Source organism: Ictidomys tridecemlineatus, chromosome 4, assembly GCF_052094955.1.
Source record: "Ictidomys tridecemlineatus isolate mIctTri1 chromosome 4, mIctTri1.hap1, whole genome shotgun sequence".
Taxonomy (NCBI): Eukaryota; Metazoa; Chordata; class Mammalia; order Rodentia; family Sciuridae; genus Ictidomys; species Ictidomys tridecemlineatus.
This window is the reverse complement of record NC_135480.1, coordinates 99,376,535-99,448,623: the sequence shown is the minus strand read 5'-3', so window position 1 is coordinate 99,448,623 and position 72,089 is coordinate 99,376,535. Positions and strand designations below refer to the sequence as shown.

Genomic DNA, 72,089 nt, shown 5'->3' with positions numbered 1-72,089 from the left:
ACAATTCATATTATACTTACAGTGCACAATTTTTCCTATCTCTGGTTGTATACAAAGTATATTCACACAAATTTGTGTCTTCATACATGTACTAAGGATAATGATGTCCATCTCATTCCATTGTCTTTTTAACCCCCATGCCTTCCCCTCCCACCCCTCTGCCATATCTAGAGTTCCTCTATTCCTCCCATGCTCCCCCTCCCTACCATACTATGAATCAGCCTCCTTATATCAGAGAAAACATTCAGCATTTGGTTTTTTGGGATTGGCTAACTTCACTTCGAATTATATTCAACAACTCCATCTATTTACCTGCAAATGCCATGATTTTATTGTCTTTTATTGCTGAATAATATTCCATTGTGTATATATGCCACATTTTCTTTATCCATTCATCTACTGAAGGGCATCTAAGTTGCTTTTATAGTTTATTTATTGTGAATTGTGCTGCTATAAACATTGATGTGGCCTAATCCAACATGATGGAGATTTGGGTCTACTTTTTCATTGATGTGGCAAAGTTTATAGCAGCACAATTCACAATAGCTAAACTGTGGAACCAACCTAGATGCCCTGCAATAGATGAATGGATAAAGAAAATGTGGCAGATATACACAATGGAATATTATACTCAGCAATAAAAGAGAATAAAATCATGGCATTTTTAGGAAAATGGATGGGATTAGAGAAGATAATGCTAAGTGAAGTTAGCCAGTCCCCCCAAAATAAATGCTGATTGTTTTCTTTGATATAAGGAGGCTGATTCATAGTGGGATAGGGAGTGGGACCATGGGAGGAATAGATAAACTCTAGATAGGGCAGAGGGGTTGGAAGAGAAGGGAAGGGGCATGGGGTTATTAATGATGGTGGAATATGATGATCATTATTATCCAAAGTACAGGTATAAAGATATGAATTGGTGTGAATATACTGTATGTACAACCAGAAATACAAAAAATCGTGCTCTGTATGTGTAATAAGAATTGTAATGCAGTCTGCTCTTATATATAAATAAAAAATAAATTATATTTTTAAAAAACTTTGATGTGGCTGTGTCCCTGTAGTATGCTGTTTTTACCTTCGGGTGTAGACCAAGAAGTAGGATATCTGGGTCAAATAGTGGTTCCATTCCCAGCTTTTCCAAGATATCTCCATACTGCTTTCCATATTGGCTGAACCAATTTGCTGTCCAACCAGCAGTCAAAGAGTGTGCCTTTTTCCCCCACATCCTTGTTAACACTTATAGTTGTTTGTTGCCGCAGTCTGGCTGGGCACAAATAACCAAGCCACCATGAAGCACTTGTAGGTTCAAAACAGCAACTCTTTATTGCCAAACCCCACCAGTATTCCACACACGCTCCTGGGAACTCTCCCGAACACCACCCACGCGGCCCTCTCAGGCACCACACACCAACCAAAACTCCCTCCACCAGAACTTCACCAACCAACGTGAACTCCCCAGGAATCCTCGGGAGAACTCCAAAGTAGCGGGCGGACAGCAGGGGTCTATATACAATTGAATACACAGCTTAACATAACCATCATCATCTCAGTGGCTCAATAGTGGCACCTCTCAGCCACTCCCTTCTGACAATATGCCATGCATCATCCCGACTGAGCTGTGGTCCTCAACAGTTTGTGTTCTTAATAGCTGCCATTCCACTGGAAAGAGACGAAATCTTAGAGTAGTTTTGATTTGCATTTCTCTAATTGCTAGAGGTGTTGAACATTTTTTCAGATATTTGTTGATTGATTGGATATCATCTTCGGAGAGGTGTCTGTTCAGTTCCTTGGCCCATGTAGTGATTGGGCTATTTGGTTCTTTGGTGTTTAGCTTTTTGAGTTCTTTGTATACCTTAGAGATTAGTGCTCTGGTGTGCAAGTGTAAAAATTTGTTCCCAAGATCTGTCTATTCACCTCACTGATTGATTCTTTTGCTGAGAAGAAAGTTTTTAGTTTGAATCCATCCCATTTTTGATTCTTGATTTTATTTCTTGTACTATAGGAGTCTTATTGAGGAAGTTGGGGCCTTATCCGATGTGATGGAGATTTAGGTCTACTTTTTCTTCAATTAGGCACAGTGTCTCTGGTTTATTCCTAGTTCCTTGATCCACTTTGACCTGAGTTTTGTGCATGGTGAGAGATAGGAGTTTAATTTCATTTTGTTACATATGGATTTCCAGTTTTCCCAGTACCATTTGTTGAAGAGGCTATCTTTTCTCCATTGTATGTTTTTGGCAACTTTGTCTAATATAAGATAACTGTAATTATGTGGGTTTGTCTCTGCGTTCTCTATTCTGTACCATTGGTCTACGAGTCTACTTTTGTGCCAATACCATGCTGATTTTGTTACTATTGCTTTGTAGTGTAGTTTAAAGTCAGTATAGTGATGCCACCTCTGCTGATTTTCATTGTTGTTTTTATTTCCTCTTCATAGAATATTTTGCCAAGGATGTTCTGCAGTGCAGGTTTTCTATCTGTAAATTCTTTTAACTTTTGTTTATCAAGGGAGATTTTTATTTGATCATCAAATCTAAAACTTAATTTTACTGGATACAAGATTCTTGGTTGGCATTCATTTTCTTTCAAAGCTTGATATATGTTGTTCCAGGATCTTCTAGCTTTCACGGTCTGGGTTGAAAAATCTAATAACTTAAACTAATTGGTTCCCCTCATATGTAATCTGATTCCTTTCTTTCATGGCTGTCAATATGCCCTCCTTATTCTGTATGTTAGGCATTTTTATTATAATATGACTTTGTGTAGATCTGTTGTGATTTTGGCATCCTGTAATCCTCTTGAATTTGGTTTTCCAATTTGTTCTTCGTGTTTGGAAAATTTTATGATATTATTTCATTGAATAGATTGTTCATTCCTTTGGTTCAAAACTCTATGCCTTCCTCTATCCCAGTAACTCTTAAATTTGGTCTTTTTATGCTCTCCCATATTTCTTGAATGTTCTGCTCATGGTTTCTTAACCATTTTCACTGTTGTCTACATTCTTTTCAAGATTATATATTTTGTCTTCATTGTCTGAGGTCTTGTCTTCCAAGAGGTCTAATCTCTTGGTGATGCTTTAATTTGGTTTATTATTTCTTCCATTTCAAGAAATTCTGTTTGGTTTTTCTTTTTAGAACCTCAATCTCCCTATTGAAGTCATTTGCTTCCTGTATTTGTTTATGTAGCTCTTTGTTGAAATGACCTTTTTCTCCCTGTATCTGCTCACTTATATCATCCTTTAATTCACAGAACATTTTAATTATGTTTATCCTGAACTCCTTATTTGTCATTTCTCCTGCTGTGCTGGCCATGGATTCTAATAATGTGGTATCTTGATGTCTTTGGACACTTTTTCCCTTGTCTTTTAATGTTGCTCATGTGTCTTCCCTTCATGCACTGTGGATTCGTGGCATTACTGTTTTTACCCCATAGGCTTATAGTGCCCCTGTAGGGATCCAATACTTCTCCTTTGAGGGGTAGGACAATGTTAACAGATCCCAATATAAACAATACCACCTAAAAACAAATAATTGCTAATAGACATTTACAGTTTGGTCACAATGTAAAGAAATGATGAATTAAATTATTTTCTTTAATATAACCAGTAGGTTCGTAAAATGGTGTACAGTTTCTGATGGTGTACAAAGAACCCAAGGTGAGGTATAGAAAGATATGCTGAGGAGGTAGGAGGTGAGGATATAGAGTTATTATATCTTAGGAAGTGTGAAAGAGAAATCTAAAGAAGAAGGTTAGTAAGTAGCAGGAGAAGTAATTTTGGGTAAACTTATAGTAAGAGGAAAGATGGTAGAGTACATAAAACAAGCACACATATATATTAAGAAAAATAAAAATGCTAAAATAGTAAAAATTGGAGGAAAACACAAATGAAAAAGAAAGAAAAGAATATACAACACAATAATATACTATTCAGTTGTCTCAGACCTCAATATCCTAATTCATGCAAAGTACTTGGTTTCACACATGTTGGGGATGTGAGTGCAGGAGAGTAGAGGGGAAAAAAGGAAAAACAAATTCAAAGGAAGAAACAAGTATTGTTGTGGTTGGAGATCAGGATCTTTCCTGCTTCCTTTCTCATCCAATAGGTGGGATCATCTGTTGTTAGCTGTATCTCCACCCTCAGGATGGTGAAGGTAATCAGGGAAGGAGGGTTGCTCCTGGGTGGAGGGCACCTGAAAGTGGGGTGTGGCACCTGCCAGTCTCCAAAGGGAGATTGCCCCTCAGAGACCTCTTTTTGGACCTGCTTCTGTGATGTGAGTGCCTGGTCTTATCTCCCTATCTCTCCTGAAGACCTCCCAATTCCTGGTCTCCGTTAGTCTCTGAACTGTGTCACACTCAGCCGCTTCCCAATAAGGGACTTTTCTCTCCAGAGCTCTTGCGTGAGGCACTTTGGGCATGCTCTGCACCTGTCCTGCTGAGAGTTATTTCTTGTTGTTGAGCAGTCACTAAGCTGGATAAGTGGTTGCTAGGGAGGGAGGGGAGCTATAAACTGGGTACGTGGGCAGACAGAGTTCCAAACTGGGAGTTGCCCCCACTAAAGATGGTGATGAAGGGGACCAAAGATGGAGGCGATGGGGTTTCGGGTCAGGTGGGGGGATCCGGGGCATGGCATCAGACGATGAGTTCAGAGACTGAGTCTGTGGTGTGCAGTGTGTGGCTGTGGCTGTCTTCAGAGCCTGTGTTCCCGGGTGCAGGTGGGCTACAGTGCATAGGGGACTGTAAAGTCCCAAATGGAGGCTACCAGTGGAGCCCCACGTTGGTCGATAGGGGTCCACACAGGAATGGCAGCTGGAGATCCTGCACGTGGGCAGCTGCCAAGTGTCCTGCATGGGAGCTATGACCGGGATTTCTGCTCAGGTGGATGGCCAAAAGTTTTGGGCGGGTGCTGATGCCTACAGTCCCGCTGGGGCACCCAGTAGTCCTGTGTGGGTGAGTAGTTGGGAGACCTACTCTGACACTGAGGCTTGGAGCCCTGAGTGGGCACAGTGGCTGTGATTCTTGTACTGAAGTAATGTCGCTCATAGGAAGCAGTGTTCCCACTTCTTGAGTCCCAGTTCACAGAGCTACACAGAATGCTGCCTCTCTCTGTCCCGCCATCTTGGATTCCCTTTCTTTTTTTTTTTTTTTTTTTGTTGTTGTTTGTTTAGTTGTTGATAGACCTTTATTTTATTTATCTATATGCGGTGCTGAGAACTGAACCCAGTGCCTGTTACTTGCCAGGCAAGTGCACTACCGCTGAGCCCCAGCCCACAGATATATCATTTTTATTTTTTTAAATTTTTTTATTAGTTGTTCAAAACATTACAAAGCTCTTGACATATCATATTTCATACATTTGATTCAAACGGATTATGAACTCCCATTTTTACCCCGTATACATATTGCAAATTCACATCGGTTACACATCCACTTTTTTACATACTGCCATACTAGTGTATGTTGTATTCTGCTGCCCTTCCTATCTTCTACTATCCCCCCTCCTCTCCCCTCCCCTCCCATCTTCTCTCTCTAACCCATCTATTGTAATTCATTTCTCTCTCCTGTTTTTTTCCCCCTTTCCCCTCACTTCCTCTTATATGTAATTTTTGTATAACAATGAGGGTCTCCTTCCTTTACCATGCAATTTCCCTTCTCTCTCCCTTTCCCTCCCCCCTCTTGTCCCTGTTTAATGATGATCTTCTTCTCATGCTTTTCTGATGAATTTTTTTCCCCTGCTCACTATTTTTTTCGGGAGTTGGAAAGATTCTTTCTGTGCCAGACAAAATCTCCAGTACAATGTTGAATTGATAGAAGTGAGGTAGTTGTGATTCTTTGTCTCATTCTTGCTCTCAAAAGAAAGTTTTCCAGAGCTTCCATTAAGTTTAATATTTGCTGTAGGTTTGGGTAAATATATTTTATAATATTAAAGAGGTTTCATCCTACTCCTACTTTCTAAGTGTTTTCTTTTTGTCATGAATGGATAGCAAATTTTATTTTTTGAAAAAATATAAAAAGACATACTGCACTAACACTAGTCAAAAGAAAACCAAAGTGCTTTTATTAATAAAAGACAAAGTAGACTTCATAGTAAAGAATAAAAACCATTTTGTCATAATGATTAAAGGGTGAATTTATCAATAGTATATAACAATCCTAAATATTCATGCACCTAATAATAGAGCTTTAAAATACATGTTAATGGTTGAATGGAGAGAGAAAATGTGGTATATATACAAAATGGAATTTTATTCAACCATAAAGAACAATGAAATTACATCATTTGCAGGAAAGTGGATGGAACGTCAGAACATTATGTTAAGCAAAATAAGCCAAATTCAGAAACTCAAGGGTTACATGTTTGCTCGAATATGTGGAAGCTAGAGAAAAAAAGGGAAAAGAAAGGTGGTTGTGAGGAGAAATCTCATGAAAATTAAAAGAAGAAAAGAAAAGAAAGAAAGAGAAAAGAGTCGGGGGGAAGGAGAGAAGGTAAAGGGAAAATACAAAGGAATGACATTGGCCAAATTATGTCATTATATTTCGTGCATATAGAAGTATGTAATAATAAATCCCTCCACTACGTATAATTATAATGCACCATTAAAATGTGGGAAAAATAAAATAAAAATACATGAGGAAATGATAGAACTAAGGGGCTATGGCTGTGGCTCATTGGTAGAGCACTTGCCTGGCACATGTGAGGCACTAGGTTCAATTCTCAGCATCACATAAAAAATAAGCAAATAAAATAAAATTTAAAAAAAAAAAAGAACTTAGATGAGAAAAAAACAAAGTCCACAAAAAAAAATTGGAAATTTTGGAAATCTCAAGGCCCTTCTATTAATACTTGACAAAACAAGTAATAAAAAATAATCAGGAATGATATAAAAGTCTTAAATAAAACTATTTGACCTAACTGATATCTATAGAATATTCTACCCCAAAGCAGAAGAATATACATTCTTTCCAAATAAATGCATATAGCCCATTTAGATAAATCATATTCCAGACCAAAAATGAGTCTAACATATTTTTTAAAAAAACAAGTCATACAAATCATGTTCTTTGATCAAAGTAGAAGTAAACTAGAGATAACAACAGAAAAGAGAAAATCAAAAGCATTTTGAACTAAATGAAAATAAGATTATAATATATCAAAATTTATGAGCTAACACTGAAGCAATATTTAAAGGAAATTTTATACCACTAAATGTTTATTTTAAAAAATAAGAAAGTTCTCAAATCCATGACCTCAGTTTTCCATCTTAAGAAACATGAAAAAAAGAAAGTCAGGAAAAAAGGAAATAATAAAGGTCCAAAGATCCTACTAGAAATTAATGAAACAAAATTAAAAAAAAAATCAATGAGACAAACAGCTGCTTCTTTAAGTTGTTTTTTTAACATTTATTTTTTAGTTGTAGGTAGACACAATACTTATTTTATTTTTATGTGATGCTGATGATCAAACCTAGTTCCTCACACATGCTAGGTGAGCGCTCTACCTCTGAGCCAAAACCCCAGCCTTCTCTAAGTTTATATATAATAAAATACTATTATTTAATAATGATTAAATTGATGAAGCCAGACCAATCAGGTAAAATCAGAAAAAGAAGACAACAGTTACCAATGTCAGACATGAAAAGGTAACATTACTACAGAGTCTACAGATATTAAAAGGATAATAGGGACTATTTGGAAGAAATTTATAGTAATAAATCTGATAGCAGACGAAATGCAAAATTCCTTGAAAGTCACAAACTATCAATATTCATCCAAGATGAAATAACCCGAAGTGCCCTTTTTCTGTTATAGAAATTAAATTTACAAATAAAATCTTTCAACAAAGAAAACTCCCACCCAAGTGGTTGCATCTGTGGCTTCTTTCAAACATTAAAGGAGACAAAAGATGAATTTTGTTCATACTGTTCCAGGAAGTTGAAAAAGAAGGCACACTTCCAAACTCATTCTATAAATCCAGCGGTGCCCTGACACTAAATCTGGACCAAAGCATTCCAAGGAAAGGAAACTATAGGATGCTATCCCTCATAAACAAAGATGTTATATTTTAATAAATCAAATCAGCAATAATAAATTCAGACCAAACAGGACATATCTCATAAACACAAAGTTAATTTAACAATTTAAAAGAAATCAATGTAATTCACTATAAGAATAAACCAAAATGGAAAAAATCATCTGTTTGCCTCAATGATGCATAAAAAGCATTTTATAAAATTCAGCATTTATTTCTGATTAAAAAAAAGAAAACCTCAGCAATAAATAGATAATGAGAAGGTAACTTCCATAGTCAGATAAATATCATTTACAAAAATTTCCAATTAAAATCATAATAATGAACAACTGATTTTTTCCCTCCTATGATCAGAAATAAGATAAAGATATTCATTTTTACTTCTTTAATCATACAACATCTTACAATTTCTAGTCAATACAGTAAGGCAAGAAAAAGAAATTAAAGGCATCCAGGTGCTAAGGAAGAAGAAATCTCTTGTTCATATAAAATATGATCTATGAAAAAAAGGGATAATTTGCAAAAAAAAAAAGTATCAGAACTAATAAGTGAGTTTTCTAAAGGCTGAAGATATAAAATCAAATACAAAATTCAATGCATACTTACAATCAACAATTAAAAAATGAAACACTTAGGAATAAAGTTGCCAGAAAATATGCAAACATTAAAACTAAAAAGATGGCCAAAATAAAAAAGAGATGTATTCTGGGCATAAGTTGAAAGGTTCTGCATTGTTAAAACCAATTCTCTTCAAATAGATTCACCACAATCCCTATTTTAAATCCCAGCATGATTTTTATTTGTAGATATAGACAAACTGACTATAAATATCCACATAAAAAGGTAAAGAATGTGAAATAACCAAAACAAATTTTAAAAAGAAGAACAAAGTTGAAGAGCTAAAACTATCTGTTCCAAGACTCATGAGAAACCTACAGTAATAAAGATAGTGTGGTATTGGTATTAGGACAGATAAATAGATTGAATAGATCAATGAAACACAATAAAGAGTATCAAAACTACAATGCACTTGTAATTCCAGCAGCTCAGGAGCCTGAGACAGGAGGATTGCAAGTTCAAAGCCAGCCTCACCAACAGCAAAGCACTAAGCAACTCAGTGAGACCTTGTCTTTAAATAAAATACAAAATAGGGCTGGGGTTATGGCTCAGTGGTCAAATGCCCCTGAGTTCAATCCCTGGTACCCGCCCCCCCTGCCCCCTGCAAGACAAAAACCCACAAAAAAACCACAAAAAAACAAAAACAAAAACAAAAAAACTTCACATACAAGTGATTTGGACTAGGTACAAAGACAATTCAGGAAGAAATAATGGAGGAAGGAGAGTCTAATCAACAAATGGTGCTGGAAAAATAGTATCCATATGCAAAAAAAATGAATTTTAATTCAAATGCAAAAATTAACTACTAATAGATTGTACACCTAAATGTAAAACTTGATATAAAAATTATAGAATAAAACAGAAGGAAGTCTACTTCTTTGGATAATATATGTTATTTTTTTATTTTGGCCAGATCGTGTTTATTCTCCTCTGCTCTGCCTTGTATCTTAGGAGCTGGAAACTCCATTTCTCATGCTCCTTGATAGCATATTTTGAAATGCAATTTATGATATGCCAATGAAACATACTCATGGATGATATGGAGAACAGGAAGGAAGAAATGATCTGTTTTCTTTGTTAGTGGTAATGGCCAATGTGTGAGTTGTGGAAGACATGGATATGAACAGTGGTAGGCCAGTGTATTCCACTACCAGTCACCCGCTTCAAAATGTGGAATTATCTTAATATCACCACCCTTTCCTGCAGCTTGCTCTTCTCTGAGAGGCAACAGCAGTTTCTTTTCTTTATTATTATTGGTTGTTCAAACATTACATAGCTCTTGACATATCATATTTCATACATTTGATTCAAGTGGGTTACTTCACTTAGCATAGTATTCTTCAACTCCATCCATTTTCCTGCAAATGCCATGATTTTATTCTATTTTAATGCTGAATAATCTTCCATTGTGTATATATACCACATTTTCTTTATCCATTCATCTACTGAAGGGCATCTAAGTTGTTCCACAGTTCAGCTATTGTGAATTGTGCTGTGATGTGGCTGTGTCCCTGTAGTATGCTGTTTTTAAAACCTTTGGGTATAAACTGAGGAGTGGGTTAGCTGGGTCAAATGGTGGTTCTATTTCCACCTTTCCAAGGAATATCTATACTGTTTTCCACATTAGCTGCACCAATGTGCAATCCCACAAATGATGTATGAGTGTGCCTTTTTCCCCACATCCTTGTTAACACTTATTATTGTTTGTGTTCTTGATAGCTGTTATTCTGACTAGAGTGAGATGAAATCTTAGAGTAGTTTTGATTTGCATTTCTCTAATTACTACAGATGTTGAACATTTTATATAAAATAATTGATGGATTGGATATCATCTTCTGAGTAGTGTCTGTTCAGTTCCTTGACCCATTTATTTATTTTTTTTAAAGAGAGAGAGAGAGAATTTTTTAATTTATTTTTTTAGTTTTCGGCAGACACAACATCTTTGTTTCTATGTTGTGCTGAGGATCGAACGTGGGCCACACGCATGCCAGGTGAGCTGCTACGGCTTGAGCCACATCCCCAGCCCTTGACCCATTTATTGATTGGGTTATTTGTTTGTTTTTTTGGGGGGGGGTGTTAAGATTTTTGAGATCTTTATATATTTTAGAGATAAGTGCTCTATCTGATGTGCATGTGGTAAAAATTTTCTCCCATTCTGTATGCTCTCTATTCATCTCACTGATTGATTCTTTTGCCAAGAAGAAACTTTTTAGTTTGAATCCATCCCATTTTTGATTCTTGATTTTATTGCAATATAGGAGTCTTATTGAGGAAGTTGGAGCCTTATCCAATTCGATGGAGATTTGGCTCTACTTTTTCTTCAATTAGGTACAGTGTCTGTGGTTTAATTTCTAGATCCTGATCCACTTTGAGTTGAGTTTTGTGCATGATGAGAGATAGGGGTTTAATTTCATTTTGTTGCATATGGATTTCCAGTTTTCCCAGCACCATTTGTTAAAGAGACTATCTTTTCTCCAATGTATGTTTTTGGAACCTTTGTCTAAGATAAGATAACTATAATTATGTGGGTTTGTCTCTGTGTCCTCTATTCTGTACCATTGGTCTACCAGTCTATTTTGGTGCTAATACCATGTTGTTTTTGTTACTAATGCTCTGAAGCATAGTTTAAGGTTGGTATAGTGATGCCACCTGCTTCATTCTTATTGTTAAGAATTGTTTTAGCTATTCTGAGTCTCTTATTTTTCCAGATGAATTTCATGACTCCTTTTTCTATTTCTATGAGAAATGTCATTGGGATTTTGATTGGAATTGCATTAAATCTGTATAGTGCTTTTGGTAGTATGGTAATTTTGACAATATTAATTCTGCCTATGCAAGAACAAGGGAGATATTTCCATCTTCTAAGGTCTTGTTTAATTTCTTTCTTTAGCATTCTGTAGTTTTCATTGTAGAAGTACCTCACCTTTTTCATTAAGTTGATTCCCAAGAATTTTTTTTTTTGAGGCTATTGTAAATGGGGTAGTTTTCCTAGTTTCTCTTTCAGAGAATTTTTTACTGATGTACAAAAATGCCTTTGATTTGTGGGTGTTGATTTTTTATCCTGCTACTTTGCTGAATTCATTTATTAGTTTTGGATGTTCTAGGTATAGAATCATATCGCCAGCTAATAGTGATAATTTGAGTTCTTCTTTTCTTATCTGTATCCCTTTAATTTCTTTCATCTGTCTAATTGCTCTGGCTAGAGTTTCAAGAACTATGTTAAATAGAAGTGGTGAAAGAGGGCATCCCTGTCTTATTCCAGTTTTTAGAGGGAATGCTTTCAATTTTTCTCCATTTAGAATGATATTGGCCTTGGGCTTAATATAGATAGTTTTTACAATGTTGAAATATGTTCCCTAGTTTATATGTTATCCCTAGTTTTTCTAGTTTTTTGAATATGAATAGGTGCTATATTTTGTCGAATTTGACAAATTACATGTATTGATTTCCACATGTTGAACCAAACTTGCATCCCTGGGATGAGCCCCACTTGATTGTTGTGCACTATCTTTTTGGTATTTTTTAATTTGATTTGCTGTTATTATATTATTGAGAATTTTTGCATCCATGTTCATTAAAGATATTAGTCTGAATTTTTCTTTCTTTGATGTGTCTTTGTCTGGTTTTGGAATCAGGATGATATTGGCCTCATAGAATGAGTTTGGAAGTGTTCCCTCTTTTTCTATTTCAGGAAATAATTTGAGAAATATTGATATTAGTTCTTCTTTAAAGGTCTTGTAGAACTCCAACTATGAAAATTTTATTATCTGATAGTCTCTGTGGAATTAAGAACATTGACCAAGTGTGATGTCCATGATCCTTCGTTCATAAGAAATTCTTAAAAGTTTAAAATTTCCCAAATTGACCAACGCCCTTTGGGCAAAAATGTCTGCATTGCCTTTACCTCTTATGGTTTCACTTAATTAATATGCCTGGTAATTTTACTATTTTCTTTTATGTTTTTTTATACTTTTAAGAGGACATGTAATTTTTTTTTCTCAATAGATAAGCAGATCCAGACAACCTAGCCTACTATTATGGAAAACTGCCCCATCTGCATCATGCATAAAATATCCACATGAGGCAGGGAAAGGAATCAGAGAATCAGAACCTAGCAATGGTTATTGGTTTGCTTTGCTCAAAGATACTGTGAGTTTCCCTCAGACTTAGAGTGCCAGGGTGGTGAATAATGTTTGTCATGGTCACAGGTGGTGGTGTATCCTAAGAGGGTGCAATTCTTGGACGGGATGGTTTGAAAAATCTCTTTCAGTTCAATGGGTCACTGAATTTATAAAAAGCCACTTACCCTTAAACTTTAGCCAGTCTTCTCAGTGGATACCCTACTCGGCCTGAATTTAAGGTTCTTCATGCTCTTTCCCCACCCTCTATTCCAGACACCCTCATTGCTGTACCACATGGCAGACCAAGGCATAACCAACCAAGCTCTCTTCCTCTAAACATTCTCCACAATGTCCACCTCCAGCATCCTGCCTCCACATTCACTATTTGGAACACATGCTCCCCGTCTACACACAGAAATTCTAGACTTCCTTCCAACCAGGCTGCGGTGTCACCTCCTCATAAAGCTTTCTTTGTCTTCCTCCTTACTGGATTGCTCCTTGCCTTGACCTCTCAGAGCACCTTAAACCCTTTTAGCAACCTTTGCTTATCTCTCTTTTTTCCATGTTGTTTGGGTCTTTGATTTCTTATCCTAACCTGTTAGGAGAAAGAGGCTCAGGCAGGGAATGCTTTATCTCTATACCTAACATAGCTCCCCTTCCAAGGGAGAAATGTCTGATGAAGGAGAAAAGTCCCATTCCTTAATGTGATCCATCCTTTCAATTTTGGCAGTAGGGTTTCCTGGATTCCAAGAGATAACTGTAGAGTCTCTGAGCTGCCTCCACCCATCTCCAGGGTCCCAGGACAGTTGTTGGAAGGCCCCATACTGGCACACAGAAGGAAGGCCCAGGAGCCATGCAACTGTTTTTGGAAGCCAGGACGTGAAGTTAGGTGCAGTGCATGCCTGGGTCGGTCGCTGTTGCCCACTAGCAGCAGAGTTGGCCAAGCTAAGCATAGTTGAGCATTTAAAATACATTAAAGGCCTGCTCCCTTTGAAGTTGGAAACTATCTCTATTTAATCAGAGAGAAACAACTTTTCAAAAGATTTTTTTCCCCTCTTTTTTACCTTCAGCTTGCTGGCTTCTCCTGTGGTTAGTAGCATGAATAAAACATGCATATCCCAATTAAATCTTGATTTAATTTCACTTCTTTGCAAAGCTGATGAACTCGAGTGCTTTCATAAAGACACTGAGCATTAGCATTCTTTTGTTATGCACAATCCATTCGGAGGAACAAGGGGCTAAAAATAATCAGCTGCCTCTCTCCTGGCCTTGCCAAGCTCTCAGTGAGTTAGAAAGGAAAATACACACACACACACACACACACACACACACACACACACACACACACACACATCTCCAGCCAGCCTGATCCTCCCCTAGGAGACCCCCTGGTGACTGTAGGGGATGAGAGCACCTTTGACCATGAGTAAATTTTTAGGTTGAAATGCAAACAGTCTGAAAAAAAAAAAAAAAAAAGGCACCTGCTTAGGTGATTCTTGGGTAGTTCACTGGACTAGCTAGTAGCCCAAGATGATTTAAAAGCCCCTCCCTTCCCTACTCCCAAGGAGGCATCAGTAACAGGAAGAGGCTCAGGACAAAGCTGTAGCATCCCAGGGGGCTGATTGAGCTTCTTACCCATTTGCTTCTAAGTTTAAAAAGTACAAATTTCCACCTTAAGTTCGCTCTCATTCTTTGAAAAAAGTAAATATTTATTGATAACTGGGAAGAAATATATGAACATATTTATCCATAGTTATTCCTAGATGATATGATTACAGTTGATTTTTATATTATCTCTGATACTTTCTGGGAGTTTCTGAACTTTCCTTAATAAGTATAAATTCTATAATCAGAAAAAGAGAAATAATTACTTTTTTGTTTGTTTTGTTTGTTTGTTTGCTTTGGTACTAGGTATTGAAACCAGAGGTGCTTTACCATTGAACTACATCTGCAGCCCTTTTTAATTTTATTTATTTGTTTGTTTGTTTGTTTGTTTGTTTGTTTTTGACACAGGGTCTCTCCAAATTGCTGAGGCTGCTTCAAACTTGTGATCCTCCTGCCTCAGCCTCCTGAATAACTGGGATTACAAGGTGTACCACTGTGCCAGGTAGAAAAGTTATGGTTCTTAAAAGGCACATTTATTGAATCTCCTTTCTATATTCAGCAAGGAAAGTTATCTAAGATGTGGTACACAACTTGATAATTTTCAATCTACATGGAGTAACTAATAAGAAAACTAATAATAAAAACTAAATATAGAGGTCCTGGTTTTAAGTTGTCCAGAGAAATATTTCTGTAGGTGGCAGTGGATAAACATGACCATCCAGAGGAAGTGAAACTAGAAAAGTTGAGATGTCCAGGTGTGAGAGACTTTCAATCATTCAGACCAAGCATACACTTGATACTTAAATCCTGTCTTCATCAGCCCCACTGACGACCCCCCAACTTGTTTGTCCAAGTTGGTCCATTCCACGTGTGAGTCTCTCCTGCCATGTGAAGGTTCTTTCTCCCATTGGCTGAGCAGCACTGGGTTTCCCTAGTGGCTCCGTTTTGCCTTCTTGAGGCCACAAGCACCAGATCTGCTGTCTCTGCCACATGGGGATCCTTCAAGTTTAAAGTCGGCTTTGACACTTTTCTTCCTGTTTGTCTTTTCCTGAGTAAGCAACTATAGTTTTCACAACCACATTTCAAATGTCAATAAAAAAACAGTCCAACTGGGGCTGAGTTTACCTGGGGAATTGGAGGGAGCTGCAGGTAGAGAAGGAGGAAGAGGCCGCCTGGGGAAATCTTTGATCTGTGGACTGAGTCTGTCTGCAGTTCCACACCCACATACTTAGCACTCTCTTTCATCCCAAGAGGAGTTTGCTCTGGGACTCAGGGGGCTCTTTATAGCCAGGTGCTACTGCTCATTGGGAGCCCAGGTCCCATGGCCCTCTGGGGCACAGCCAGGGAGAATGGCACAATGGAGAGGGACTTGGTGTTTGGTTCTGCAGAAGGTCTTTCCTTTGGCTGCCATGTTTCCCCATGATCTGACCCAGCAGATGACATGCACCAGCTGTGGGAGCAAGACTCCAAGAGGTCTCTCTTCCATGTCTGTGGAATTTGTTTTTCAAGTTAGCTGAACTAAAGATGGAGTGGTAGGTGCAAAATTCACAAAGAACTTGACCTTGACATATAAATGGATGTCATGTGTGGAGAGGACGCTGGGAAAGATGAAGGAACAGGAAGGACCAGGGCAAAGGTGGAGTCAGGATGGACTGCACCACCTAGTTACTACCTTTGAATTCTTTCAAACTCCTCAAATTCTTCCAGTTTTGTGGAGCTGTTGCAAATATTGAAGGACAAAAGTGGATGCAATAACAGCTCTGTGGAGGACATGCATGCTCAGGACATGAGTGTGAAAGTGGCAAGTGTGGCATCTGCAGGTCCTGCAGCAGAGTGCAGGGAAGGCAGCAAGAGAGACCCCACCTACTCTTCCCATATCTGGCTCCACCCTATCTGATGAGAGGTGCATGCATGCAGTACTCCAGGCCACCCGTCTAAGCTCCATTCATTGGAGGATCTCACACTCCTCCTGCTATGTGACCTGTGACCACCCAAGATGTGAGGAGGGGTGGGACAAGAGAGAAAGCCCATTTCTGAGACCTCCTAAGCATGGATCTCAGAGCAAAGGCCCTAGTGGCATAAGACTAAGGACAGTACTGATGATAAGTGCCATGATTCTAAATGAGTGGTGTGGAAGGGGCACAGCCTCTGGAACACAGGTGTGGGCTCAAATCCTAACTTCATTGACCTCTCTGAGCCTCAGGTTCCCCCTACACAAATCTGAAACGTGCCCCCCTGCCTTGTAGGCAGTCAATCAGAGGGTATACAGCAAACCTCTGCCATATAGCAGCCTTCAATAACCAGAGTCACCACTGCCTTTATCACAAGGTCAACTATCAGGGGAGAGCCATCATAGTGGTGACAGAGCAGAGCAGGCCCTCAGGAGAGGGAGAAGTGGTGCAGGTCAGTGAAAGGGAAGTTAAGATTCCTTGCGGCTTGAAGACCCTCTTGAGTGGTTTCTATAGGCCTGACTCTGTCCACCCTCGCCCTTGAACCACAGCTTGCAGACCTTGGAAATTGTTTTGTGTTATTTTCATTTGGGCAGATTCCTGCCTACTGTTCAGAGAAAATGTCTGCTGCTGCCTTTTCAAATCTCCCAGCCTGTCGACCACCCTCCATTTGGCACAAATCTAGACCACACTGGAGCTTTCTCCCACACAGGCTGCTCATGCCAATAAACAGGGCCTCAAGACCCAGGAGGCACACACTGCGGGGAAATTTACACACTCGTAAAGAGAACACGCCTGCTAATATGTTTACAGGTCGGGGGTCTTTCTCCCGAATGCAGACAAGATATTGCTGCAGTAAAAGGGGAAATTGCCCAGGCCTATCTTCCAGGCACGGAGGAGGAGGGATCCCCAAGACTGGGCTGATGCTCTCATAAATCTCCCGCTTTTCTGTTTGCCCCAACTTCCATCACTTCAAGCAACATGTGGGATTGTCGCATTTTAAGAAAATAAATCAAATGAAATTATAGATTCGCCTTTGTGATCCTGATGTGCAGATTACATGTTATTACATTATGGATCTCACACCCCTCAATGCACTTGCACTATGGTATGATTATTGGATTTTGATGTATTGCCAACATCAAACCCAAATAAATATTTTTCTTCACTGAGTGATGCCGGGAAGGAAGGCACTTCTTAAACATAGAGCTCTTTAAGTGGTTGAGTAAGAAATGAAAGGAAACCAACATGAAGAAGAATAAACATGTTGACTCTGGACTCCCATGACAGGTCTTACCCATTGAGTTCCGGAAGCCCTGGAAAATAGAGACAGAGGTGGAAAGGAAGTCTGGAGCCCATGCTCATGCTCAGTGTGGTTCCTGCTTCCATTTAGCAGATGTTCATTCCATACCTACCCTGTGCCAGGCCCTGCTCTGGGCATCGGGAGTTGGACAGTTAACAAAAAAAAAAAAAAAAACAGACAAAAAAGATAATAAGCAAACAAATAAAATGCATAGCATAGCCACAGCTGACAACTGAACTGAGAAAAATAAATAAACTCTCTGGGATAGGGAGGATGTTTTAAATGGGTGGTCAGAAATGATGAGTGGGGCAATTGACAAAAGTCTGGTAGGCATCCAGGCAGCAGACACTGGGGATGTCAGGGGAACTGCTTTTAAGCAGAGAATAGCAACGCAGAGCCAGGGGTGGGCCTGGAAACAACAGAAGGCTAGGGTGGAGAGCAGGTGAGCAAAAGACAGTGGACAGGAGGAGCAAGGCCGTCAAGGTGGGGCAGGTGGCCAAAGTGGAAGGGCCTTGTAGGCCACTGTAATAACCTTTGACCACTCTAGATCTTCTGTATAGTAATGGACAAAACAAATATTGTCCCTGTCCTTTCAGTTTATATGATGATTGTGACTGCGGAGACTGAAGTAGCCAACTTCAGAAAGGGAGGAAGGGGGAGACCCTGCCAGGGCGCTTCAGACCCGGGTGTGTGACTTCTTCCTACCCACTCCACCATCTCCCTGGTAAGCTAACCTTTGGTTATCTGGGGGCAGTGCCTAGAAAAAGGCCTGTAGGGGGCAGCCAGGAAGGCAAAGTGTCCTGTTAGAGATGGGCAAGATGAAGAAGGAAAGGGAGGGACTTATGCTGTGATTCTGAGAAGGACACGAGGACACAGACTCCAGTGAAGACCTGCTGCTTGCCTCTCACCCTAGTCTTCTGGAAATGCCAGCTGGAAAGGCAATAAGGGGACAGTGAGGGGAGACAGGGTCAGAGACAAAGGCTAACTCTGTAACATGGTGCCCTGGGGTGGAGGGGTGGCCACCACTGGAGAAACACAGACCTCAAAGCCAGCAAAAGTTCTCGGTTCCTGTGGGTCGAAGGCTGTGGGTCAGCCAGTGAAGTCGTCTCCACAAGGACTCTATGTACAGAGGAAGCAGAAGAGACCAGGGCAGGAGGCGAACAGGCCAGAGCCAGGTGCAGGCAGCCGGTGTATGTGATGCCAGCTGTGGAGGCCGAGATCTGACGGTGCCACCTGTCAGTATCTGGAGAACTTGCAAAAAGGTAGAGTCGAGTTGCTGGGAGAGGGGCACCCAGTGCCAGGGGAAATTGAGTTGAAACCCAACCCTTCTGCTAAGGAAAGAGAGTTTTTGCTTCTGGTTCATCTTTTGCCAGGTAGCCCTAACTACAGGAGACCACTATCCCTAAAATCCCCGGATTATCTGCTTTTCTTTCCTATTGGGGTGAGGACAGATCCTGATGGAAGATAACTAGGTCAACCGCAGTAGAAAGAAGACTAGTGATCCCACAGAGTCACAGGAAAGGATAGCCCACCTGGCCGCAGGAGACACTGAGGAATCTGCCCTTTAGCAGAGGAACCCGCAGTGGCCAGAGAGGGACTGGCTTTAGCCCAGAACTAGTTTGAGAACCTTGAGAAAATCATTTCAATCTCTGGCCATTGATCTCCTTTGTCTTTAAAATAATGCCTTTCAAGCTCCTCTCCTAGACCCCCCAAAAAAGGACCCATGAGAAATGCCCCAAGGGCTCCCAGGGGCTCCAGGAGAGGCCATCAGCAGGGACCTTGGAGACAAGATTGCCCCTTCTAGAGCAACACTGCTCCGTATTTTGAACTTCTGAGGAAGTTTTCTTGGAAGAGAAAGTTACCTGGAAATAGTTTGAAAACTACTGAGCTAAATATTCCCACTCTAACCTTTTTGTACATAATCAGTCACAGTGCATCAGTGCAGAGCCATCCCTCAGCTACCTCGTCCCTTTGCTGAATGTCCTCTAGGAAGAAATATCTTAATTCCCCTTCATTGTTAATTCCATTGTTCCTCCATCTGGTCCACAGCGTAACCTGTGTCTCTTATGCTGTGCAAGATGCTAGCTAGAGTTTGCTGGAAAGCAGCCATTCCTCTGGTCCGGAACACCTCCCTCTACCTCCTCCTGCCATCTTCACTGGCTAACTTCTCCGCATTCCCTAACTCTCAGCATAAACCGCCCCTTCCTCCAAGGAAGCCTTCCAGGTGCACCCTGGTTCTCCATCTACCCTCTCCTAGGGACTCATCCTGGACTGCTCTAGAGTCATCTGTTTCCTCCAGTCTCCCTGACTAGATTATGATCTTTGCACAGCAAGTAAATAAATAAATTTGTTCTAACTATCTCTACCTTCCACAGCCCAGTTTAGTGAGTGGCGTGTAGCTTGCTACCAAGGCTGCCAGTGGCTAGATGCTGGCCATGTGCCGGGTACCAGGCTGGGCACAGAACACACATCACTTCACTGTATTCTCCTATCAATCTTCAAGGACACTTGTTAGTTTCTAGATAAAGAAACTGAGTTCTGGAAGCTTTGGTGGACCTACCCAAGGTCACAAATGAGTGATTAACATCATCTACACGTTGACTTTGAAAAGATCTTAAAGAATAAGATTTAATTCTCTCTCCAACCTTTCATTCTACAAAGTGGGGAAAATTAACCAAAAATGGTTCATGCTTAGGTGAGAGGATAAAGTGAAGGCTGCCCCTTACTCTGATGTGTAAATATGAGTAGGATTTTAGTTTGAAACTTCCCTGTTTCCTGGAAAATAAAAGAGTAGAATAGAGAAACCCCTGAGGAGTTTAAAATGCACATGTGGAACACACTAGTACCCTGGAGAATATTTCCAGAACAATACATCAACAGTCACTCATTAGCTCACAATGAGTTAAACCAACAAAATATTTTAAAATCTCTTTAATAAATAAAAGAGTCACTGACAGATTATTAAATAAACATTCCTTGAGGCCCCACTCTGGGTGTGGCGTCTTGCTCTACATTATAGGATAGGAAAGACACCAAGATTACAGAGCCCTCTGTCTTTTGTTCCTCCAACTCCACATGAAAGCTGTCAGCTCTCCACCAACATGCCTCTCTCCCCCATGAGCACTTCATCCTTCAGGGTAGAGATCGTGTCTCCTGTGCCTCTGTACTCCCAGGACCAACCGCCAGTTGATCTGTACAAAGCACAAACCAACAAGTCAGGCCTCAACCTCCAAGCAGCTGCGAGAAGAAACAAAATGTAAACCAAGGTTATTATTTAGGGATGAAAGAGACGGTTCTTCCAGATATCTAGTTCTCTGGAAGCGCAGGTGTCAAGAGTGGAGACGAGAGAGCAACAGCTACCACTGCCCGACAGAGAGAAGGGTTGAAGCAGGGTGAGGCAGAGCAGATGGCACCGGGAGGTCACAGAGGAGAGCAGTAGACCAGGCAGTGGAGAAGGAGGCTGAGGATAGACCCTGACTTGCCGCTCCATTCTCCACATTTTGCTGCTTCACTCTCTGCTGGACTTTTGTCAAATGTCACTTTCGCCAAAGGCCATTTCTTTTTTCTTTTTCTTTTTTTAAGAGAGAGCCAGAGAGAGAGAGAGAGAGAGAGAGAGAGAGAGAGAGAGAGAGAGAGAGAGAGAGAATTTTTATTTATTTTTTAGTCTTTCGGCGGACACAACATCTTTGTTTGTATGTGGTGCTGAGGATCGAGCCTGGGCCCCAGGCATGCCAGGCGAGCGCGCTACCGCTTGAGCCACATCCCCAGCCCTCGCCAAAGGTCATTTCTGACCACCAATTTAAAGTTAAGCAAGGAGAAAGCCTGGCAGGTGGCTTTAGGTGGGGCACTCTGACAAACAGCAGGAAAGGTGGGACAACCCGAGGAGACTGGGTGGGGACACCTGTTGGGGAGCCACTGCAGTGGAGTGCAAGAGAAGACATGGAGGAAAGAGGAGACGAGAGGAGGCCAGGAAGCATGGGAGAGGCAGGAGCAGAACTGAGCACATCATCAGGGCCCAGCAGTCACTAAGGGGCAGATAGGGAAAAAAGGACTGGGGACAGAAGAACGGTGCTGTAAGGTTTAGTCCTGCCCACTAACTGGGAAATAGTGTTGAAATAGTTGTTGAAATATAGACACAAAGGTAAAGTAAAATGCAACTCTAAACAGACTACGGTAGAAATAGTGTGGTTTGGGGTAGGGCTAATAAGTCATCACTTTGTCACTTAGTAGGTGTGCGAGCTCTGTTTCTCTATGCCTCTGTTTTTTAATTTGATAAGTGGGGGTATTGGGGGACCTATATCAGAGGATGAGGGGAATTATACACACACACACACACACACACACAGAGAAAAAAACCCACAAATTCATGCCTGGCCTGTAATAGCAGCCAGTTGGTATACTATTTACATTTTTTGTGATCTAGGTGGAAATGTCCAGTAGGAAGACAGAATTGCAAATCCACTGCTCAGGACCAGAGCGATTCTTTGTGGAAACTCTACCAATGCTTTAAAAAGAGGATCCCCTCCCCTCATTTTCCTTGCAACCTTTCAGAAATCTATTTAATGTGTCAAGTGAGGTGTCCTGTAGTTCAAATGGAACCTCTTCAGTTCTGCAATGAAGACATCCTTCCAGACTAATCTCCTCTTGAAAAATGAGCCAGGGCCTAAAGGACTCCAGAGAAAGTGTCCTTCCTAGAGTTGGTGGCTGAGGGGGAGGTGGCTCAGAGAACTGATAGGCTGTAGAAGAGAAGATAAAAACATTTTTGGGGGGGGGCATTTAGGAAAAACTGTCTATTCTTGTGGGGAGCAAAAAAGGGAGCCATCCCAAGAGAGAGCTCAGCATTCCTGCCCACAGCTCACTCCACACTGCCCCAGACATCTCCATCTACACACAAAGCTGGAGTCCCTCCCAAAACACAAGTGATTCCTTTATGATCTCATCCCCTGACAAAATGTCCACTTCTTGATGTCATTTGCTGACATAAATGCAAATGTGCTCACCAATATGTGCAGTTACTTAGAGGGGACTTCCTGGAGGAGGAGATTTATCCCTAAAGAATTAGAGATCAGAGGGAGCAGATAGTGGAGACTGAAGCAGGGGTATTTCTGGGCTTGAGGGTCCTACAGCAGCCCCTGGCATGGGGAGAAAGAGCTCCCCCTGAGCAAAAAAGTAGACTCAGAAGCCCAGGACTGAGAGGAGCATGAGGCTCCAATGCCCTGTGAGGTTGGCTCAAGACCCCCAAGGGTTAATGCTGGCAGGATGAGAGCCCAGCTCCAGTAGCAGGGTGTGGGGAACTGTGTCCCCCTCCCAGGGAGCCATACAGGAAATTGCCTAATAAACTAGCTCCAGAATTCATCTCTAGTTGCATATTTTATTGACTTGAAACTTCTTTTTAATCAGTGGACTCTCAAAGCCAGCTAGGCTATAAAATAAATAAATAAAAGGATCCAAGGCTAAATGAGGAACAAATTACTTCTGTGCTCCCCCTACCCCCCACCCCACCCCTCCCATTATCTCTAGCAACTCCCAACATTCCCAATCAGACCCGGTGGTTTTACTACCAGTTCTCCCGCCCCAAATGTGTGAGGTCTGATCGACCAAGAAGAATTCTGAATGTGAGATTTATAAGAGGGTGACAGTTTACACGGGAAAAGTTTCCATCTGAGATGGGTATGATTTATAAGTTTGTTTTTCAAAAAACAAACACGGAGACCCTTGTAAATAGCAGATTTATATAGTAACTCTCCGATGCAGCATCCTACCTATGAATGAATGAACAACATTAAGTTCCCATTTAGGAAACAAGAGCCTAAACCCACTGATTTGAGGCCCCTGATTTATCAAATTCAGCCTACTCCATAAATCAGAACCCAGCTCCAGGACCCAGTGGCAGTATGACTGTCCATGCTGCTCTGAGGCTCCTCTGTGTGGTATCTACTGCCTTCATCTTTATTTATTTCCAAAAGAAAAAATGTTGCAACTGATTGAACTGACTGATTGATATGTCAGTGCCGAGATTGATGAGGCTGGGCCCAGCTTCCCGGGCTGCCTCTTTATCCTGTCTCTGTTCTGATGCAAGCCGGGCCCCTCACCAAAGATTTGCATATGCTATGCTCAATGCTGTTGGCCCTCTAAGCTGCTCTATGCCTGGTCAAATCCTATCCTCCCCTGGATCTGTACCCACATGAGAGTCCCAGACTATCCCTTCAAAGATTTTACCCCATGCTATGAATGACGGCTGTGAGAGGCTTAGCGACAGAGAATCAGATCTGTAAAGGAGCTTAGGGAACTCCCGATTTTACCAAGGAGAACTGCAGCCCAGAAAAGCAGAGAGGCTTGCTCAAAGTCACACAGGTTGTCAGGGACAGAGTGGGAACAGGAAATTGCACTTATCAGTTTTGCATCCAGTGCTTTTCCTACCACGCCGTGCTTTGTGGCGAAGCATTTGTTTCAGGGCCAAGAAGGAAGCTCGGTGCCATGGACGTCGCTCCAACTGAAGGCAAGAGGGAGAGGCAGGAGCAGTGTCCACAGTGGCACCTCCTTCTGCCCTCCACCCTGACCCTGGTGAGGATGGCCCAAGGTCCTCATACTCAGGAACTCCATGACAGGGCCCTCTCCTGGTCCGAGCCATTTTAAGAAGTCCTCCCCCATCTCTTCTTCTGCCCACCATTCTCTCCTTGTTTCAGCCCTGGGTCCTCAGCTAGTACTGCCCCTCAACAAGTATCATTTGGCCCCCTTTTCCTTCCTTATCCACCCCTTTTCTAATCTCCTACAGCACCTGCCTATACCCCTCACTAGGCCACTTAATCACCAACTGTCACATAGAGTATCTGTCCTATGATTGAGTACTGACTCGTATGCTGCCTTGTGGTATCTTCTGCTCATCGAATAGTCTTGTGACAGCTGCTACTCTCAGTCTCACTTGGGCAGGGGCTAGGTCACCAGTTCTGATCAGATCAGCCAAAGCAGTTAGGAGTTGTCACACCTCCTCCATCTCTATCTGCACCAAGGTGGTGGCCTTAGAGACCATGCCATCCAGATGGCGTAGATGCAGAATGGAATAGGATCACCTGATCTCCATCAAACTTCGTATAAGTAGTAAATAACATCTATCATGTCAAGACCTTGAGATTTACGATTGAGGGATTTATTTGTTGTTGTAGAATGTGCCTTCACCTAACTAATGAATAAAATTGGATACTGCTAATCTCAGGTATGCCCCTAAGTGGTAAATAGTCATTTCCCCACTTCTAGCCCTCCGTTTTCTTATTTTCAAAGTGTGGCCATTAGATTATATGATAAAAAATAATAGCAGCCATATATTTTATGGATCCTATATTCCAGGCAATGTGCTAAGTGCTTTATAAACATTAATGCACATTGAGTCAGACAACTACTCTGTGAGGTAGATTTCATTATCTCCTAAGGATGGGGGTGGGATAGTGGGGGTTATAAAGCAATTCTTCCCAGGTCACATAGTCACTAAGCTGTGGTCTGGAGTTTGAATGCAGACAATCTGACCCAGAGTCCCATATTATAACCACTGTGTTTTGTAATCACTCAAAATCCTTCAAGCACAGAGCATTCATATTGATCTCACTCTCCGCTTGCGTGCATATCTTCCAAATTAAATTGTAAGTTATTTGAGAATAGAAGCGATGGGCTGCTGCTACTCATAAACACCCACTTCTCTCTGGCTCTGGAGCCTAGAAAAGGGTGGACATTGAGTAGATGTTCCATAAATCTGCCTTGAATTGAATCGTACAGCCCTGAAGTCAACTCAGATAAACACATCTCCTGTTTGGCAAATCTGACTCCAACAGTGAGATTGCCTTAGGATGAAAACCCAGAGTCATTCAGCCTGATTTGATACGTGTCCTTCATTCCTTCAGCATATGGTCAACATACAACTGCTGTCTGCAAAGCCCTGTGGGGTGGGTCAGGGCAGGTCACAGTCTCTGATTTCTGGGAGATCATAGTCCTGTTAATATGCTTTATTTATGCCAATGTTTACTGGATCCCTCACCAATGGTGCTCAGGCCTAAGAAGCATCCCCCGACCCCTAGTTCACCCTACCCTGCTCAGCTGGCCCAGCCCAGCCAATTCCACCAGTACTGTAGCTCCCCTGTCTGACACTTGAAGTGATACCTGAAGTTCCTAAAGGGAAATGTACAAAGGATAATTGCTACCTAAGTTCTATGAAAGAATATTGTTATGCACAGCCAGTTTTGTGTTAGTAAAGGTGGAACCACTGGTTTTCAGGGGAGGGAGGTGAGGGGAACCCTGATTTATAGTGTTTGCTTATTTCCATGGTGTAAATAGTCATAACATGGCTGATTAGAAACTACCAATGTGATATCTCTAAACCCAGAGCTGGAAGAGAAATTGCAGTGGGCTCTGGAGAAGCCCAGGTGACAGGCTCCAGCATCCTGTTACATAAAATACATGACAGGTTCTTCCCTCCAACTCCCTTGAAATACAAATCAGAAAACCATTGGGAGCTAGAGGAATATGAAGGAGTTTTGAGGGAGAACCGTCTCAGGGTTTAGGAAGATGAGTACTATGGGTATAGTGCTATGAATGAAGGTTTTTGAAGACCAAGAAAGAGAACAGATTCTCATCTGTCCAGGCTGGCTTATGTCCAGGCCTGCCTGCAAGCGAATAGATGGTCCAAGTGACTTCTAAATGTCCTACTCAGTCGAGATTCTGTGATGCAGGTGGAATTTGCTCCCAGCTTTCTTTTGCTCTAGGGACATGTCAGGCTTTTTGTGAGCCAGAGTCAACAGTCCCAGTATACCCAGTAGCATGCTATCTGCAAACATCCTCTATAAAATGCTGACCTAGTATTGAACAAGTTAACTGTGGCCATGCAATGCTCAGGTGCCAGGGGTATTTCTAAGACCCTTGAGTCCACAGCCCTAGAGAAGGCAGACATACAAATGATAGCTCCTAACTCCTGGGGATGGTCCATAGGCCAATGTACACTGGGCCCCTCACCAATGGTGCTCAGACCTAAGAGCATACCCCCACCCCACAACCACCCCCACATGCAGGTCCTGGCTCACCCTACCCTGTCCAGCTGGCCCAGCCCAGCCAATTCCACCAGCACTGTAGCTCCCCTGTCTGGCACACTATCCTTCTGCATATTCATCATCCCAAGGCTCACAACCATGGTCCGGAGCCTCTCCTGGGAGTTGGCAGATAATGTCACAGGCTCCTGGAACCTCACAAGAGGGCAGGGATCAGCCTGCCAAGGAGCAGAGAGGGTGTGGATGGAAGCTGTCATTTCCCATCAGATATAGGAAGCTTTGGAGAAAAGACAGACACACTGTCTCTGAGACAAGCTCCCACTCTAAGAAACCGCCTCCCCAACCAGAAGAGGCAGGCTGCCAGGAGGGGGTCTGGTGAGGCTTGCATCCAGTCAACTAATCACATTTCCAGTGACAACCCTGAAGGACTCAGGGGTTATTCCTATTTCTAAGGGGTACAATGCCTGTATTCAGGGCTAATCATTCTGAGTTAACTGAGAAGCAAAGAGCTGGTCTCATTTTCCCCTGGTTGAATCTCAAGCACAGGGTAAAGAACAGATCCCTGCAAAAATGTCCTGGCAAGCATTCTCATTGCACGGGGCAGATGGTGAATTAGGCTCTCAAGTTCACCAGCAAGTTGCTTGTGGAGGCAGAATTAGGCATCAGACACCTGATCCTTGGTTTACTGCTTACATAGGCCCCCGTAAATAATACAAATGATGATCCATTGGAAGCACAGCTTTTCACAGAAGAGCCTGTGGACTAATTCAGTAGCAAAAGAAAGCCAAACTCAGCATTCAGCTGGCATTCGCTCTCATCCTCTCCCCTACCCGATGAAAGGTTAGCACACCAGAGTCAACGTTGCCTTTGTAGGTGCCACTCATGCTCCCGGACCCTGTCCCAGCTAAACTCTCAGCTTGCCCTAGTCACCTCAGTTCTACCATTTACTCATCCAGCCACCATTTGTCTATGCATCCTCCATGCCTACATTACTCATCCATAAATCCAGTAATTTATTCCGTTGTGTACCCGACCCTCTGCTGGGAACTGAAGATGATTCAGATCTAGCAGTGGTCAGAAGCAGAAGCTTTGGAGTCAGACTAACTGAAGTACAAATACACACTCTGCCCTTTTTAGCTGTGTGGCCTTAAACCCATTACTTATCTCCTTAGGATCCTGTTTCCCTGTCTGTAAAAGAGCTGGCCTCATCCCCTATTTGGGATTGTGCTGAATAATCAATACAAATATATACATACCAAAATCCAGAGCATGGATGCTAACATATTCTTAATAGATTATTCTTAAGAGCTACAGAAGAGAACAAAACAAGTAAATGTTGACCTCAGGGAGCTTACAGTCAAACCCAGGGTCTGCTCACCTGGTGGACTGGAGCTTTCTCACTTCCCACTAAGGAAAACAGATTACTAGTGTATTTACCTTCCAGCTCACTCTTCTCTTCCTCATCTACTCTGTTCCCTTCATCATCATTCGCTGTCCTGGCTTCATAAGTGCAAAATCAGCCAAATAAACTACAGTTCCCAGAACTCCCTCCCTGTAGGTCTCTGGCTAGGGAAAGCCAAAAGAGACACTTTCCTGCAAGAATCAGAGGGCAGAAGGGAAGCAGCAGTCACCTGTTTTTGACCCTCAGTGGTTTGGGGCAGGAGCTGGTTTTGCTCATGCATGTTGTCACTCTTCTGCCATCACCTCCCTTTGGTGTCACATACCTCCGGGCTGTGTAATTGCTCCACATGGCTACATAACTCCCTCACCTCTGCTGCTTCCTGTCAGGCATTCCTTCAGCTCCATGATGAGAGTACCACCTTCCCCAGTAAACTAGGCTTCCAGGTCTGCCAAGGTTGCAGGCAGTGAGAACTGGTGCAGATTTCTGTGCCCTCATTGGTCCCAGCTCTTTGGGGGGTTCAGCTCATCCTTGGTCTCCTAGGATAGGACAGATAGATCTTTCTTCTCTTCTTGACTGCCTGCCCTATAGACTGCAGACTCCAGTACCACATAAGAAACAACCTCTCTCAAAGACTGTTTAAGCCTTCTCTACAATTGTGTACAGTCTAATTCCTATAGCAAGTCACTTAAGTAGACAGATAAATGTTTGTATGCATGTGGATGTGTACAGGAATCCCTTGATATCCATGGGGAATTGGATCCAGGATTCCCCTTAGATACCAAAGTCCATGGATGTTCAAGTCCTCTGTATAAAATGGCATAGTATTTGCATATAACCCACACAAATCTAGCCCTATATTTTAAATCACCATGTAAATGTGATATAAATAGCTTGTTACACTGTATTTTTTAGGAAATAATGACAAGAAAGAAAAGTCTGTACATGCTCAGTACTGTGATAGTTTGAATCTAAAATTTACCCCAAAAGCTCTCGTGTAACAATGCCCAGAGGTGGGGCTTTGCAAAGTGATTAAATCCTAGGGCTGTGACCTCAACAGTGGATCAATCCACTGAGAGCCCAGTGAACTCCTGGAGGAGGGGGAGACTCCAGGTGTTTGGGGCATTGTTGGAGGAAGTAAGACACTGGTGGCATGCCCTGGAAGGGTCTGTCTTGATCGCTCTGCTTCCTGGCTGCCATGAGCTGAGCACCTTTCCTCTGCCATGCCTTCTGCCATGATGTTCTGCCTCACCTCAGGTCCAAAGCAATGGAGCCAGCCAAACATGAACAGAAACCTCTGAAACCATGAGCCAAAAGAAAGAAATCTTTGCTCCTCTAAGTAGTTTTTCTCAGGTGTTTGTCACAGTAACAAAAAGCTGACTAATGCAAGTACAGACAAAATTTTTAAAAATTTTTTTCTATCCATGGCTGATTGACTTCATGGATGTGGAACCCTACGGAGGACTGAGCATGTGCATATGTGCCCGTGTGTATCATATACTTAAAATACACATATAAATATCCACACATATGCACACATACACATGTGCTCGATATATCTACACATCTCTATCTCCCTGCCTATCTGCCTTCCAAAGTGATTTGTTACAGGAATTGGACTGCACACACACACACACACACACACACACACACTCACACTTCCTTCATGTTCATCTTCTTCCTTCCTAATACAACTCTCAGAGGAGCTGCTGCTTCTCTAATCCACTGTTCAAACCCTAGTTCAGATCTTCCTCTTGTGTTTTATGTCAATAGCCGGCTGGCTGAGTCTGTTTTGCGCTGCCTGGAGATGGAGAAATTTGTGAAGAACAGAAATTAATTGCCTCCCAGTTCCAGAGACTAGAAAGTCCAAGAACAAGGCACCAGCATCTGACAAAGGCCCTCCTTTTGCATCAGAACATGGCAGAAGGCATCGCATGGCCCAGAAACTGAGAGTAAAGCAGGCCCAACTCATCCTTTTATAAGGAACCCACTCCCACAATAAAGGCATGAATCCATTCTCCAGGCCCCACCTCCTAACACTGCTGCATTGGGGATCAAGTTTGCACACATGAACTTTGGGGAACACATTCAAACCACAGAACCAACCATTCTCCTCATTTCCTGTATCTCCCCATTCTTGTCTTCTGTATACCCTGCTGCCAATTAGTCCTCCTACAAGGTAGCTCCTATTGTTCCCCTGCTCAAAAGCTTTTAATTATCTGTCCATGTCTTTACTGACTTATTTAAAAACTCCTTGCGTTAGCATTCAAGGCCTTCCACAGCTTGGCCCCTGGCTGCCCTCCAGCCTTATTTGCCATTGCTGCCCTGCATGCACCAACACTCTCACCCAGCTGGGCTGTCGACAGCACCTTGGAATGAATTGTGCTCCCACCTCCCATCCTCTGCTTACCCCCCACTCCCCCAACATTTTTATAAAATCTGACCTGTTTTTCAAAGTTCAGTTCAATTGCCACTTCCTCAAAGAAATGTTTTCAGAAACCTCCCCATTTGGTCCCCATAACATTCTGTCCTTCTCGGAGTGGTCTCACCTTGAACTCTCTGATGATCTGTGTCCTTGTCTCATCTCCTATCACCCTGTGCATGTTCAGAAACTCCTTGACAGACAGAACCATTCTGCAGCCTCACAATGCCCAGCACAGTCGCTTGCACATAAATACCTGTTAATTCAACCAAGCTGCTTCCCCACCAACCCTATTCCCACTCAATCTCACTTCATGTGTCAAGGTTGTTGATTTTATTACCAAGAAATCATCTGCATATTCCTACCTGCTTTGCTCACCATGCTTGATATCTCAGATTTAAAGGTAAGTTAGACTTTAGACTGGCTTTTAAATATCCCCAGCTGATTCTACTACTGCCGCTGATGCCTGTAACATTTATTTATAACTTTGCAAAATTGGCCAGTGGTTAAGATATATAAACCCGAAGGGGGCTCGTGCATTTCCAATACATTAAGGTATATTTAAAACATGCTGTGTCTTATCAGGGGCTTTAAAATACACATTACCACAGGAACCAGGCAGACAGGAGCAGGGTAATTGACTAATGAGAATTCTGAACAGTGACTGGAAATATGGCAGAACTGCCCTTTGAGAACTGTGCTCGCACCTATTAATGAACTTTATCCACGGCTCTATAACACAGCCCTGTGTTTCAAACACAAGCCCAGGAGGCTCTGCGGCACGGATGCTGTTGCGTTAATTCACACCTAGTTATGGTGACTGGCACCAGCCTTCAACACTGGTCAGAAGAAAGAACGCTGCAAAGCTCTACAATAATTACCAGGCTGGATTTATTTTATACCAGGTGCCAGGTGTTAATATGGAAAGACATGTTTTTCTAACTCAAAGCATGTGCATGAAAGAGGGCAGGAGAGGGATGTCTGCATTTGTTTGCATGTTTGCAATCATGTGTGAGCTTGTTACTACATATCTGCCTATACCCTGCTGTTTAGGAAGGACCAAGAACATGATGTAGAAAAGGGAATGATAAGGGAAATCCACTGACCTTCAGGCCTGGGACAGTCTAGATTCCAGATAGGATCTTTCATGGTTCATAAAGAGTAGACAAGGCTAGCCTGTCGTAAACTGTGAAGTTGAAGAACGTTGAACAGCCGTTCTCTTCCTAGTGGGAGGAAACAGGGCCTTTCCTGCTCTACATAGTGTTTAGCCAGTGTAGGAACATCAAGCTAGATTGCCAGGTTATAACTGCCTTATTTGGGGCTGCTTGTTCAGCTTCAATAGCTTCTTTAAATACCTCCTGCCATCTCCCAACAGCCACATTTATTTATCTGTCCAGCACTTTGATCACAGATAATTGGATTCGAATGGACACCTGGGCCAATTTGCTCAGGTGATTTCCACTGTGGTAGCTCCCACCTCTCAGCTGATAATCCCCAAATCCTATCTCCTGGCCATCTTGCACCCTACCGGTCAGGCTTGGATCCAATTGTCCACCAGACAAACAAAGCTATTCCAGTGAACCATAGATACTTCATGCAACAAGTCCAAACATAACTTCTTTACTTCCCAAATCTGGGTACCTAGGTATTATGCTGATGTTGCCTCCAGGTACCTTGGAATCCATTCCCTCTTTCTTCAACTCCTAGTTCGGGCTCTTGGCCTGGACTCCTGCTACAACCTGCCAGCTGGTCTCCCTGCCTCCAACCTTGTCTCTCACATGGATTGAGCACAACTGAATCTAAAAAGGTGACTCTTTCTGAGATTTTTGTATCTCAAACATTAAAATCCATTTTCCCCTTCAATGTACCGCTGGCGTTGGCAAGCCCCCAGTTCAGACTTCATCCTGCTTCTCTGCCTTCATCCCCCACTAACCCCAGCTTGTGTTTTCTACCCTAGCAACACTGGACTGGCAACTGTTCTCAGCAGATTGCACTTATTTCATGTCACCCCACTCTCCTTTTCTATTTTGGCTAATTCTATCTCAGACTTTAAAACTCAGTTATCTCCCAGGAGCTTTGTCTGATTCTCCACCTCCCAGAGGCTGGGAGGGACCTCTTTTCTATAATCCTGTGACCATCTGCCTATCACTGAAGTGAGAACATTGTAATATGATTATTTTAAAGGCTTGTTTGTGCCAATAAACTGCCAGTAACTTGAGAATGACAGGCTGTATACATTTCTCTCCTCTTTGTATTGTCAACCCTTGATAAAAATTATTTTTTGAGTTGGTATGTGAATTAGCGAATGAAGGACACACATGCATTCTTTGTGTCATAAAAAGAGAGGAATGAATAGAACATGTGGAGGCCCCTGGGCTCCCTAAAACTTGAATTTGTATTGGGAAAAGAACAAGAAGGGAACAGTGTTTTGCCATTGGTTTTCTGTAGTGATGGTGAGACCTGAAGCCGTTGATCACACGGTCCACCAGGATCTATTCCATGCATGTGGTACTGGCCAAGCCCAGCACTCTCCTCTCTATGTTAAGCTGCAGGGAGCCATATGGGGAGGTAGCAATAGGAGAGGGAAGGGGACAAGGTGACATGGATTCAACTACCTATTCTTCTATATACCCTTTGGAAAGTTATCACTGGAAAAACTTTGAGTTTCAGCACTCTGATTGCAAAGTGAAGTGAAGCACCCAGGGCTGTTTTGAGGATTGAGTTGATGAGGGCAAAGCACTTAGAACAGCTCTTGTTTCCCACAAATATTTAACAAATGGCAGGTGTTATAAACAGTGGACACCTGTACTAAAAACCAAGGGGTCTTCCTCTGATCAGCTCTATGCCTTTCAATCAGGACTTCTTAGCCTCTACATGTTGGATATCTGAGGCTAGATAATTCTTTGCCATGGGGCCTGTGCCATGCATTATTGTGTGTTCAGCAGAACCCCTGGCCTCCACACACTGGATTCCAGTGACACTCATTCCTTGCCCCAGTACAATAACAAAGGTGTCTCCAGATGTGGCCAAATCTCCGCCAGGGAGCAAAATGGCCTCCATCTGAGAATCTTCCTTATTAGAGGGAGGTAACCTCATGTGGCTTTGGCTTTTTTTGTCAGTAAAATGGGGGGAATGAAATGTTTTCCTGACTGACATTTGAAAGTGTTATTTGAATCAGGTGTGAGAATGGATGTGCTATTGTTTTGAAACCGTCAAAGTGCTGTTCAAATCTCAGATAACTGTTGTGACAGATTTCATCAACTTGCACACGGAGCAGAAGAGCCTGTGTAACACCCTACCTCCCTTCCCCAATTGTCCTAGAACTTCTGAGACTCTTGGGCTATGCAGCCAGTCCTGTCCCCAAAGGCCAAGTGGAATGGAAGACTACTCTACCAGCATCCTTGTGGTTGTAGCAGCTGTGGGGTCACAGCTGAAGACAGTCTTGCACAGTCCCATCAACCTAAGACCACAGAGGTACCTGCAAAGTAGTATTCTAGAATTCTCCCCGAATCTCTGGGGAATTTAAAGGCTTGGGCATCTCTTGCTGCTCCTGCAGGAGCTTTCCACATCCAACTCTGGTGTTGCTACTGCCAAAGTTTGTGCTGGCAATAAAAATGCCTCGTTATTATTTTAACCTCAACTTAAGATCACATTACAGGGCCTCAGGAAACCAAAGCTTCAAAGTGTGTACCAAGGATCTGCAAAGTTCCAAGCTCAAGTCACAGAGGCATTAGTGATCTTTCTCCAGCCACAGTTTCCTGAACCTCATACACAGTGAAAAGGCACCAAATGTTTGGCACAAATGTCTCCAACAGAACTGGTTCTTTATCTCCACTTTTCATGAAGTTTGTACTATGAGAGGAGATTAAAGAACAGAGACCTTAGAGAAGCACCCCTGAGTGGGGAACGTCACATGGTGAACCGCCTTCAGAAGGACTCCAGTCCTGATAGTGATCCCTTTTTATTCTTAGATGCCAAGTCCTCATTCCTGGTACATCTATCCCTGGGCAAGGGTGATGACGGACAGGCCTGCTCCAGGAGCCCAGGAGCCTGGAAGTTCCCATCTTACGCTTCCGGTGTCTTTTCCTTTTGGTAGGCTCTGCACAGGTCCATTCCATGCAACTTGAATGTTTGTCAGCTTGTCACCTCCATGTCTTCCTTCTCAGGAGACCCTGGGGTCTTACCCTCTTTCCAGAGATCTGCAAACAGAGTCTAAGAAAGATTCAGCTTTTATCAAGCCATGAAAACACACACACACACACACACACACACACATGCTGTACACTCCCAGAACAATTTTTTTGTATTATATTTGCAAAAAAAAGAGGAATTGTACAAATAATTCTACCCTCAGTAAAAATATTCTCCCAGTAACTTTATTAGTCAATAGGCTTGGAAGGGGTTCATATAATTTTAAACTCCTCCCTCACCCCACATCCCTCCTGTAAGGTATTTTTACAGTCAGGTTGGTGATGTCATTCTTCATATCTGCAATGACATCATCAGGACTGGAGAAAGGACTTTCAGCCAGGAAAACGATCTCTCTGGGCCTCAGTTTCCCTGCCTGTAAAGTTAGGAGAACAGCCCCAGGGCTGCTGTTATCCTGGAGAACAGAAGGACGATGGCTCTATTAGATAGAACTAGGAAACTGCCTACTCTCAAGCAAGGCCAGCTGGACTATAAAAGCATTTGGGGGGTCTCTGGACGCAGATGCTAAGACAGAAAAATGCAAGCCAGGGAATCAGTAACAAAACTCTAGGTAACTCAGCTTTTTAATTAGATAAACCTGCATCCAGCACAGAAGCACTTCCACTCCACAGGCCAGAGGCCTGCAATGCAGCCATGCAGCCTCAAAGTTTTCACTTGGTAGTAACAGGGGTACAGTAAGGCCTTCCTGCTCCGTGCAACATCAGCCATTAGAAAACAAAAAAAAGGTACAGTAAGTGCCACGGAGCTCCTCCATTAATTGCTAAGTAAGGGGAAAAAAAGAGAAGAATAAAGTGCTTTTACCTGCTCGGCTGGATAATTAAAAGCTGCCTGAAGCACTGCTAACCGTTTTCATTATGGCAGTGTTCATTATAAAGCCAGAAAGAATTAACTACACTGCATTATCAGATATCGAAAAATATTAATAGCAAAAGTGAGAAAGGGAAAGGAGGAATTTTGGGCGAGTTAATTAAACCACACGTCCTCAATGACTTATTAAGTGACTGGTCGAGCTTCCTGGAGCTGGGTGAGTCCCAGAGAGCAAGGCGCTGGGCTCCTGCTCCTCAGGAAATGAGTTTCCAGCCCACGTACCTCTGTTTTTTTCTTCCCTATATTACAAATTTTTCTGTTTCTTTCTTTCCAAATATGGACAAGTGAGTAAAGTCCTAGAAGGGGACCATCTAAGAGCCAATATAAACAGGCGCTCCCTAAGAACTCTTAAAGGTCACTACTGAGGGATTGCTTTGGAAGCCGGAAGTGAGGCCTCTCAGTTGTTCAGCAAAACCCTTCCAGTGCTTCTGTACCTGAATGAGTGGGAACATCTTATGATGAGGTCCCTTTGCTACTTCTGTAACCAAAGCCCCCAAATGGGTTTACACCTCCTCTATTAGATTCCCTACTGCAAGGGCGGATCACCAGCCTGGCATAGGGCATGAAGCTGGGATGTGCCTCTGGGGCCTTGAGAGCCCTTGGCACCCTTGACTCTCCAGCTACAAGGACTGCAGCAGCCAGTACAGCACAGAACATGGCCAGGGGCCTGCTGCTGCAATGGGAAAGCCTTCCAGGCAAGGATGCTGTACTCAAAAATATTTGGTTAACTGAGAAGTCATCCTCTGCAGTACTTTCAAATGCTTGTACAAAGAGGCCACCAGCATAACTGTGTCCTACAGAACGCTCTTTGCATGAGTTTAGCTGTCTCCACAGGAGGGGGATAAAGATTGGAAGGTGCGGAGAAGTAACGTCTTCCATGGTTGCAGGCAACAGGGAGGGAATATAAGCATTTTCATTTAGCAAAAAGCAAAATTGATGACGAAGAAAATGTACTATTGATTTCTTTTTTCTTCCTGCTGGCACTGAAACTTTAAATGAAGTCATAGAGCAATTGAGACTCTAACTTTGATTGGTTATGTTTCAGCCTAATCTCATTTTAAGAGTCTAGTTTGCATGATTGGTGGTGACATGCGGAGGTTTCTCTTTAGGCAGAGTAAAATGATCAAATTTCCAACATGCCATCACGACAACCAGACATTGTTCTGGAGGCTCCCATTCTGCACTTGGCACTGGGTTTCTTCCCAGGGCCACACTGTGGTCCAATAACAGCTACATTCAGGAATTCAACCAGCAGTGCCACTTGCCCAAGGAGGAGCTTCCAGGTAGTGGGTGTGAGTGACACTTTATCAAGCTGCATCCTCCAGGGAGGGAGTTAGTGGAATGGGAACAGGAGAGCTTGGCCTGAATATGGAAGAATGTGGAAATAGTTGTGGAGCCAGGGAGGGGAGGGTGAGCAGAATAAAATAATTAAAATGGGCCAGTAGTCATGTCTCTTCCTGACCATTATAAAAAGTTGTTTGCACACATAGCTTCTTACCTTTTGCCAGCCCACAATTTCCATGCCGCAGTCAGTGCAAACTCAATAGTCACAGCATCAGGGCCATTTCCCTGTTAACTGAGTTGTGCATGTAAAGCAAAGCATTTAGAATAGTGCCTGGCATTTAGTAGGCACTCAATACGTGTTATTGATTCCCCAGCATCTTGCATCTTTATCTGGAACTTTTCATGAGCTCTCAATACCTTGAGATGCCCTGAAAGGAGACATCTAGAGATAACATAGAGGAGGACATGAATATCGAATGTTGAATAATTCTTTAGAAGTAGATTGACACATTGAATGGCAAAAGCATTTTTTCTTATTTGGCAATTTTTTTTACTTTCTCTCTTTTAATCCTCCCTTCTGGAGGTGGGAGAGGGGAGAGAATCAGGGTTTTACTTTCCAGACTTAAGACCAAAGTGCAAATGGGACATCTAGGAGTCAAACCTCTCTGCAGGGGCTCTAACAATCCTGTCTCTTTCTAAGGAATGAACACAAAGAGTGGGTTCCTTTGCCCACAGATGAAGAGGAATGTCCCAGATTAGTACCATAAAACAACATTCTTTGCAGCTTGATAAATGGGAGGTTAAAAAAAAAAAAGTGGAAAAGAGGTTGTCTAGGGACCAGGCTGGACTTCCAGACATCTCCTACATGTTCTTACCTCCTTGTCTTGGCTAAATTCCACCAACCACTTATCCCTCCTTGTATTCCTCTTTCAAGTGGCATCTTTCAGGATCCAGTGCAAGGTACCAAGAAGTCTTCTCTGAGTAGCCCAGTCCTTGCTGAGGTTATCCTCCTGTAAATGTCCATAAGGTCACCTGATTCCCACATTTAGCACCCTGGATTTTCCAGTCTATCAGTTTCTTCTTGCTAGAGAACTTGGCAGCATCACGATGCAAATCTCCACTCTGTTCTGTTGGGCTCTACGATGGTGGTTAAAAAGCATCCCTCTGGTTAGGTCCTCTGAGCTCCCATTGCCTTTTGTTCACGTCCACATTACAGCAAGTAATTTATAGTGTTTTAGTGAGTTGTTCGTGTTGTTGCCTATGTTAGTCACCTTTCTGTCACTATAACTAATTACCTGATAATTAACTTGTAAAAAGAAAGGGTTTATTTTGGCTCCTACTTTTGGAGGTTCCAATTCATGATTGATTGGCCCTGTCACTTTATGCCTGTGGCGGGAGCACACAGCAGAGCAAATGCACTTACCTCACAGCCAGGAAGAAAAAGAGGAAGAGGAAGAGGTCAGAATCTCACCGTTTCTTTCAAGGGCACATTCTCAATAATCTAAAGATCTTCCACTAGGCTCCACCTTCCAATAGCACCACCTTGGGGACCAAGCCTTTAACACATAAGTCTTTGGGGGACATTCAGGATCCCAATTATAGCATTGTCCATTCTATCTGTGAGCATTGGTGAGAACACATCATTTATTTATCTTTGTATATTTATCATGCCTGGGACAAGAGCACTCAATACATGTTTGTTGGTCAAATTGAATTGAAGTGAATTGTACTTGTTATCTACCCACCCCAGGACCTGACTTGGTGCTAGGCAAGGTCTGAGCACTCACCAAATATTTGCAGTTCAGTCTCAATTAACTCCCCCAGACCTGGCAGTCCTGGCAGCTGCCTAACATTATGCTAATGTTTTATGATGGTGAAGTGAAGAAATACATGGTTTTCTGGACTTTAATAAGTTTTCTCACCCAAAAATCTTTCTGGCCGTTAAACATATGCCTAATACGCCAGTTCTCATTATGACCCCTTTTATCTCTGCAACTTAATTTGCCTCTATAATCTAGGAAATCCCCTATTTAGAAAGAAACAACAGACTTGTTTTGAAACCCTGTATCCAGGCATTGATATATGTATGCCTACGTGTGTCTATGTATATGTGTGTGTGTAAATGTGTGTGTTCTTCAAATCCCCATAATCCATGTGAAACATGGAAGTAATCCACTTATGTTCCCTCTATGTAAAGTAGGTACTACCCACTGAATTTGTGAATTTATATTTACAAATTAACCTCTCTAGGCCTCACATTTCTTTTTGGTTAAATCGGATCATTTTCAGGCTTCCTTCTTTCTCTGACTTTTTCCATGTGCTTCTGATGCCCTTGAATTAGCTAAATTAATCATGTATTACTCCCTTCACTCTTGCCCACACTCCCACTATTATAATGTTAAACAAACAAAAGACATTTTACTTTCTCATGTCTCCATACAACATAAATAGCCATGTGACCAGTTCTGAACAGGAGAGTAATTCAGTTCAGAGGCTCCTGGGGAAATTTTTGTCTTCCAAGATAAAATGGACAGATAACAGCTTACAATGCCCTTACCTTGATTGAGGAGCTATTAGCCATCTTATGATAATGGGGTGGTATGCATGAGGAAAAAGGTGACAATCCAAGGATAGTAGTGTGTCTGACTCTTTGGTGACATCAGAGAGCTGTGGAGCCATCTCAGTCAAGGAATCGTTAGTGCCTTCATGGGTTGAAACTACTATTAGCAAGAATTACGTTAATTGTGGCTGAAAGCACCTCTGACACACCCTTTCCAATTTAGTCAAGTGGGATCATCAGATAAATCACTTTATTTCCTTGGATTCACTCCATGAACCTAACCCCAACTTGATGAAACTCATAGGAACACACACACACACACACACACACACACACACAATTTGTAGAATGCTTTATATTATACAAGTTTCCATGTGCATTATTACATTTGATCCTTCTATCAACTCTCTGAGGTATGGATTATGATGCTCCCTATTTTATATATGAGAAAACTTAAAGCAAGTTCCTGTAATCTCATTGACTCCAAATACCGTTATGTTCACAAAACTCAATAACAATGGAAGTCAAGGATCCCTCTCCCTTCCTCATCTTGGGACTCAGGCAGAGAGGGAGTCTTCAAAATCTTGGTGAAAGCTCCAACGTCCATAAAACTCCTTGACATGGACTGTGTGGGAGATGGTGCTTCTTCTGCCCCACAGAGCTCAGCAACCCTGAGTGAGGGGAGTCAAGACTGTGTCCCAGCCAGGGCCCAGAGCACAGGTAATTAATGGATGACCATGGAGCTGGACAAATGCAGACTGACAGCGGGCTTACCTTTCTTATAACCTGCGCCTTGGCTAACATTAGTTCTACAGCGAAACTCGGGCCTTGTTGACATGTTGTTCTTTTCATTAATAAATAACTGCCCGAAACAATTACACTTCAGGAAACTAACCTTATTTTTCTCTTCCCCTCTGAAAGGTACCAAAAATTAAAAGCAAAGATTCTTAAATCAACTGGAGTGCTCTTGGGCAGATGTTCTCAAGTGTAATCTGTCTAATGGGAAAGAGCTTTCTGGGGAAGGTCAGCACAGGCCTCCACACTGCAGCTCCCCAAAAAACCTGCCAGCCGGGCAAAGATAGCCCTCGCAGCTTCTCCATGAGACCCTGACCCTCTGCACATCTCAAGGTCCCTCTGACTGCTCAACACGTATCCCTGGGAGGTACATACGCATGCCAATCTTTTATTTTTTTAATAAAAATAATATCATGAAAACATCATAATACTTTAAAGTCAAGCAGTCCCAATTTTGAGTCTGGACTCTGCAATTTATGAACTTAACTGTTCTTCACACCTTATTTAATCATTTTGAATCATTCATTTATTGTCAAATAGCAAAACACAACAGATCATGATGGCTTAAAACAACATGCATGTATTATCTTACAGCTTTGTACGGGTGGGCTCCAGATGCACTGCTCAAGGACTCACCAACTGCAGTCTGTGTGTTGACTAGGGTCACCATCTCATTCAAAGATTGACTGAGCTCACACATGGGATTATTGCCAGCATTCAGTTCAACCCAAGTGATTGGCTGAAGGCCTCCCTTAGTTCCTTACCTTCATACCTTTCCATGAGTGAGCTCACATCAAAGCAGAGGTTTTCCACTAGCATGAGCCAACAGAGTGAGATGGAAATTGCAGTCTTTTTATAACCTAACCTCAGAAATGGCATCCCATCAGTTGGCCATATTCTGTTTGTTAGAAGCAAGCCACTGGGTCCTGCCCACTCTCCAGGGAAAGGGATTACCCAAGGACATGAACAACAGGAAGCAGGAGTCATTGGAAGCCATGAGAGCAGCTGTCTGCCACAACTTCTGAACCTCATATTCTTCATCTATATGTGAGCATTATAATAACTACCTCAAGGGTTAGAGAAAGAGCCCCACGAGAGTATATAGATTAGTACTGAAAGAATGCAGGGCATATTGTAGGTTATGTATAGAAGATAATGCCCCACACCTCCCTCATCTTGTCATGCACACTGATAAGTTCAGGAGTTTATATACAAATAAGGTTACAAAGATAGTCTCCACCTCCAACAGTGAGGCAAGGGAACAGTTCAGTGTCGCAGGGACTAAAAATGATGTCAAGGGGAGAATTTGAGTTCTCTGGTGTGAATCTAAGCAAGGCAGGACAGCTCTGAGAAAGTAGTTGAAGAAAGTCCTATTAGGAAGGGCAGGACCTCAGCGCTATCCTGGAGTGTCAGGAGGGTATAAACAAAGACCAGGGTAAGAGTAGCAGCCTTATCTATTTGCTGTGACCCAGGACCCTCAGCCCCTGATCCATCCAACCAACCACCCTCTCCAGTGGCTTATTACAGTCCCATGAACATTCCCGGAGGGGTTCCATAAATAATGGCATCTCTTCTTCCCCCAAGGTCAGTGGACTGTGGAGCCAGCCCTGAGCATTGATCACTTTCACTTTCCTCCTCTAATTCTCACCAGTTCATTAAAGCTTGACCTTCCGGGCTTCTACAGTGATTGGGGATGTCCAGCCAGAGAGACCATTATATTTTAAAGGCTGTTAAACTGTCCAATGATATTTTAGCTTCTTTTTTTTATATTTGATAGCAAATCATCAATCACTTTTGTAAACTTCCAAGTAAAAACGAGGGAGAAAAAGATGGAGAATTATATGAAATTATAGTGGAATGAAGCAGTTAAATTTCTCTCTATCAGCCGAGGCGAGGCGAGGTGAGGTGAAATGATGGTCAATTATCTTTTTCCACTCACTGATAAATTGCCAGCACCATTGAGGCTGTCAGCGTCTGACTCATGACAAACAGAGAGGGGTGTCAACATGACAAGAGAACTGGGAACAAGGACCCACTTTGCAGATGGAGCTGGGGCCTCTCCAACGCAAGCCTTAACTCGCTGGCCAGGAATATTATCACAGGTCCTGACCCTGTCCTGGGATACCCTTCTTTTCTGACCACTGCCCCTCCAATACCCTTCCTCCCCTCCTTGCTCAAAAAACAGCTACATCCATCCCCGGCACCCACCCTGCTCTCCTCGAATATGTCCAAAACTGACCTCATTTTTCTCTGGCATTCTTTATCTGAGTTAATGGCACCATCGTTCACCCAACGCATTTAACTAGAAACCTCATCATTATTGTCCCAAACACCTCCCCTTTCCTCACCTCCCCCGACAATTCATTTGTCTCTGAGTCTGGTCGATTGTCTAACACAATTATTTGTCACATCTGTTGCCTTCTTACTGACCCCCCTGCTATTGCCTCTGTCCAGGTCCTCACCACATTTTCTGGGATCAATCGGAAAAAGCCTCTTAACTGTTTTCCATAGCTTTGGTGTTTGCACACACATGCTCACCCACACCCACTCACACAATTCACACATACCCACTCATGGCCACACTCACTCCCACATACACCCATGCTCACAGGGACACCCTCACCGACTCCAGGCTCCTGCCAATTTGTACTTTAAGGCTCGGTCATGATTGCATCTCTTTCCCGTTCACGCTTCAGCAGCTCCCTGTTGCTTTGGGAGGGAGCTAAGAAGATACCTCACCTGGTGCACCTGCTGCACGATTCTCCAGGGTCCTCCGACACCCTTCCCTTGGCCAGCAGAGGGGTCCACAGTTCCCCTCACATGCTCTTTCTTGTATCCCTGCCTTTTTCCCCCATTTATTATTAATAAATAATTATTTATTATATCCCGTTAATATTGTTTATTATATTTCATTATTCCTTTTTCCTTCTGGTCTATTTAGCTTCCTATCCTTCAAGATGCAAATCAAAAGTCACCTCCTCTGATGCTTTCCCTGATGACCCCAGAAGTCAGCCTATCCCTTCCCTGTGCTCTCAAGGAAACATGCAATTCTTCCATTGTATTCTGACTTTTTTGTTTGTGTGTTTTTGTTTTAACATTTCCCTCTTGCTGGACTACAGGGTCCTTAAGTAAAGACCATGGCTTCTTCTCCAGCAGCTATTACCAGTCTGAATGTTTGCTGAGTCACTGATACCATAAGACCTTGGACAAAAACAAATCCAGCTAGCTCCTTGCTCTGTGACATCAGCAAGAGTTCTGTGTCTCTGAACTTCATTCCTTATCTGTAAGATGAAAATCATTACGATAATCCTACAAGAACAGAATGAAGACAAACAGATGAACAAAGTGAGGAACTGCTGGAATGAGGAAAGAGGAGGTGTAGGAGATGCAGTGATGAAGCTGATGTAAGTTGGATAAATGAAAGTATCATAAACCAAGAGGGAAAGTGGTCGATGAGGAATAATGCAGTAGAGAACATGACACATAGTAGGCCTTCAACTTCTACCTTCTGTATGAACATCCAGCAATTAGAGAATGGGAGGAAATATTGAATACATCCTAAGTGTTCCCGCATCTTATTTCTTCCCATTGCTATTCTCTTTCAATGACCTGGGTAGATGCTAAGCCATATGGTGGGGAGTGGAAAACCCCTCTATTTGATACCAGTGTCCCTGACAGACTCTAAGACAAACACACCAAAGGATCTAATCATCCCCTAAGTGGCTGCTAACTAGCTTGTCTGGCACGGCATGATGTGTACAGGCAAATACAGCTGGACAGGCAGGTAGGGAGTATGTGCCATGGCGAGCAGCCTGCGCCAACGTGGCCCATGGCACTGGGGACCCCGCTCTTGTCAGAAGCCCTGGGTTTAGTATTTCCCTCCCATGGGAAGCAGGTGGCACAGGGATAGCAGTTCATCTGGGATCCCCAGTTTCTGGCCCTAACTCAGGTGGCCCTGTTCCCAGGTTGGAAGTGGCTGCCTGGGGAGCAACGTGGAGAGAGCAAGAAGCACCAGCTACGTAGCAGGGCCTGCAGTGGGAGGGCTGGGCAGACGGTGGCCCTGTGAGCCACAAGAAAAGTGGCCAGAGGAGTGGAGAAAGGGAAGAAAGGCGGGAAAGGCAGGTCCCTCCCTTTACAAACATGGCAGGAAGTCCCATGGGGCAGTCCCCATCGAGATCCCCACAGGGACCGGAGGAACAACGGGGCCAAATGGCTTTTGACTCCCACTGCCTTACAGCTTGGAATCAAATGGCATGGGTTTCTTGTGCTGTTGTCCCTGTCCCACTCACACCCTGTTCGCTGACTCCCAGTGAGCATGGAACCTCAGCCATAGGAGGCACCGCTGAATTCGTCTGGCCCCTCTTTCTACAGACTGAAGAGTTTGTGGAGAGGTTAAGTGGCTGTTCCAGCCAACATGACCAGTCTGTGGCCCAGACAGAACTGGAGTTCATTGTTCCAGTATCCAGGAGAAGATTCCCCCCACTCCAGCAGATAGACAGCCATAGGTGATAGGGAGTCCCCTGGAGACTAAGAATCTAACTTGCGGGCAAAACTACTCCTTTGTATTAAAAAAAAAAAAATTGTAAGAAACATTTTACCAATGGTAAATCTAAGACTAGTGCTCACTAAAACTCTTGAAGAAGATTGACCTAGGAGCTATGTATGAGATAGTCCAAATTCTAATTTCAAACCCAACTTTCAAGTTTCCTGATTAACACTATACATTTAGATAATTTATACTAGCTATCATGCTATATATTTGGTTGGAAACTTTTTCTCTTTCTAAATCTGAATTTCAGAGAGATACGCCTAGTGTTTGAGAGAAGTGCTCATGTGTCTATTGCCTTATCCAATGATTTGTTCTCCCAAAATCGCTTATGGAAATGGGAAGAAGGGATGTGTAGACCTTTCCCTGACTTCTAGAAGGATAGAATTGGACTTTGTCTAGCACAGCACAACCCACACTAAACTGTTCATGTCGACATATGACACTATTCATCCTAAAGAAGATAAACTCTGGTGATGCCTTGTGGAACCATCATATTGATGTTTGAGGTTATGCAGACAGACACAACCTTGAGGGTGGGTTGAGGTTTACCCTGATGTCATGGATAGTCTCACCATCAATCATCCTAGGGCAAGGTTAATCTTGGGACAGAAACAAAACTGGAAGAGAAAAAAAAATGCCTATCCTGCAATGTAGGGGATTAGAATCATTGGTCTGGAACCAGGAGAGATGGGAGGGATGTGGCCCCTGCCGCAGGGAAGCAGGCCAGCCGAAAGACTAGGGCCGGACAGGCCATGACCTCTGCAGGATCATCAGCCCCAGAGAAAGTCCCAGGGCAGGAAGAGTAGAGGAACAGAGAGACCAGAGAAGGGCCTGAGTACTTTCTTCAGAAAAGAAATAGTGGGATGGACCATTTGAAGGGGGATAACAGGTTAGTAGAAAAAATTATCATATATTAAAATTCTTTTGGTTACAAGCAAGAGCAGTCAGTTCTGCCTCACTTATTAAGCTTTTCTTTGGACAGTAGGGATGGAGGCTCTACTGGAAAGCTAGTTAGACATCTTGTGGAACCGAAGGAAGGGCTGGAGAACATGGTGCAGGTAAGTCAGGGCTTCGGCCACGGCGTCGACGCATCCTCTCTTGTTTCCTCTCCTTTTCAAAAATTCAATCCAACAAAGAGAAACAACGAAAGAGCTTGAAGCAGCTATAGTCAGGGCAAGGAGGCCAGAGACCTCTCGCTGCGTGGCAGGGCCGGGATGAGCCTTCCTGCCTCTCCCCACAATGCTCAGATGGGAAAGCTAAAATGGTTTCCTTCTCAGAAGCACCTGTGTTTCCCCACCATTTACTCCTGTCCTTCTCACTGTCTCCAGGAGGACCGTGCTCCTTTTCTGTTCTGGCATAACAAATAACCAAAACCTGAGCCCTCTGAACCCACCTTCCTTTGTTATCACACACACTCCCAGGGGTAGGGAGTGCAGCTGAGGCCGGGCTCACTGCCCGATGCTGTGGCCAGGCTCTGGCTGGGCTGCGTTCTGACCAGGAGGCTCGACTGGGGAAGAAGTCACTTCCAGTCTCCGTCGGGCTGTTGGCAGCCCCCTTCCCTGGGGCTGGATGACTGCGGTGCTTGACTTGGCTGGCCTCAGCTGGAGTCAGAGGGCCTTGCCAGAGGCTGCCCCACCCCTCACCACGTGGGCTCGCTCAAGAGGTCTTGCCTGATGAAGGCTCACTCAGGATGATCTCCCTTTCTATTAAGTCAAAATCAACTGATTATAACCTTAGTTACCTCTTGCAAATCCCTTCACTTCTGCCATATCCTGTTGATAAGGGGCAAATCACGGTCCTGCTTGTGCTTAAGGAAATGCGTCATTTAGGATGTGGTGTTCTGGGTGGGGACCACGGGGGCCACAGGGACTCACAGCCAGTGACGCATATAGCTAGTAAGACTCTGGCCTCTGGCTGCCAGGCACACTCTCCTCTCGCTATTTCTCCCTGTCCCCTCTGCCTGCACAGGGCCCGCGGCGTCCTGCCTACCAGGGCAAGCCAGCAGCCTCCAGCTCGTCTGCGTGGGACCAGGAAATCTCCGTTCAGAAGGGGAGGTGGTTGTGTGGGTCTCAGGGGCAAAACTCCCTTCATTTATTTTATAACACACATTTCCCACTTGCTACCCTGACACCTGGAGCCCCCTGATCCCTGTATTTTCCAATTGCTTCAGAAGGGAATTGGGGAGAGTTCTGACTAATTAGAACCCCACACTCCCCCAGTGTTCGGACGTTGGTGCCCGTGGAGTGATGAGCATTCTCAGCTGGGCAGCCGTCCCAAGAGGGGTTTCCTCCAGGCCCTGACAATCTGCGTATGGAAGGGAATGGAGAGCCATTTGGTAGTTGCAGGCAACTGAGGCCTGAGATCCCCAGGTTAGTATAAGACAGAGAAAAAGGTACAACACGTGTCACTTGCTTGGTAGCTGTAAGAGGATCTCCAGTTTTACCCTGATTTTGAAAAGGTGACAGCTTCTATGACAGCTTCCCAGTAAGCATAGAACCTCCTAAAGACACCTATATTGTTCTTTAATGTAAGAAGTCCCCTTCCTCCACACCCTGTGCACCTGGGAACTCCCCCACCTGTTCTGGGCTTCATGTGACCACCAGCCAGCCTGCCTGCTGTTCTGTTCCTCTGTCTTTGCCAAATATCAGTAGATCACCTTGTCCCACAAGGGATGCACCAATACAATCATGGCAGGACTGTGCAGATTAGAACACACATCCATTCCACCTTTCTCCTGACCATGACTTGAGCAGGGAAAAGGTGATTTCACAAGAGCCGTTATTTGTTAAGTGTCTAGAAGAGTAGATGAGAAACAGAGAGGGTAAGTAACTGTCTCAAGAACACACAGGAGTCAGAAGCCAAATAGAAAGTTAGACTCCTCACACTAGCCCCCGTCTACTGTCCCCTATTACAGATCTGAGCTGAATTAAATCTTTATCTCCCTAACATCTCCTGAGAAATGGGCTGTTGATTTAACTAAACCAGGAAACAGAGTCCCATGGGGTGGGGGGTCAGTTCCTGGGGCACCTCAGATGAGATGGTTAATGACCACAGCAACATGATTTATTACTGAGCACTTGAAGGAAGCTGGCTGCCGCTGTGGGCACCTCCCACCCCAGCCCAGCTCCCTTCATTTGCATAGATAATGGTCTTGTTGTTAACAGCTCATTAGTGTCAGACTCAGGTGAGGAAAGGAAAGGGCCTCCTGTATTTCAGGTAAAACATCCTAAAGATTCTTACTTCAAGGCCAGGAAGGGGCCCAGTGACACAGACACCAGAGGCCATCTAAAACAGGGGTCACAGCTCTTTCTTAATGACAAAGTAGAACTCTAAAATGTCATCAATGCATTTAGGAGGCTTCTAACTCCTGGGTGTTCTTGAGACAGTTACTTGCCCTCTCTGTTTCTCGTCTACCCTTCTAGACACTTACACTTGATATCATGTGATGGATCCAGCATTTGTCTCAGGCAGTCCCCTTCCCCAAGCCCAATAAGCACAGACTAACAGCAAGACGTCAGGTACTCACATCACAGGGTTGTTCTACAAAATGCCTGGCCATACTCTTCAGAACGGAAAAGGTCATCAAAAGCAAGGGAGGTTTGAGAAATAATCACAGCTAAGAGTGGCCCAAGGAGAGAGGACATCTAAAGTTACACGTGTCCCGCATTGAATCCTGGAACAGAAAAAGGACATTCAGTGCACAGGAAGGAAATCTAAACAAACTATGACCTTCATAATAATAGCTTGTCAATATTGGCTCATTAATTGTAATGACTGCACGATGCCAATGTGAGATGTTAATAACTGAAGTAACTGAGCACCAGGTGGAGGAGAACTGCCTTCACAATTTTTCTATAAACCAAAGTTGTTCTCGCATAAATAAATTTTCTTTGAAAACAAAAGGCTCTTGTATGAATGTGCACATTCCTATTTATGCCAATAGACAAACCATGGGTAATGAGTGGGATGGTAGAAAGAACAGGGATCATCACTACATCTCTCCTATAAATAACACAGCTGAGGTTTTGAGAAAGTGACTTGTCCAAAGTCACACAGCTACCGAGTCTTAAGACCAGACTCAGGTCTTCTAGCTCAGAGGCAAGTATGTTTCGTCAAAGCAAATGTCACCTCAGAGAGGACGAGATGAAGAAAAAGGACAGGGTGAGACTTCAGCTAAAAGCCAGAGAAGTTGGCAGTAGGGGCTACTAAAGGGAACAGATAGAGGTCAAGTTCAAGGTCAATCCAGAGGTCATGGTCTTCCTTGCACATCCCCTTGGTCTCATAGAGCCTCAAGCCTTGGCATGAAAAATAAGCATTCTCCCTTCCCTTTCTCATTGTCCCCAAATCCCCTTCATGTCACACATGTGGATGCACAATCCAGAATTCATTTGAAATATTTTCGCCTGTCCAGTAAAGCATAATAAAAGGAAGGTTTACTTTGTCTCTTCACATGACCTTAAAGCCTGACCCCGCAGACTGTCAACATCAGCCTGACCTGGAAGAAACGTGAGCCGATGACCAGGAAGCTCCTTCTAACTCCACCTGCTTCTCGTGGCTTCTCTGCTTACCTGGTGCTCTCAGGTCCATCTAGAACCAAGGAGAGGAGAAGAGGAAGAACTTCCAGTAATGCAGCTCCGCAAGCTCAGGAGAGAGGTGGGAGTGTCCGTGGAGAAAGAGGTGAGCAGACCCTGCTGTTTACCCAGGGAGAAAGTGGAGCAAGCGGAAGAAAAACATGTTACTTTAAGAAACTGCACCGAAGAGCTGCAGATTTCAACCCAAACCAGTTGTTGCCCTTGAGGAAGGTTATTTTACTCTCCTGGGACTCAGTTTTCTTTCCTGGAAAATAAGAGGTTCAAACGTGGCCCCTCTCAGCCCCCTCTCTCTCTCTGAACTTGGGCAGATCGTGACCTAGTTGAAGACCAATAATAATGGAAAAGAGAGTCGGGGGGTTCTTATTGACTGGAAGTAAAACAAATGGAAAAGCAGCCATAGGACAACTTAGAAACTGAATCGGATATTGACAGAGTGCCTGGAGAAGACCCTGGTCTCTCCTTCACGAGGAGAACCGTGTTCAAACCATCATCTAACTCATCAAGAATTACTCAGCAAATGTCTAGTGGTTTTATTATAGTGGGTGAGAGACAAAAGGGATACTGGGAGCATCAAAAACTCGAATCAAGCAGGGCACAGAGGATCATACATGGATTATACGCACCTATAATCCCAGAGGCTCTCGGGGCTGAGACAAGAGGATCACAAGTTCAAAGCCAGCCTCAGCGACTTAACAAGGCCCTAAACAACTTAGAGAGATCCTGTCTCAAAATAAAAAGTAAAACGCAAAAAGGGCTGGGGATGTGGCTCAGTGGTTAAGTGACTCTGGATTCAATCTCCAGTACCAAAAAAAAAGAAACAATAATAATCAACTTTTAAGAGCTTACAAGCTATTAACTCGCCCCATGAAGTCCCACTCAACAATTAAAAATGTATGTCAAGTTAACTGCATAAACATTCCAAAATGAATATACTGTAGGTGGGCACACAACTTGAGTGTGCAAATGTGTGTGTGTGTGTGTGTGTGTGTGTATATACACATTCCACTTTTCCTAGTTAACCTGGAATCCCCAATTGTCATATCTGGGAAGATCTAGAAGAAGTAGAATCGGAGGGATGAGAACATACCCTCAAGGATACACAAAGACCCATGGTAGCTACAAAGCAGGGAGAAACCTGAATCTCTGATGGAGTCTTCATCAGGCCTTGTCCTCTGGGAGAGGAGGCTTTGCTCATGAGAGGGGTTCTGGCGGGGCACCCCTGCTTTGCTCTGTGCCCTGTCCTGCACCTTGTCTTCCCGTCTCCTCCCCACCTCTCCCTTCTGCTTGATCCAAGCGTACATTTCCCTCTCCCTCTAGCCACATACTGCCTTGTCCCAGACTCTCCTAAGGGCAGCAAATTACTCCTATCATTTTTAAAAATGTAATCAACCGCATTTGATCTAGCAGGGGCTTTTGTCAGGATGGGTTTTAAAAAAACAGGTTGAAAAAAGTGGATAAAATATAAATTAAAAAAGAAGAATGGGTCTAGTTACAATCAATAACCCCAGAATTATTGACTCCTCTCCCCATTACACTCTGATGCCACTGTAATCTTGCTGGCAGATTCTATAAAGGACGCATCTGTGCAAGATGAGATGTCCATTGTCAAAAGTTATAATTCTCTCCAACATAACTCCCATAACAACAGCCAGGCAGTTTCTGCAGAGCGATCTGGTGTCTGAGAACCACATGACATCACTCTCCAAAACCCATTTTGTGTCTCTGCCCCGGGGCCATCTCTGTCCTTAGCAAGTTGGCAGGAGGAAAGGAAGCTGGATAGGAAGCCAAACACCATCCCAGCCTGGTATCCTGTGTTCAGGCATTCAGGTTGCCTTTGCTCTTCTAAACCCCCCTCTTGTAGAGGTTTTACTCAGGACCGACAAGTAACAAATGGATTATTTGCTCCGAGGAAAAGCTGGAGTTAATCTCCCTTTCCTCGTACAAATTCTTCAGCTTGCATTGCTGCTTCCAGAAGTGTTTTGCTGGGGGCCAGAGTTCAGAGTTGGCTCCCAGAGATTTTCCCTAGGAAAGGCCAGGGGGGGGGTCATCGGTTTACCCCAGCTAAGGAAAGCAACCCTTCTGGACAGACTCCAGGAAGCCAGGCTTGTGGGCAGGAGAAGCCCAGGAGTCCAGGAAAATCTCCAACTGGGAGCCACCAACTTTCAGAGCCAGCAACCAGCTCAGGGAGTCCTTCTGAGCTTGTTGTTCAATCCCCAGGAGATGATGTGGCCAAATAGGAAGAGGCCTGGTCTGGGAGCCGAGTGACCTTGACAAAGCCCTCCTCCACCTGAGCCTCATAGTCCACGTTTGCAGAGTGAGAAGGCAGAACTGGATGACTACGTGGGACCCTCCCAAATTTATGATGAATGATTGGGTCTCTCAGCCCTGGGTTGGGGCAGGGGCTCCAGTCACCTCTCAGTCTTTCCGAGCTTTCCTGACGGAGCCTCACCCTGAGTCCCAGAAGAGGGCCCTTCCTGGACAAAAGGTGTCTGGGAGTCTCCCTGCCAAAGAAGGACAACCAGAAAATCTGGGTGGGCCCTGCCCTCGGGGGCACACTGTCCAAACCAGAAGCCAAGCTCTGTTGGTTTTGATTATGAAGATTTACAGCCAGGAGTGAGTTTCCTTGGCAATATCGTCTGCCGCTTTTATGAGCAGCAATTACATAGCATTTGGTACCTGGGAAGGCAACAGGCGCGAGCTGAAATGGGGAAATGCTCTATCACTCCAAGGAGCACAACGCCTTTGGTAATAAATATTGACGTTCATTAAGACAAAGCCAGAATTCAATCTGTGCGGGGGAAATTCTCTGCTTCCGGCCTCAAGAATGGCCCTTATTTACAAGATGTCCCTAAGGGAATGAGACAGGCTGGCTCACCTTGCTCCCCAAGATACATTTTATTCAACCGACTTGTCCTGGGCAAATGTGCGTCTGACAAGCCAATTTGAAAATGAATTTGGTACATTTTTTGAGCTGATTATTTATTCGGAAAATGAATGCCCATTCTGGTCAGGCTGACAGTTCTAGGATGAGAGAACTCAGCGCCTCGCTCCCTCCTCCCACTTCCCCAACACAGGAGAAGCGGCCTAGAGTCGCTCTAGTCTGGGCGGGGCCTGCCATCCTTGATCAGCAGGGCCCAATCTGGCACATTTCATCCTGCTGACCAAAGGCCGGAGTGCAAGGCCTGTGCTGGGGAGAAGTGGGTGGTGTCTGAGCCCAGGAGGAGGGGGCTCTATCTGCTCCCTCCTGGTGGGGTTTGACTGGGCCAGCCTCTGACTCCCACAGTCCAGAGTCACCAGGAGATTCTAATTCAGAGGGACAGAGGCAGGGGAGCTGACTGTGGGACAGGGAGAAGACTTCCTACCATTGGGTTTCCGGTCTCACAGTGCCTTCTTTCATGATTTCCTTCCAGGCACTGGGTCACATCCATAACCTCTATCCTATGGAGACTCCATGGCACATTTCATGAAAAGGTCACATGCTGGAGAAAGGTACCCAGGAAGTGTGCCCCTCCCCTCCAGCAGGTTTCTCCCACTGCCCTCCTGACGAATAACCCTGGCTTTTTGGTATAGTCCTGGAAGGCTTCATGCAAGAGGAGGTTTTGAAGGAGAGAGATGTTTTTGAAAAACAGAGGAAAAATTCTTATTCCCCACAGGAGAAACTACACGAGCAGAGAGACGAGGATGTTCCAAGAGTACATTTGAGATTCAGAGTAGTCTCCAGCTAAAACCTTGGAGATCCTGGATGCCTTAAATGTGAAGCTAAGAAACCTGGACTCTAAATCCACCTAAGTGATTAGATTGCTTTTGTTGGGAAGTTTTCCACTTAATCTTAGACCATAAGACTTTTTCTTCTGATGTATTCTTGCCTCTAGACCCTCCATATGCAGAGCAGATAAAGACCTGTGTTCGGATCACCCACAGTGGAAGGGCCAGGAGACCCACCCTCTTCCCTCACACAGAATTCCCTGAGCAGCCAATTGAAAAGGCAAAACCCATCCACCAACCTACCAACTTATATTCTCTGGAGTTGGTGTCCTGGAATATGCTTTTTTATTTTTTTCCCCTACCATTCTTGATAAAATACACCCAAGTTTGGTACCATGTTTCTAGGGTCTGACAGAATGTAAAGACGGACGCGTGACTTGATATCAGGAAAGTGTTCCACTGGCTTGACTATGTCCCCACCTGTCTTATGGATCTCCCTGATTCTGGTCGTTCTGTGCTGTGTGAGGGGACTAGGAGGAATAGGGGTTATTAAAACCTGCCAACTCCAAAACTCCTATACCACACCTAGAGCCTCTGAAACCCCAGCTCTGAAAGCAAGTGTTTGTAAGCACCTTGGAAACCCCACACCCACTCCCAGCCATTAGCATGAAAATGTCCTTCATTTCCAGCTCAGCTATAGGAGTGAAATGATTCAGTAGGTCAAAGTCAGAAAATCTTAAATCACAGATCTTCAGTCTTGCAACCTGCCAAGAGGATTCGAGAGCGCAGGCCCAGGAGCTTCTTGGGGTATAGCGGCGATGGGGAGCCATTTTCCATAGCACCAACTTTCAAATCAGTGTCTCTTTTCCAAAGATACAGTTTCTGCCGGCTCAGTCATGTCATTCTGCCTGCTTGCCAGATGAGAGTGAGGGGAAGCAGCCCGGAGCAATTAAGTGTGTAGCCTAGGGTCACAAAGCAAGTCGACACAGGCCCTGGGAAAGCACCCAGTCCTCCTGCCAGATTCAGGCAGCAACTGGGCAGCCTGCCCTGGGGCTCCTGCCTCAATGCACCTTCATCTCACCTGGCTCAGCAGCCTGGGCTGGCTCGCACTCTGCTCCCACACACCTCAGCCAGCTCATCACTAACTCTCCCCTGCCCTCAAGCCTGGGGCCTCTGGAAATCAGGAGACACCTGTACAGGTAGGTGACGGCTGTCACAGAGTAAACCCAGAGAGAAGGAGAGGAAACCTTGGAGCTCAGTTCTCAGCTCACTAATTTGGGGCAGAGATGAAAATGTGGGTGAAAGCTACAGTTATAGTCTGGCTAGAGAGACAGAGAGTCTGTTGGCCAAGTAGACAGAGTGCCACTGGATACTTTGAACTGACTCCTGCCACTACCACCTATCCTCATTTCTCCTTTCCTTGGAGAATTGCTTCTCTGCCATGTCAGTCACGTGCTTCTAATGAGATACCAATCGTCTCCGGTAGCAGCAGGAAGTATGCTATCCAGGTTCATCTAATCACTGTCCCTCATGCCCTTGGCCATAGCAATTGGTATGAGAATGGGCATAGAACCATAATTGGCCAATCAGATTCTTCCCTGGGATTTTCTTCTGCTTCTTTTTCTCTTGATGTGTTTGATGGAAGCTACAGATGTGAAACTTCCCTGACAGTTGGAGAAAGCTTCTCTGCAGAAAGAAACAATGAAGCTAACAGAGATACACAAAATGTGCACGTGGAGAGAAAGAATCTTGGTGGCATTATCTGAGTCCTTCAGTGCAGTGGTAGCAGAGTTTCCCAGTTACATGTGATGATACATTCCCCTTTTTGAAAAAAAAAATTCAAATTGAGTTTCTGTTACTTGCAACTGAATAGTCCTGATAAATATAGAAGAATAACTACAGAGACAACCCTCAAACATAAAACAAGCTGCTTAAATTGGCATTGAACTCAGGGCATGAATGTAAAGGGAATCAGGCCAGAAGGACAGCAGGCAGCCAGCCTAGAAGAAACTGATTCTGGGCTGCATGTTTCCATTACTTGGGTGATGGAATTTCACGGTCATTGAAGTTTTATCAAAGGCCAATTAGCTCTTAAGGGTCCTTTTCAGCCATATGGAAGAGGAGGAGGAAACAGGCAGTTCTAGCCTAGGAGCTTGCCATGGAAGGAACAGGTGGATTAGGGCAAAAAAGAAAGAAAAGAAAAATTCCAAAAGCATCCACATAAATTGAGGACTCCTGGTCTAATATAGCACCTGCTAAGGGAACTGCATCAACATTCCCATTGCTGATTGTGTAAGTCAGCTTTCCATCACTATACTGAAGTACCTGAGGCAATTAACTTATAAAGAGAAAAGGTTAAGTTTGGCTTACAGCTTTGGGAGATTCCATAGGAGATGGAGAAGCCCCATTGCTTTTGGCCTTCAGCAAGGCAGCCCATCATGGCAAGAGCTTGTGGTGGAACAAATCACTCATCCCATGAGCCAGGAAACAAAAACAAGACAGGAAGAGGAAGAGACCAGGGTCCCACAATCCCCTTCAAGGGCACACCCCCAGCAGTGCCATCCTGGGGACCAAGCCTTTAACACACAGACCTTCAGATCACACATGTCCTGCCACGGCACTCATTTAAACTACCCTTTCCAAAGTCAGTGGTGAGGACTTGACCACTGAGTCAGTGGTGTGTGCAACGCTGGTGTCTGCCACTTGTCTGCAGCCCAGAGCACTGTTCTCAGAGCTTCTTTAATCTCTCCTCTTCCTTGAACTCCCGACCCTGACCTAATCTCAGTCCCCACACCTCTCTGCCCACTCTGGTGTCTCCTGAGATAGCTTATTGTTCTTCTCACAACACAGAAGCGTGGACACTGCTGGCGATGACACGCAAGGTATCCCATGACACGTCATAGGTGACCACTCAGATTCCCACAGAAGCCCCCTCCAGCCAGACCACACCCTCCAGCCCTCTGGGGAGCTCCAATTCCTGTTAAAAGACTCCTCTGACCTTGGGACAGGAAGTGACCCACAACACCTTGCTAGCTCAGGCTGCAAGCTTCAGAGCAAATACTGTTCCTTTCCTTCATCCTGCACAGCAGGCCATCTTGGTCTGTAATGTCATCTTTATTAGTGTCACAAGCCTTCTTCCCTTGCTCTTTATCCCTTCTTGTTACTTCCCAAGGCCTTTATCGTCTTACACCTCGATTTTTGCAATGGCCTCTTTTTTTGCTCTATTCAAACATTTTATTCAACAAACATTTATAAGGGTCCTTTATGTACTGAACTCTGTATGGTGTTCCTCTCCTCCAGTCCATTCTACACACCACAACCAAATTAATCTTCCTCAAGTGCTGCTTGGATCACACCATTCCGGAGCTCTAAAGCCTTCAATGGCTCCCCATTGCCTACTGAACAGAGCTCACACTCATCAGTCTAGTATTCAAAGCCCTCCATAATTTGTCCCCAATCTACCTTTCTGGCCTTATCTCCTAGTATTTCCTTTACCTAGGATTTACACTCCAGCCAATCTGATCTATTTGCTTCTCTTTGAACAAGCATGGCACTTTCAACTCTGAGCTTTGGCATAGTGTATTTCTTCTGCATGAAAGTGCTCCTGCTTGATCCTGTGCCTCCTCTCACTTATGCCTCAGAGCTCAGCTCAAACATTATCACCTTCTCTTGATGTACCTGTGAAGAGAAATTCCTATCACTTTAGACTCCTATAACACTTCATTTTGGGCATTTATGTGCTACCTAGCAACGACACTCTGCACCGTGGATCGAAGACCCATGCTAAGAATCGCCATCACGATAGTTTCACCTGAAACATCTGCATCAGAATCATAAGGGTGCTTGTTTCAAATGCAGGCTCCAGAGTTCTGCCCAGGGAATCTGCTTCCAACATGCATGCATGTGTTCTAGGGGATTGCCTTGTGCATTCAGACCTGAGAGCAGTGGTGCTGCAACAGTGCAAGTTCCAGGAGAGAATGGACTACTTATCATGTGACTTTGTAACCACCGGCACACATAGGAATTCCACCTGCAAAGAAGCCCCAGAACACTAAGTGCCAGGCGCACCTATAATCCTAGTGACTCAGGAGGCTGAGGTAGGTGGATTGCAAGTTCAAGGCCAGCCTCAGCAACTTAGCAAGGCCCTAGGTAATTTATTGAAAGAAACCTTGTCTCAAAATAAAAAGTAAAAAGGGTTGGGGATGTAGCTCAGTGGTTAAGCACCCTGGGTTGAATCCCTGGAACCCAAACCAAAAACAAACAACAACAACAACAACAACAAAACACTAAATGCAAATTTCAGTGTCCACTCAATACAACCAAGAAGTTAACATCTGCTAAAAGTTTTTCTTAGAAGGATGTATACACAAAGAACATTCATCATTGTTTAGTGGAAGAAAAAATTCTGTGGAGAATCTGTGCTTTTGGGAGAACCTGACCTCAGGCTCAGAGCAGAAATTTTTCTCTAATGTTGCTGCCACAAAAAGTTGAAGAATTTAGATGAATTTTTGTACTGGCTACTGAGTACTGTCACTGGCCTCATTCCCTCTTGTGTTGACCACTGCGGCCAATAATGGAATCCGTGGCCACCACTCGCACATAGCTAGCATTCTGTGGTCCTTGAGGTCCACCTGCATGCTCCCCCCACCACTGCCGCCTCCTCACACCCTTTCCCTCGCTTCATCTTTTTAAAGCTCATTTTTACTTTCTCTTGCCATATTGTTTGCATCTTTGCAAATGGTTTTAAATTCTTTTTTGTAAGAAGGCAGCAGGTTATAAATAAATAAAATAAATCTGTTGAACCTGCGGATGTGCAAATGTTTTCTAATCATCATATTATATTCTGTGGAGAGAAAAGAGTATGGAAAATGAGTCCTTGGATCAGCCGTTCCGAGGGACAGTAGGGCCAGGAAGAACGGATAAGAATAAGTGATGCTCTGAGGTCAGAGTTGTAAAAACTAAAAATAAAAATTAGGACTTTTGAGAAAACATGGATTCAGAAAGGATGATGAAGTTTTAGAACAGGAAGAGGCGAGAGTGGTTTTAGAGTGTAGTCGTAAAAGGCAGAAAGCAAGAAAAAGCTTTTAGAGCAGGAAGAAGTAGTTAAAACGGAGCCAGTTTCGGGGAACTCATCTTGGGGTCTTTGCACCCAGAGGTGGGAGGGTCTGGGGGCAGCTCTGAGGACTCCATGCAGAAGGAGCCCCGTGAGGCTCAGAGAGCTGCATAGAGGAGTTGACTGTAGAGCCACAGAGAAAAGGTCTTACTTCCCCAGTGGTCAAGGAAACCAAAGGAAAGTCAGAATCAGAGGTTGAAAGCAAGAGTAAATGAGAGGGGGAGCCAGACACAGCCATAAACATTGGTCCTATACATGAATTCATGTCAAGAGACCTGAATGGCCCTGGATACACACCTGAAGCCTCCCAAGGTGCACGCCTTTGCTGTACCAGGGCCCTTCTTGGTGTGGTAATAAACTGTGGAGTGTTGGTACCAGGCGAGAGATGGAGACGGACAAGGGCCAAAGCAGTGGGAGAAGCCCCTGACTTCAGAGAGGCAGGCAGTGGTGGACTGGCCTCGGCTAGGCCAGGGAGCTGGGCTTCCACTGACATGGAGACATGCTGCGTACTTCAGGATGACAGGACTCAAGGCCTCAATGCTTCCAGGGGGACACCAGAGGGCAGGAACCAGCCTTCATAGCAGCCTCAGAGGCCTGTTCAGGATCCAGGGCCACGATATCATCAAACATAAGAAAATAGAAAGGTGTTTATTGGGCACTTCTTCACTTGCTCATTCAACACTTATTGAATATTTAATGATTTCTGAGCTCTGTGCTAGGAAATATAAAGATATAATGAAATATAAAAAATAGTAGCACACATTTACTGCCCTTAATAAGCTCAAAGTCCAGGGAGAAAATCAATATATAAATAAAGTATTATAGTGCATGGTGTGGGTAATGCTATAGTTGAGGCAGATGCAAAATGCTACCGTACGGAGAGGATCCCAGGGTTACACAGTGCACTCTGCCCTGGGTAAAGGAAAGCGGCATATTTGACCAGGATTTTAAAAGACGAGTAGGAGTTCTGGAGGTAGAACTAAAGAAACAGCCAAATGTTTGGGGCCAATGTTGGTCAGCTTGTGATCAAAATTCCTGACAAGAATAACCTAAAGGAGGGAAAGTTGACTTGGGCTAATCATTTCAGAGGCTTAGTTCCTAGTCAGCCCAGTTCAGTGGTGGGGGCCCAAGGTGAGGAAGAACAACATGGGGGAAGGGAATGGCAGAGGAGCAGTGACCCACCTCTTCCAGCCACACCCCACCTGCTTCCAGTTATCACCCAGTCAGTCCATTCAAACTAGCTCTTAGAATCCAATCCTTTCACCTCTCAACATTCTGCGTTGACACTGGAGCCTCAGGGGGACACCTTATATCCAAACCATAACAGAGCTGGACTGTGAAGATTCCCAATACGGCATCCTAAAGAGTTGGAACTTCATCCTTCAAGCAGAACAGTAGCCTCATGCACATGAAAGAAAAGTCATGACTCCTGAGTGATCAATACCCAACTCCTGAGAAATTTCTGGGATTCAGAGATCTCATGGGGAGCCACCCTCAGATCACCTTCGGACTGGCAAGTTTCTGATGCTTCAGGTCCCAGGGAGGAGGAGAGGCTTTGGAGGTGCAGGCTAGCTGCAAAACGAATGCTGGACATAGGAAAAACACTGCAGTGGGCACCAGCAGCCATTTCACCAGGCTGAGGGTTGGCATGGGCAGAAACGCTTCCAGTTTCTGAAGGCCCAGTGCGAGCCTTCGATCCTGGGGCCCAGTCACTTCAAACAACAGCAAGAGTGAATTGGCATGCCAGGAAAAAATGAAAGGCTGTACTTCTTCCTTCGAATCAAGTTGTTATTGTTCGAATGCATTATTAATGATCGGGGCTGCAATCATTTATAACACGGTCATCACAAAGCAGCTGTTACCATTTACACATAGCTCTCTGTGAGTATGTTATTAAGGTAATATTTTACCATGCATGCGACTTGCTCAGGGGCTGCATGCCTAATGCTCGGCTTGAACAGGTCCCCCACTCCCTTCTTAGAAGTAATCACTCCTTCCCTTTCTTTACAGAGATGCCAAATGCCAGGGAAGGGAAACAGGAAAAGGAGATGAAAACAGGGAGCCATGAAAAATGGAAGCAGAAACACGAGCTATATTTTCTCCCATTCTTTTTTTTCTCCTCCTTACTTTTTTTTTTCTTCCTGTTGAATGAAAAATAAAAATGCAGAAAACCTCAGGAGCCTCGTAACTTTCCAATTTTTATTTAAAAATAAACCTGCTGCCGTAGCTATCACTGCTTCTGTGCATGGAACGCAAGCTCTAATCCCACTGCCCAATATTTATGTACAAGGAGGTAAGTGCTCTAAAGAGAAAAAATAAATCAGGTTAGATCTTACAAAAGGTGCAGGGGATTTGCCATAAAGGAGAATTTGGCAGCCAGCACAGTCCTTTGAGGACTTCGCCAGCCAGCAGATCCAAGGTAGGGATACAGAGGAACAGGAGGAGCGTGTGTGGCCTATTGTTCTGGTGACCTCCAAGCTTCCCACCTCCCCGAAGGGAGACTAGTACATTGGTGGTGCAAGGGGAAGACACAGGGAGGCACTGCCTGCCTAGTGGACACTTCATACCCAACTAGGGAAAGCAAGGAACCAGCAGCTAGTATCAGACCTGTCTCTGCTTCCCAGGCTGGACCAACTCCTTGAGATTTCCTCCACCATTAGGGTGGCCTAGGAAATCTTCATTGGGTTAGGAGCACTTGCAGAACCCCATGGTGAACAGACTGCGAGACTCATGAAGGGACCAAGGTGGCAGAGAAAACCCTAGATGCTTCGCTGACCCTAGGTGCAAAATAGGTCTAGAAGTGGGAACTCTACTAGTGCTTTCTTCACTTGATGACTGAGAGGGGAACTTCTTCCCCCTTCTAACCAAGAAAATAGGAATATGATCGGAGGATCTGAGCACCCACCTCCAAAGCTGGTGATCAAGTATAGAATGAAAGAGCAGTCCATCCAGCAAACAGTTGTGCCGTGGCTGTAGGGGCCAGTGCTATTCTAAGCACTGGAAGAAAGCCAGCTGCATGGTGTAGAAACCTCATCTGATTTGAAAACTCAAGGAAAGTTGATGCAAAGGAACAGTGGAAGTTGTGAGCTGCGGGGAGAATTGAAGGTTAGTCTCACAAAGGAGACAGGAAGAAAACTATTTCAGAAGTAGAATATCCAAAAATCCTGAGGCAAGTGGTAGTGTCACTTGAGGAACCCGGGGAAGGCCACATGTTGGAGCTCAGAAAGTGAGACGAGAAGAATGTAAAAAGAGGCCAAAGAAATGGCAGAGCCAGATCATGTAGCACTTTGGAAGAGATCTGGGTCTACACCTTAGGAGCAATGGAAATCCAATTGCAGGGTTTCAGGAAAGGCATTCGAGTTATGAAAAGAGCCCTCTGACATGGGAAGAGTAGACTGGAGATCTGGCATGTGCGAGGACAGTTAGGACGCTGTCACAGCAGAAGACGATGGCACCGTGGTCTATGATAGTGGCAGAGATGGAAGGATAAAGAAAGGAGCCAAGAAATCATTAGGAAATAAAGTCAGCAGGGACTTGGTGACCAACTGGAATAAGTGGGAAGAGAGAAAAGGAACCTTCCAGGTTTCCAGCTGAGACAAATGGAAGCACAGGCTTTCTGTACCTGGAGAAAGGGAACCATGAAAAACGGCCAAGATTGAGGGAAAAAAACACAGTGAATTTGATTTTGCAAATGATGAGTAAGAGGCAAGTTCACGACAGGAAAGTGGAGATTTCAAGTATGCCGTTGGTACAGGAAAGGTCTGGATGGGAGACAAATGAGCGAGCCATTGACATATGGATGATATTTGAGGCCAATCACATGGGAAAGTCACCACTGGGAGAATACAAAGTAAGAAGAAATTAAAGCTGGAGGAATTGCAATATTCAGATGTCTAGTAGCAGAGAAGACTGGTAAGAAGAAAAGAATCGTAAGACAGAAGGGAGGAACCCAGAGAGTGTGGTATCACAGCAGGCACGAGGAGGGTATTTTTTTTTTTTTGAGAGAGAGAGAATTTTTTTTAATAATTATTTTTTAGTTTTCGGTGGACACAACTCTTTATTTTATTTTTATGTGGTGCTGAGGATCGAACCCAGCGCCACACACATGCCAGGAGAGCGCACTACCACTTGAGCCATATCCCCAGCCCAAGTAGGAGGGTATTTTAATTGCAGAGAGTGGTCAAGAGGGTCGAATATCACTGAGAGGTTAAGGAAAATGAGGATTAAAAATGTGTGTTAGATACATCAATATCACAGCCCCCAGTGACTCAAGCCATTGCAATATTCAAAGGGCTAATGATAGTAAGATGCCAAGGACAATGACTGGCACATAGTCAGCCCTCAACAACGTCAGCAGACTTTCTTTTAAAGTCTGTAAGTCTCATATTCTTCTATTCTATTGAAGAAGAAAAAAAGAAGATACAGACTAACATTTAACTGGAAAACCTAAGATGAAACTCAGAGACTTATCTAAAAGAAAGGCCTGGAAATTGTCCATAAAGGCTATGAAAGATGACAAAACCCTAAAAAAAAAAGAAAAATAAGATCGGGAAGGATTTCCGCAGGCCTGGCACACTTTGATGCCACCCTTTCTTGAGGCAGGAGACCCGCCCCAATCATCTGGGTGGGGCATCTCTGCTCGGGGTGACGCACATCCTTCTTTCCATGGAGGCGAGAACTGCCCTGAGAAGCAAGTCTCCTCATTTCAAGAGGCTGGGCAGTCCAGGTTAACACGGACAGAGCCATCTGGCAGAAAGCACCCAGAGGACAAGCACCGAAAAATATGCTTGAAGGGACAGCAGAGCGACCAGGATTACAATGTAATGTCCGGCCTCAGGTCAGTAATGGGGAGGTATTAGTCATCTCTTCAGACCTCAGCTCCATTATTTTTGCCGGAAATGTGAGAACAGCTCTCACTAATAACGTGTGGAATCACTTCCAACTATTTGCCTTTCAAGTCAGCCTCCTCAGGTCGGGTGACATATCTGGTTTAACAGGGGTGCCATTAGAGGGAAGATTTAACGTGCGGCTAAAAGCATTTGTAGCAGGAGCTGTGGGTGGGTTCCTTTTTAAGCTCCTGTGGCTGGTAACTTGCGCCTCTCCCCTCCGTGCTGTTGGGTTTTGTTATTGAAGCCTTTTTCTTTTCTGAAGGAGGTTGGTCATTAACTCTCCCCTGCCCAGAACATCCCCTGGCAGGGACTGAACTGGAAATCTCTCCTACGTCATCAGGCCTCAGCAGGCTGGCATGACGACTCCAGGCATCTTGCCATCCTCCGTCACTGCCCCTCACCCAGATCAGGTGCCCTGGTGTCTCCTTACGCTGATGTTTTGCAGAAATAACTACAGTATAGCCTTGCAAATGGAGCCTCGAATCTATCAACCCCCAGAATTTGTATCAACCAACACTGTGAGTCTGCCTCTTCCCACGCCTTGAGGGCCAACAGGCTACTAGCACAGCAGGAAGAAGGCTGGGGCTTTAGAAGAGAAACTTGTCAAACTTGTCATTTTATAGAAACTTCCTGGGTTGTTTTTTTTTTTTTTTTTTTTTTTTGACTGAAATTTTTTTTTGCCCCTGAAGACTGGAGTTCTTTAAGGCTCTGCTTGAGCCCCCTAAATCTTTGTCCCAGAATAAGTGTCCCATAGTCCTAACCCAAGTCTCAGATGTTTCGTCTGCAAGGCAGAGAGAGTAACAGCCACTTATCAAATAAGAGGCTACAGTTAAAAGCAAAGAGCACAGGCTTTGCACATGGGAGGGACTCAATAAGCACACACCAGTTACATCTTTTTCAGTTACAAGTGACAGAAACCCCAACCAAAGTGACTAAATAAAGAGGAAATATATTGGATTGGACAAGTGACCAACCCCTGGGCTAAGCCTGGCTTTGGACACCTATAGTGTGGCTCAAAACTGTCTCCAGGACCAGCTTTCTTTCTCACCACCCCTTAGCTGGGTTTCTTATGTCCTGGCTCCACATCATGCAAGACCTGGTGGCAGCAAGATGGCAGCACCTGCATCACGATGACAGCTTCACATCTCAAGCCCAGTAAAGAACAGGGCTGCTCTTCTCCATCACGATTCACTTAGGTCCTAAGCCAGAGGCTCACTGGATGAGTTGGGTCACATGCTCACCCCTAAGTCAATCACCATGCCTAGAGCTTGGTTTAACCCTGAGTCTCAAACTCTACCTGGAAAGGAAGGAGGGAGAGAGGAACTGAGAGTTGCATAAAAGATGTTTCTCCAAAAGAAATGTATAATGCCAATGCAAAAACATAAATAAATAAAAGTGGCCATGGAGGAGGTTAGGTACCCAAACATAGAACCATCTGCTGCAAATAATTATTTCCAGGATTGAGGAAGATAAGGATAATTTGACAGTTATGTATAATGGCAATATTCAATCAAGAAAAGCTCACACAGAGTCTCCACAACCTTTCTACAAATTACACTCTTCTCCATGTTAGTAATATTATGATAGTTCTACTAGAGTTACTTACTATACAACTCTGTCATTTCCATTGCAACTGAGCTCCTAAAGGTTGAAGACTGGGTTTTGTTCTATTTTTTGCTTTTTTTTTTTTTTTTTTGGGGGGGGCGGGGGGCTGGGGATTGTACTGGAGATTGAACCCAGAGGCGCTTTACTGCTCAACTACATCCCCAGCCCATTTTATTTTGAGACAGAGCCTTGCTAAGTTGCTGAAAGTGGGCTTGAATTTGTGATCCTCCTGCCTCAGCCTCCAGAGTCAATGGGGTTAGTGACATGCACCACCACATCCAGCTGAAGCCTGGGTCTTACTCACCTCCATATCCTGCACGGCACCAAGACTTACTGGAAAATCCAGGTGATTCCAGATCCACACTGGCTCCTTGTGTCCAGCTCAGTTCTGGGACATCTTTTTTGTAATAGAAATCCCCCAACCAGCCAGGCATGATGGTGCTCCATTGTAGTTCCCCTACTGGTGAAAGGGAGGACTCCAATGTCCTCCTAGTCCCAGTTAAGGCAGTGACTCCGGAGGTTGAGGTGGGAGGACTGCAAATTTGAGGCCAGCCTCAGAGATCTAGTAAGACCCGAACAACTTAATGAGATTCTATCTCAAAATAAAAAATAAAAGGGGTGGAGGATGTGGCTCAGTGGTTAAGTGCCCCTTGGTTAAATTCCTAGTACAAAAAAAGAAAGGTAAACTATTGTAGTAAAATTCCTACAGGTAAAATAAAAAGGTAAAATTCCTAGTACAAAAAGAAAGGTAAAATTCAAGGTACAATGTTACCTGAAGCTTCTGCTGGCATCTGCCTCTGTTAGAGGTCTATCATATTGTATCACAGTTTGTTTACCTGATTCCCCACCATAAAGGAAATCTCTGGGAACAGTGGGTTCTTATCTTTTCAGCTTTGTTATCTTTGGTGCCTAGAATAGTACCTGGGTCAGAGAAAACATGAGGCAACTGCTCTAGATCTCATGATCATCCCCAGATCCTCAAAAAACAGCCCCATCTACGAGAGCTACAGAAAGGGAAGGTACCCAGCCACGCGAGGGGTTAGAGAAGTAGAAGGGGTATGCAAAACACTTAAATAGAAGGGACAGTGAAGCTCAGTGCTATTCCTTATTGTCTATCAAGTCAGAGAAGATGTAGAATTGATACAGGAAGCCCGACAACCTACAGAAGGCAGACTGAGTTAGTGGAACTTCAGGGTACAGTTGCTGTCCATGGAAAAAGGAAGACAAATGATTAGCAGAGGCTGGCAGCAGAGACCCTCAAAGGCAGATAGACAACATATTCCTGGTTCCAGACAATAAACCCCAACAAAGCATGCATGACCTTGATAGTATAAGGAAGCCAAGAGGAATAGGGTAGCTTGCTGGGATAGGATAAGAGTGGGAAAAGGCCAAGGAGGAGGCCAGTGTCTCGGTGGATAAGATCACAGCTCTGAGGCTGGAACACTGATTAAGAAACTAAGTCAAGAGTCCCAGTAGTGTGACCGGAACCACTTCCATAATGATTAAGGGAATGGTGTTTGCTGCAGACAGACTAGATCCCCCATCTGTGGGCAAACATCTGAGTGCAGCATTCCCCCTACTGGTAAGAGAGAGGAGTCCAGTGCCCTCCTAGCCCCAGTTAAAGCAGCTCTGTAACTGGGTGGGGCTGAGCTTGTGAGAAAAGAGGGGCTCACAGGCTGGGCCGTGTGAGCGAAATTTCTTGGCAGATTCCCAGGCTGAGTGTGTATCTAAGGCCAAAGGCTGAGCCATTGCCAGCCCCATCTGACCTCATGGATCCCCCTCGCCAACAAGCAGCAAGAGCAGCAGACTCCCGAGGCTCCCTCAGCTTGGAAGAGAGCTCTGCAAACAAAACTCAGTTTTTAGGGGTTAATCCACAGGCCCAGGAGGAGGCAGTGGGCCTCCTCGGAAGGGCAGAGCCAGCAAGTGGGCTAAGACTAAAGGAAAGGCACGAGACTGCCGGCCTGAGATTAGTTTGGCAGCAGCTCCAAAGAGCAGCCCTTCAATCGCCTTGATTGTCTGAGCCCTCAAAAGCTCTGGCTGCCTCCCACCAGCCTAGCTAATGGGACTGAGCAGCCTGGGCCACGACCTCTGTCTACTAGGCTGATGGTTTACTGCTCTGAATCTCACTTTCCCAGCAATGGAGGACCAAGAACTCTGCCTAGTTTAAGTGTACCATGTCTTGGTAATTTTGTTCAGCACCTACTATGTGCACAGAATCACACCTCCCCATTCCCTAACTCCTGCTAGTCTCACCAGCATGCTCAGACAACCCTTTGACTGGTTACTGATTTGGGCTGGTATCTGTGCCTGGTGGGGGTACCCCAGAGTATATGTCCAGCAGGAGATTGGCAAGGGGCGGGGGGCATGGCCTGCTCTTTTCACAAAGCCTGGAGTCCTAAATCTGCTTTCTCCTGCCCTAGAGCACCAGAAGAATGGAATCTGCACGGAGTCGTACCTGGTAGATAAGGCACGAATTCGGCCAACCCCCTGGGAAGAAACTGAGAATGATATACGCTGTTTGCCAAAGAGCAGGGCTGGGCTCTGGTTTCTTAGGGTTCTGAATCTCTAGAAAGAGAAGGATCTCGGTTGCCAGGCGGCAGCACCTCCCACCTCTTCTACCCCAACCCTTCCCCCCCCTTCCTTCCTTGCATTTTTGGACCCCGGTGAGGACCCCAGTAAATCTCTGCAAGGCTTGCCGAGCCGGGAAAGCGGGATGTGGACACGGTCTGGCAGGCTGAGGCGGCCAGAGTGTGGGCGTGGAGGTGCTGGGAGCCAGCGGCCTCGGTTTGCTGCGGCTGTCCCTGCGGACCTCAGCGAGCGAGGGAGAGAGGCCCTGGGAAAACAAGGGAGATGGAGAGCGAGCGAGAAGACAGCGAGCGGCTCCTCAGTCCCTCGCAAGCCAAGGCGGCTCCGCCCGTTCTCCTAACCCTGCCGTGGCACTGGCCGACTGTCTCGAAACCGCTCCCCTGGACCCCTCGGCCTGACACTCAGGACCCTCGGATGGCGGCGGCGGGCCGGGCGCGCGCTGGTCACCGGCCCACGGTTCCAGAGCCCGCTACAGCCGCCGCGGGCAGCCACCGCTGCTTCCCGCCTTAATGAGCACTCGGTTTAGCGGCTGCCATCGTTTCTGATGCCCTCGCTGGAATCAGGAGAAGCGGGGAGGGTCCCCCTAACCACCACCCTCGCCTGTCCCGCCCTGCCCGCACCGCGCCGCTGCTTTGGTGCAGATGCGCAGCCCAACCCTGTCCCTCTCCATCCTGCTTCCCAGGCCCTCCAGCAGCCCGGGGCGGCTCCCACCTTCCTTCAGGGTCTGAGCCACTCTTCCACCCCAAACCCACTCCAGGAAAAGGCTAGAAGCGGCCGACCGCAACGCAGAAGCGGGGAAGATCCGGGGGGCGGGAGGAGGCAAGGCTGAAGAAAGGGAGATGGACTGGGGACCCGCAGCACACTCCTGCACCGCGAGCGGTAAGGAGCTAACCCCAGCCTTCCCCGCATATGTCCCTGCAAACCACAACTGAAAATACCGTCAGGAATTCCCGAAGGAAGGCCCTGCTCCCCTCCCACCACATGCTCATCGCAGGCCCCAGATGGCTCAGCTGAACCCCCAAGCCAGATGTAACCCTGCCCCCAACTCCTCCCCTTGGCCTTGAGCAGTGGCCTCACGTGTCCTTATTGAGAACCATCCTTCAAATTTGGTGGGCTTGCCTCCTCAGTGCTCAGGGAGCCCAGCAGGTGGAGATGGGTGATACTGGGCTAGGAGTACTTAGCTATCCCTTTTGGACCAGAATGGACAAATATTACGTCAAGCTTGCCAACAGCACAGGTTCTAAACCAATGAGCTATCCCCGCTGGCATAAGGTCCTCTGAGGAATCAAAATGTCACCTAGGTGACCCAAACCAGGTCTCCCTTGCTCTTTGGGAAGGACCCTGGGCACCCCATCTTTAATTTCATTGCCTTATCCTTGAAAGCAGTGCACCACACCCCAGCAACTCTCCACCCCTAGGACTTACCTGATCACTCCAGTCAATCCTGACTTTCCTCTCCACTGAAACTGTGCGCTTAAAAGCTGCTGCCCACAATCTCATACTTGGAAGAGTCTGGCTTTGTTCTCCAATGGTTTCAAATGCCTATGTTTGACTCCCCCCATGAAGACAAGGTCATCACAAGCAGTAACTACTGCTTTTCTTGTTTTGATTCCCACAGAGCTGAGCATAGATTGATGTAGCATAAGTGCTCAATAAATGCTCTTGGACTTGGCTAATGGATAGACAGCCTCGCAGGGCAGGTCTGCCACATCCAGAGAGAAAGGTGCCCTTTCTCTCCTCTGCCCTAACTGGGGAACTCTAGGTCCTGTGTTCTGGGGGTGTCTCAGAAGCAGCAGAATTTGGCTCTCCCTTTGTCCTTCCTTGCTTCCAGCCCCCTTGGCCTTCAGGATTCCTGTGGGTTTGAAGAGGCCGATGCTTGTGGCTCTTACCAACATCAATTTGCAGTCGCCAGGATGCAACTTCACCCTATGCTGCGTTCATAAATTAATCTCCGGGGATTAGATTCTGTGTTTTTAGTAACACTCCTGAGGCATTGTATTTACACATTAATAATAAAAGAAAAAAGTGAGACAAGTTCTGACAACTTTCAATAACATTCAGAAATAAAGTGTGAGGTGTGGAAGTGTCCAAAGTTAATTAAGACCATTTGGTGCTGACGGGGTGGGGGTGGTGCCTTCCATTCTCAGACAGGTGCTATTTTGAAACCCAATTTCCCTGTCCACAATATACCTGATGCCTGCAGAAAAGGAGATGCTGAAATAAACTGAACTAGCAGCATGAAGTGGAACTTTTGTTTTGTGTTACAGAGTTCTGAATACTTTGCCAGAATTTGTGGAGGGTCTATAGGAAGAAAGAGCCCTTTGGCCCTGCCCTGCAGGGGGCAGATAGTGTGTCCAGACTGTTCATAACTACTTCTCACAAGAGGGGTTCTGAAAGAAATTAAGGGGTGCCCATTCCCTTGGGGATGGACTAGCTTTCCACTCTAAAGGACTTCTAGACATTTAGCTAGGTTTTCATTCCAGAACTGGGAGAATAACTGCTCCATACCTGAAACAAAGAGTCTCTAGGCAGGTCCCGAACACAGGTTATGGAATACAAAGGAGCCTCCCTGCTGAATATTTCGTATCATTATTGTACAAGTACCTGCAAATGCTTCGCGGTTTTTTATTCATTTCCATTTTAACTATTCTCAATTTTAGAGTGGCCTCTTTAAAATATGAAAGGTCTTTCTCTAGGGAATTAGAAGAGGTGGGGGGAGAAGGAATTTTTTTGTTGTTTCTTTCTTTCTTGAGCCCGCATAGATCATATCAGATATGACAGGATACAGGGAAACTTAGAAGGAATGTTCTGGGTACTATAAGTGTGGCTGCTCCCAGTTGTATGTTCTCAGAGATTTTTTTTTTTCACATTCCCCAGAGTGCTTTGTATTTTGTTTATATAAGGGACAAATGAATTCCTTCCCAATTCCTGGGATTTTTCTTGATTTTTATATTGGGAGTAAAGGAATGAAGTTGGCAGCACTAGTCTTGTCAGCTGCATCCTAAATTGTATCTGATCCTAACACATCCCTCTCAATCTTTAATTGAATCTGTTCATCTAAAAGAAAAAAGATACCAGGGTAAAATAGAAAGAGGTGTGTGGAAGAAAAAATGACCATCATGTTCCCATCACAGACTGAGATTTCAAGCCTCAATAAGATTTTCAGTGGGTAATCCTAGATCTTGTTTACTATCTTGGACTTCCTGCTCTTGGTTCCAATAGAGGACTTCCAAGTAGCTAGATAGATTTCATCTCTTTTTTGAAGCATGAGAAACAAATACATTTCATAAGGAAAATGAGGCTGGATCTAGCCAGGTGCTTTTATTATACCATTCATCTCTACCTTCTAACCAAGCAGCAAATTCAAAATAAAAAGAAATGCCACATAGGCAAAAACCTTCACAATACAACTGATTCGGTCCTTCGGTGTGGCCTCATAGAAACTAGTCCCTCTTCCAAGTCTTCTGGTTGTCACAATTGCATGCTTGTTTGTTCCAGATTTTAAGGATAGCATTATGAATTCTTCAGATGAAGGTGAGATGTGTTGATGCAGCTGTCCATGGCTAACTTGATAGAAAAAGGAGAAAAACTCAGGAAATGCAAAGGAAGACTGATCAGCTGAACAGAAGCCACCTGCCCAGCGGGCTTGCCTGAGGAGTACACAGGACCATAAAGGACCTGGTTTCTCTCTAAAATCAAGATGGGCAAAACATTCATCTTGCTCACCTGAAGTGAACCAGGGTGGACCCGAAAAGGCAGGCCTGGGTGTTAAGCCAGACAAAATCATGTTGTGACTGCCCTATATACCTGTAAGCTGCCTACTAGTTTAAATTACACCAAGTAGCCCATTCATTCATTCTGAACAGCTCATAATAAGTGTAAGCAGTCTGTGATCCATTATGAAGAGAGGTTTCTGGAAAGAATAGAGGCAGTGGTACAAGTTCAAAGTTGTTAATTAAAGAGATGAATGCAACACACACCATCTTTTAGCTCTTGAGCAATGAGTATAGCTGCCAGGACCACATCTGTCTATGAGAACGAGAGAGGTTGACAGTGAGGAATCTCTTTGAAGCTACCCCATAACAAGACCTACTGTAAGATGCAGCTTCTGAAACCCTGAGATCTCAAAGCCTGTCACTGGCTGTCCCACCACTCTCCTCCAGGATGGCTAGGCCCCAGCCCTTCAGAGACTCACTTCTCAGACTTCAGCATAACCATCTCTACCACACCCTCCATCTAGCAAGACCTGTAGGTCTTGCCAGAAGGAAATTCTAGAATCACTGGATTCTAGAATCCAGAATCTGGAGGCTTTCTAAACAAGGCCCTTAAGAATTGCAGATTTTCTCATCATTTTCAGTGTGATATAGATATTAAGCATGGGGGCTGGAGTAGACTGTCTGGACCTGACTCTTGTTTCCTTGGGCAAGTTACTTAACCTCTCAGCTGTGTGTCAGTTTCCTTATCTGTAAAGTGTGGTTAATAACAGCTGACCTCCCAGAGGTACAGTAAGGTTATTGTGATGATTAAATTAGTTGATTCATTAAAAATTGTTTAGAGGAGTGCCTGGAATTATTATTAATAGTAATAAGCTTAATTTAAGCCCTGCTTGCTAATAAGGAGCTGGACGGAATGCTTAAGATTCTCCTTCTTGGCCTTCTCTTCTCTGAACTAGGTGACCCCAACTTTTTCTTTACCTCTGCAAAATCTACCCTAGCCTGATAAGAAAGAGAAAACACACAAACATACAAACATACACACACAACTTTCCTCTTCCCCCTAGAATTAATAGAGCTATTAGAACATCTACCAACTGACCTTAGAGGGAGAAAAGGGTTTATTATAATTGATAGGTTTATATACTCA

At 44.3% G+C, this 72,089-nt stretch overlaps 1 long non-coding RNA gene across 1 annotated transcript; it reads left to right on the top strand.

Moving 5' to 3' along the window:
- The first annotated feature begins 62,780 nt into the window (after positions 1–62,780).
- LOC144377195 (uncharacterized) lies at positions 62,781–69,464 on the top strand. The gene is made up of 2 exons (XR_013437909.1): positions 62,781–62,983; positions 67,061–69,464. It is a non-coding gene; the product is annotated as an uncharacterized LOC144377195 (long non-coding RNA).
- The last annotated feature ends 2,625 nt before the right edge of the window (positions 69,465–72,089 follow it).